The sequence below is a fragment of the Lepidochelys kempii genome, chromosome 1 (genome assembly GCF_965140265.1).
Source record: "Lepidochelys kempii isolate rLepKem1 chromosome 1, rLepKem1.hap2, whole genome shotgun sequence".
Taxonomy (NCBI): Eukaryota; Metazoa; Chordata; order Testudines; family Cheloniidae; genus Lepidochelys; species Lepidochelys kempii.
The window spans coordinates 198,991,877-199,063,965 of record NC_133256.1 but is presented as its reverse complement, the minus strand read 5'-3'; the positions used below and the strand labels follow the sequence as shown (position 1 = coordinate 199,063,965).

Genomic DNA, 72,089 nt, shown 5'->3' with positions numbered 1-72,089 from the left:
CTAGATGTTTGCAAACTGATTGCTTAATTATTTGCTCCATTATCTTTCCGGGTACAGAAGTTAGTTTGACTGGTCTGTAATTCCCTTTTTATAGACTGGCACTATATTTGCCCTTTTCCAGTCTTCTGGAATCTCTCCTGTCTTCCATGACTTTTCAAAGATAATCGCTAATGGCTCAGATATCTCCTCAGTCAGCTCCCTGCGTATTCAAGGATGTATTTCATCAGGCCCCAGTGACTTGAAGACATCTAATTTGTCCAAGTAATTTTTAACTTGTTCTTTCCCTGTTTCCTATCATAGACAGTTCTCTGAAAACATCTGGTCCACATGCAATGGCACTGAAAAAAGCTAACAATGTTAGGAACCATTAGGAAGGGGATAGATAATAAAACAGAATATATCATAATGCCACTGTATAAATCCATGGTATGCCCACACCTTGAATTCTGTTTGCAGTTTTAGTTCCCTCATCTCAAAAAAGATGTACTAGAATTGGAAAAGGTACAGAGAAGGGCAACAAAAATGATTAGGGGTATGGAACAGCTTCCATATGAGCAGAGATTAAAAAAGACTGGGACTGTTCATCTTAGAAAAGAGACAACTAAGGGGGGAATATGATAGAGATCTATAAAATCATGACTGGTGTGGAAAAAGTGAATAGGGAAGTGATATTTACCACTTCACATAACACAAGAACCAGGAGTCACCCAATGAGATTAATAGGCAGCAGGCTTAAAACAAACACAAGGAAGTACTACTTCACACAACTCAGTCAACCTGTGGAACTCATTGCCAGGAGATGTTGTGATAGCCAAAAGTATAATTGGTTTAAAAAAAGAAGCAGATAAGTTCATGTAGGATAGGTCCATTGCTAGCTATTAGCCAAGATGGTCAGAGTCACAAACCCATGCTCTGGATGTCCCTAGGCCTCTGACTGCCAGAAGTTGGGACTGGACAACAGGGAATGGATCACTCAATAATCAACCTGTTCTGTTCCTTTCCTCTGAAGCATCTGGCACTGAGCACTGTCACAAGACAGGATACTGCAGTAGATGGACCATTGCTCTGACCCACTATGGCCGTTCTTATGTGCGGTGTGGTTTCAGAATGATCTGAGTCCATCAGAGCAGACCTGTGGTATAAATGAACTGTAGAAGTAAAAATAGGGTTTCTCTTTTGCTCAGAGATAAGAATAAATATTTTAAAGTACAAACAGAAGGTGGCTGCTAATTCTTTATGATAACATAGCTGCCTTTTGCAAAGACATTGTGAACCCAGGCTCAGAAAACCAGGCTGGCCTCCTTTATATTTTTAATCACCTGGATTACTTAATTCACAATTTAAATGAAATTACTGCACATAAGAGGTGCTGGACTGACAGCAAAAGAGTGAAATCCTCTATTTGTTCAAAGAACAGGTACAGCACAAACAGCACAAAGTGAAACTTTGCCACACACACACATACACCTCACCCAACAGTGTGAGTGCCTAGGAGGGATCATTTCTAAGGTTAAAGGGGGAGTTCACACTTCAAGACTTATTCAAACAAAAGCAAGTTTAATAGGGAGCAGGTTTAAAACAAACAAAACACAACACAATGCACAGTCAACCTGTGGAACTCCTTGCCAGAGGATGTTGTGAAGGTCAAGACTATAACAGAGTTGAAAAAAGAACTAGGGGGGAGGGTTCATGGAGGATAGGTCCATCAATGGCTATTAGCCAGGATGGGCAGGGATGGTGTCCCTTGCCTCTGTTTGACAGAAGCTGGGAATGGGTGACAAGGAATGGATCACTTGATGATTACCTGTTCTGTTCATTCCCTCTGGGGCACCTGGCATTGGCCACTGTCGGAAGACAGGATACTGGGCTAGATGGACCTTTGGTCTGATCCAGGATGGCCGTTCTTATGATCTTACATATCCACGAGGAACTGATGGCCATCTCATATATTCACAGTTGTCTTTTGGTAGTAACTTCCCTTCTCTGCCAGCCACCTTTGGATTTGAACCAGCTACCTTATTTCTTGTCTCCTCATTCCGTTTGGTCTCCTAATTGTGACTTCCTTTTCTTCCTGACTGGTTGGGTATCTAGAGGAAGCGCAGGAGAGAGCACTAACTAGGGTCTTTGAAAGAAGCTCAAGATCCGTCAAGTTGAAAGGTGAAGATTTCTTACTCCACACAGTAATTGCACCCATGCAAGAATAAATCTGTCTCATGATTTTTCTTGTAGGCAGAGCTGGGAGTGCCATTGACAGTTAAGGCTGTCTGATTCTTCCCATTATACTTCCCAGTTGTTTAGAACTTTGCCAAACTTTAACTCTTTGGGCTGAACTTTTCCATGCCAGGTGTCTGCCTCAGGCTGAATTTCTTTTGGGAAATTTCAGCCAAAACAGCCATTTCCAAGGACAAGATTAAGGGACAATACCTTGTTTTTCCAATGTTAACAAAATCTCACAACCATTTTGTTGAGAATCTCTAGCACCTCCATGCTTTGAAGTAGGAACTTGAAATTTAGCAATGTTTAGAATGGCATTAAGAATGCACCATGTACTATCCCTTTGAAAATTTGCCCAAATTTGGCTGAATTAGAAGTCTCTGAAAAACCTCTGTTTGCACATACTCAGTAGAGGCTTGTGAGAGTTTGGCAGCTAAATTCTCTGACCAGTCTGTCTGCACTGGACATGCTCCACATCCCCTCACAGCTCCTGCCTGCCAACCAGGCGTGCATGCACCTCCTACAAAGTGACTGAACTGCTCCATCCAGGGACTGCCGGGCTCAGCAGGACTTTCCTGCACTTGCTCCTCCAGGCTGCCAGGTCACCAGGCACCAGAACTAAAAGCAGAGAGACTACGTCTCCTGTGTGTACTTCCAATGCACCCCCTCCACCCAAACCTGGTAGCGCCAGATAGTGAAGAAGAGAAGGAAGAAACATCTGACTAGAATTCAGGAGACAAGCAACGGGGGAGAAGACGTGCCTGACCTGGGGTCTGATTCACAGAAGTGCTGAGCACTCACCGCTGTGACTGAAGCCAATGGGGGCTAAGCTCTGAACATATAAAGTGCTACATAATGTGAAGTACTCTGAAAAATCAGGCCCTAGGGTCTCAATGTGGCCACCCAAAATTAGTGGACACTTCTTTTCCTTTATCTCTCCATGCCTCATTTCTAGCCTATAAAGTGTGGACCACATACACCACCTCACCTTACACAGGTGTTGTGAAAATGAATTTATTAGTGGTTGTAAAGCACTAAGATACTACAGTGGGTGCCTCACAGAAAGCCCAGGAGAGAATTCAGTGTATTCAATGCAGGGTTTAGATTGTGAACAGTAAATAATTTATGGGAGCACACATTGAATGAGGAGGGTAAAAAGGAATATTGAATAGCTACCCATTTCAGAAGCATCATTTTCCTGAGCACTTCATAAAGCAGGAGTCCTGTGGAAGAAACCAGTATGTGATCCTGTCAATAAAGATGGCATCATTTTACATATTAGTGCTGCCACGTGTCCAGGATTTCCCAGGATTGTCCCTTTTTTGAGGTAACTGTCCCAGGAAATCTGTAAGGGGGCTCAGTACATGCTGCCAGCGGGCCAGTTTTATGGGTTCAAAATCCTGGATGTCCTGGGGTTTTTTGTACCTCAGAGGTGGCAACCCTACTGCATACATGCAAGGGGGCCAAAGGCAGATTGCACACAGAATTGTAAATCTGGCCTTTCCTAACTTTTGAGTGCTTGACTTTGCAACCTTAATAACGTTCTTTTCATGATTTTTTTCAAGGTAATATGTTAACAATATTAGGACAATATGAATAAGTAATGAGAAAAGCTTCTTGTAAAAAAAATCCTGAGATTGCCCCTAGCTTTCCCCTTCCAAAAAGGAGTAGAGATCAGTAAGTTTCAAACCTTTCTCCACCGTGTGTGCTTTTATATGTGAGACTGCAGACCTTTGCCCACAGACTCTTATTCTTTGTCACTTGGTGAACCTGTCCAGCAGAATATTATAGCATAATCCACCCACATCCTGTTAAGATATAGGATTTCTTTAGGGTTACTGTCACCGGAAATCTATGTATCTAGATTTCTAGATAAGGTACTTATATAACCTCATTCCCCTAGTATCTAAGTGCTTCAACAATCTGTAAAGTATTTATCCTCACAGTACCCCTAGGATGGCCACTGAGGCATCCCCATAATACAGGGCATCCCCTCGGTGGGAGGTGACGCTGCAGAATGGATGCCATGTTGCAGAGTGTGCTGCTCCACCCGGGCTGGCATAACCTCGCATGCACGTGCAGGGTGTGTATGAAGTCTGCTGCATGGAGGATGCCATTTTGCAGAGCACGCAGCTCCGTCCCGGCTGGCATGATGGTGCATGTGAGATCACACTGGCAGAGCACTGCATTACGATGAAATATTGGTCAAAACCATGTCTGGTTTTATATTGGTTCCGGACAAGGGACAAATCTAACAAAAACAGGGCTTAAAACTGGGCAAATACCCCTGTGAGGTAGGGCAGTGCTATTATTCTCACAGAACAGTTGGAGAACTGACACACAGAGAGACTAAGTGACCTGCTCAAGGTCACACATAAGTCTGTGGCAGAGCAAAGAAATAAACCCAGATCTCTTAACTCCCAGGCTAGCACCCTAACCATTGGGCCTTCTTTCCTCTCTTGCCTGTGATGTTCATCACAGAAGAGGTCAGGGGAATTTTATGAAGCACAAGGCCTGATTCTACATAGGGTGTCTCCCGGTGGCAGAGGACGGGGTCAACATTTGAGACACATAAAATGGAACCCCACATTTATGATTTTAGGAGGAAAAAAGTTTTCACTCTGACCGAGCTGAAGTCTAACCTTTCAGCCAGATTTTGAGTGTCAAAAATTGCTGTTCGAAGTTGAGCTGTTCAGAGTAGGCAGGGCTGGTAGCATCACCTATTACTAAGGTGGCCTGATGTTTCCTGTCATAGGACCCTGTTTTCAGTTGCTTATAACATTACCAAACTTTAACAGTTTGAGCTGAAATTTTCCATGCTGGATGACTGCCTCAGGCTGAACATTTTTGGAAAGTTTCAGCCGAAACAATTCAGTTGTTTCTGAGAATACAGCTACATTGTTTGCATGTTTTAAAAAAAATTCTGTCAACCTTCTCTTTGAGAAGCCATAGTGCCCCATGCTTTAGAGCAGGGACTTGAAATTTGGCAAGGGTGTGGCCTTTATGTCAGGGAAATGCCTTTTGCCATCCCCATACAGGCAACCTTAATTCTGGCTTTTCCTAATGTCTGAGTGCTTGACTTTGCAACCTTAATAATGTTCTTTTAATATAATTATTTTGAGTGACATTAAAATATAATTAAAATAGAAAGGGCATGTTATAAGCTTCTGTCTGTTAAACAGGACCTGCCCCTCTCTGGGCCTGGCTGAATGTACGATTGGCGTTCCCCTGTATGGAGTTGGCCTTTTAGAAGGGTTGAGAGTGTGCCGGTGCATTGACCCAGAATCTCAGATGTCTTCAAACTTTCTATGGAACTGCTGACTAGGTAAATGTTTAGGTCCATGGACTTTCTGGGCCTGAAGTTATCAGAATGGGGAGGTTCTTCACTTCCCTAAAGGTAATCTAATTGGACCCCATTTGGTGATGCCAGCCACCTCAGAAGAGGAGTGCTCCAGTCTGATTCATCAAGAAGCTCCTGAGAAGAATTCCAAGGGGAGGAACAAGCCAGGTTTCCTGATCTATAAAATGGGGATTAATGATGTTTTCCCCTTTGGTAAAGTTCTTTGAGATCTATAGATCACCATACAAGAATTATTATTATTGGTTTTTACAGGAGTATTGATTAGCCCTTTGGGATCACATGCAAAAGCCACTCAGAAACCTGCTCTGCAGAGCTCTTTAGATCAGTGGCTCTCAACTTTTCCAGACTCCTGTGCCCCTTTCAGGAGTCTGATTTGTCTCGTATACGCCCAAGTTTCACCTCACTTAAAAACTACTTGCTTACAAAATCAGACATAAAAATACAAAAGTGTCATAGCACACTGTTACTGAAAAATTGCTTACTTCCTCATTTTTAACATATAATTATAAAATAAATCAACTGGACTAAAAATATTGTACATTTCAGTGTCTAGTATATAGACCAGTATAAACAAGTCATTGTCTGTATGAAATTTGAGTTTGTACTGACTTCGCTAAAGCTTTTTCTGTAGCCTGTTGTAAAACTAGGCAAATATCTAGACGAGTTGATATACCCCTTGGAAGATGTCTGTGTACCCCCAGCAGTTTGTGTACCCTTGGTTGAGAACCACTGCTTTAGTTGGTCATTCAGCATTGTTACTTGGGCCTGTTGGAGTTCAAACATTCAAATCCCGTGCAGGAGAACTCGTATAAAAAATGCCACAGCCCTCTGCTCACTCTTGTCACCTTGTTGCTGTTTGTATCCTCCACCTACTTATTTTCATGCCTTTTTTAACATTCCTCCTATGACTGGAATGACTTTCCTCTTCCTACACACCATGCATCCTTCTTTGCCTTCCCCCTCCAAATCCCTCCCCCTCACTTTGCTTTGCACCACTGACTTCCTTCTGCTCCAGGTCTGCCTGCTTCTCTCCTCTTACCATATCTCCATCTACATTTTTAACAGACTATGCATCTCACTTTACTTTCATAATATGCCCCCCAGGCCTCTGTCCTAATGAGCAACATAAAAGGATCTAGGGCCTGTTTTTCTGTCGCTCTGTAGCTTGTGCTGTCATTTATGCTAATACAAAGCAGGTGTGAAATGCTCCCACAAACAGAATAGTAACATTTTTACACCCACTTTGTACTGGTGCAAACACCAGCACAAGCGGCAGAGCCCCAGAGAGTCAGGAGCCTGATGTGTTATGTTTCTCCATGCACAAGGTGCAAGCAGATACTTATGGCCTGAATTACTTATTTTAGAAGAACAAGAGAGAAGAAAAGTAAAGTATCCATGATGAAAGAACTCAGTGCCTTCCTTCATAGTGACTTTGTGTTCTGAACTGAACACAAATGACCATCCTTCCCTTTATACAGCAGAGCCCTTCAAGGTTCAAAGGTGACTGTAGAGAAAACAAAAATGTAAGAGTCACACAGCCAAATAAAGCAAAGGGTTTTAGGGGAAAAAGAGTACAAGTTTCATGCTGAAATCCTCCTTTCCGCTTGGGTTAACCCCTGCTAGCCCTACACACCTGCACAGGAGCGGTGTTTCTCTCCTGATTAACCCCTTCTGCAAATAATCTCCTCCCACCCCCCACCCAACTCTCACCTGACCATTACAGGGTGAAATGCAATTGAAAAGTTGTTCCTCAAAAGGAGGGCTCAGCAGGAATGTCTGCAAACCCTCCCCCCCAACTTTTCCCTGCCAGTGCCTGTGGTATGTGTCAGTTATTCAGTGCGTAAGGGTGTTTGGGGGGTGGGGGGAGTGTTGCAAGGGGTCACAGAACAGCAAAAAATAAATAAATTAAAAATCAAGCTAGGTCCCTGAGGGGTGCCCGTTAAGCACTGTTTTACCAAAGCAACTGCTCCCAGATTATGATAGCAGCCCCACTTTTTTCAGACCATTTTATGCTCTGCTGACATTAGAGAGTGTGCCTCTCATCATTTGCTTTTCCACTCACTGTACGATACCAGTGAGAGGCGAAGTACCTCTACCTGGGGAAGGGGGGGGATCCATCCTATGCTTTTTATAGGTTCCCTAAATTAATAAGCCTTTTTCACTTCTCTTTGATCAGCAGATAAAAGATAAAGGGTCATTCTTTTAGCTTGTAGCTTCAGCAAAGGCCACGGAGTTACACCACTGAGTGATTTGGCCCACTAAGCAGATGCGGCATCACCTAAACTAGCTCTTTTCAGAAGCGCACAGTTACATCCTTCCTCTAGGCTTTGTGCAGCCTGGCTGGTTTTCTGCTCCTATTTGTTCAGTTGATAAGTTTATGCTGCATGCCAACAAACAAATAAAAATGCTAATGTCACATTAAAGGTGAGATTTTAATCAGACAGTTCAAGTCAGGAAATGCACAATTAAGGTTCCCACAGCAACAGTATCTCAGCCATACTGCGCAGTCTGCTCACAGTTATGCTACTGTAAACCCAGAGTAATTACACTAACTACAGGGGATTTACACTGATGTAATAGAGCAGAATTTGACCCAATGTACAAATTAAGGTTTAAGTCTAAACAACTTGTACAAATCAAAAATTAGGACCAGGAGGCTACACTGTTGTACTAGTCAGTCTTTACTGCATTTCTGTAGAACTCATCTGTCCCCCCCTTGCACAGACTTAAACTGATGGACTAAACAAGGTTCCTTTCATCCACCTGCCTCTGGGTGAATAGCCACCCTACCGCTAAAAACTAAGCAAGTTTAGGGAAATAAGTGAATACTACCTGGAGCTTCTCTTCTCCCTGCCTCATAACCCGGGAACAAGGCATTATAATGTAGCAACTTCAAAACAAATTAAAGGAAATATTTTTTCACTCAGTGCACAGTTGGGCTGTGGAAGCCACTGCCACTTTATGTCAGAGGCCAAAATCTTAGCAAGATTCAAAACAGGACTGGACATTTAAATGGATATCAAGAATATTCTGAATTATAGTAGTGTAAACATACATCTTGGAAGAGATATTAAACCTCATGTGTCAGGGCTTAAACTCACCTCTAACTATTAGGGATTAAGAGGTTTCATACACCTTCCTCTGAAGTATCTGGATCTAGACAGTCAGGGACAGGATACTAGACTAGATGGATCTCAGGTCTGATCCAGTCTGGTAATTCCTATGTGTGGAATTGAAACCGTAAGGGGATATAAAGAGATGGAGTGTAATTACCTGTGTAGAAATTTGATCAAGACACGAGGGGAAACACCCCTACCCTTGTAAAAAGTTCCATGAGATCTTTAGTAAACAAACTTGGTCAGGACCTTGGTCTTACATCCAACCTTCTGCTGTGGTATTGGCTCATCACTGAACCGGAGAGAAGAGTCCCATACCACTGCCCGCAGCACCTGTCTCTTCCATCCAAGCACTGGCCTAGTCCAATGCTTCTTAGCTTGGGAGGGTTTTTCGGATCACACACAGCAAAAGTAACAGGTTTCAGAGTAGCAGCCGTGTTACTCTGTATCCGCAAAAAGAAAAGGAGGACTTGTGGCACCTTAGAGACTAACCAATTTATTTGAGCATAAGCTTTCGTGAGCTACGGCTCACTTCATCGGATGCATTCACACAGCACAATGGCTCCAGCTTTACCAGGAGGCAGAGACACACAGTTGTTTTAGGAAAAATAACTGAATTCCCTGACTTGTATGCCATTAAATTCCCATCTACTTTTCTCCTCCTCCTCTCTGAGCTTTAATGCTGCTCATAAGGCCAAAGTCAGAGAAAAAAGGGAAGAAAAAATACACAATAGGAGGAGGAGTTCAATAGGAGGAGTTCAACTCCACAGAAACCACGAAATTTGGCAGATAAGTCTCAGACCTAGTCTAGCCTTAAGTAGTCACACGCAGGTGCGGCACATGTTATGGAAGATAACCCAAGGTCTTGAGAGCCCTGAAATGCTTACATACAATATCATTCCATTGACTTCAGTTGAATTACACCAGGGGTGGCCAACCAGTGGCTCCGGAGCCACATGCGACTCTTCAGAAGTTAATATGCGGCACCAACTCCAGGGCTAGAGCTACAGGCACCAACTTTCCAATGTGCCGGGGGGTGCTCTCTGCTCAACCCCTGGCTCTGCCACAGGCCCTGCCCCCACCCCACCCCTTCCCGCCTCCCCTGAGCCTGCAGTGCCCTCATTCCTCCCCCCCCAGAGCCTCCTGCATGCCATGAAACAACTGATTGGGAGGGAAGGGGAGGTGCTGTGGGTGGTGCTGGGAGCCGGCGGGGGGGTGGGAGGCACTGATGGGGGGCTGCTGACGTATTACTGTGGCTCTTTGGCAATGTACATTGGTAAATTCTGGCTCCTTCTCAGGCTAAGGTTGGCCACCCCTGAATTACACAGTGATGAATCTGGCCCAGAATTTCTATCATTTTCTTTGTTGGTTGTTTTAAATTAGAGAGCATAGACCAGATTTATATTCTATGCAATGCCACTGAAGTCAATAGGAATTGCTTGGCATGCAGGTCAGTGCAGAATTTGGTCCCATACTTGTATGCTTTCCTTGCAATTCATGGGAATTTAACCATCTGATTCCCAGTTAATGTTCCTGAGAGTTCCCTGTCTAAATGCTATGCTGTAGTGTTTTGTATTTCATAGCACAATAAACGTTGGTTTGTCCTCACAAAGGAGATGGTTATGTCATATCTCCATTGAAAGGGAATTAGCCTTAGGAGCTGTCAATTGAAGAAATCTAGATAATTCCATCCAGCAGTGCGTTTGTACTTCTTAAAACATCTCAGAGAGAGCTGAGAGATCATCTTCTTCCTTCTCTTCATGTGAAATCAGAGTTATACATTTGTTCTGGTGTGAACCTCCTGCACAATTCTCCCCAGGACCAATGGAACAGAGGTTGGCTCCAGGTGTGCTGGAGACTCAAAGACAGGAGGGGAATTTCCTGGAAATAGCACCCTGCTTTCTTTCTCCCACTAACCCCCCATCTCAGCAACTCATCCAGCCTTCTCCGGGTCTTTTCCTCTCCTCAAGGGGTTTCACTACTCAGTCATCAGGCACCCTCCTCTTCAGATGTGCTCTGATCCCTTTGCCCAGCCTGCAGTAGTGCTGGTTGAACATCTTTCTAAAAGATATGCTCTAGTTCACAGCTGAGCTATTGGACTAGAAGAAGGAATCACTGGGTGATGTTCTGTGGCCGGTGCTGTGCAGGAAGTCAGACTAGAGCAGAGGTCCCGAAACTGTGGGGTGCGCCCCCCAGAGGGGGGCGGAGGAACATTCGGGGGGTTGCCGCTGGGACCCAGGCCAGACCCCACGGGGAGCTGGGAGGGAGTGCCACCCAGCTCCACTCCTGGCTCTGGCTGCTGACCCCAGCTGCCAACCCCCACCTGGCTACTGGCCTTGGCCAATGCTCCACTCCCACCCCCAGCTGTGGCCCCAGCCTTGGCCCCCTTACCTCTGTCCATGTGCTCCCCTCCCGAAGCCGCGACCTCACTCCCAGCTCCCTGTGGGGCCTGGGATAAAAGGGGTGGGGTGGGGCATGAGGTAAAAAGTTTGGGGACCACTGGACTAGAGGATAATAATGGTCCCTTCTGGCCTTAAAATTAACTTAATGGAGCTATGAGAATTTACATCCACTGAAGATTTGCCCCTATAAATCTTCGAGAAAGCAGGTATTTCATTCTGGAGGCAGAAGGATTATAAGAGACACTGGCTCAGATTCTGCGGCCGGGGGCAGGACGGGGGAGGAGTTTCCAAATAGATTTACATATAAACCCACTCCTCTAAATCTGCCTTGAAATGCTGGCAGAAATTCTCAGTCTATCTATGAGTATATACTATACAGACAACAAGAAGGAATTTAAACCTGTAGATTCAAGCTCAGGACAATTCTGTTCCTTCAACTGGAAAGAAAAGAAGCTAAAGGCACCGAATCAGGGCTCAGTCATTTTAGTTTTGTTATGAAATAAAAGCACCTTTGATATGTGAGGGTGCTGCACTCTGCCTCTGCCGCTCCTACCCTCCGGGGGGAGTCACAAAAGAAACCATATTCTCATCAGGACTTTCAGGTGTGTGGGTGTTTCCAGGAATAAACAAAACCAAGTAACCACAGAGCACCTAAGAAGCTGCTTCAGAAACAGCCCCAACCCCTTTACTCTGTGACGTTCTCCTCCGGGTTTCACTTTATCACTCTGTTAGGGGAGCAGGTTGGTCAGAGTTTGTTGTTATTTTGTGGGACTGAAATGATAGGAAACGACCACAGCAGGACATCCTTTACAGGGCGCTGCACGTAACAGCTGAAGCTGGATTCCATTATTTTAGCTGCCTTCACAGTCACATTTCAGGTGGGTTTGCAGGTTAGATTCAAGCTGCTTTGGTGGAACTCTTTGAAGGACTAGGACTGGAATAGCAGGGGGGGCAGCAGGACTGGACTGAGGGGCAATGGCACAGCTGTGTGAGGTGCAGAGATGAAATAACGGGAGGGGGGCTGCAGGTCAAGATTCAGGAACATTTGCAGAGCCGTATGGGGAGCCCAGAAGTAGAATAGCTGTAGGGCTGCAGGTCAGGATTGTTGTAGAAGAAGTTTGTACAGCATCTGCCCACGCAAAAAATGTCTCTATCCAATGCGTTTCCTTGTTCACTTTTATGTCCACACACAACAAATCCATAAAATTCCTCTATTTTTTTTACTTGGGGGGAAAAGAGTTTAAAAATGAAAAAAAAAGTTATTTAGTAAAATCAACAAAGGTGGGGAAAACTATCAATAATTGTAAGTCTCTGGTGCAAATCATCAAGAAATAGGAAATTTCCTATTAAGCTTGATGCTCCAACTCTATTAGTGTCTGTAGGGGAGTTAAAGGTTCTTTAAATAGACGTATCATGGTGAGTAGCTCACAATGCACTAGACTGTAAATGCAGCCTTCTTGCCAAAGGCCAGAACAAGTCATTTCGTTGACAGGACGTCGTGTGGGTTCTATGCAGTCAGGTGAGAGTATCAATAGTGCAGAGACCAGCTCTCTTGATTGATGAGACTTTTCACATGTATCTATTTATGTCCAGATTACTTAGAGACATCATCACTCATTGGGGTCTCAAGGCCTAGGACTCTAGGATGCTGTGGTTGACACAATAGGCCAGATCCTCAGAAGTCAATGGAACTATGCCAGTTTACACTAACTGAGGATCTGACAAAATAACCACCTGTCAATATTAAGGCTCTATTAAGTAGTAATTTTACTCCCAAAAACTTATTTTCTATCTATACTTCAATAGTTACAGCGTATCTTCCCAAATCCTGCAGCTGCTCTGTATACTGAACAAGTTATTATAAGTTCTGTTGTCAGGAAAGGCTTAAGTCTGAGCAAAACCACTTCAAACGGAGCTGATCACAGACTGTGCATCTCTCAGGCAATGTCTGATGATACTATAATAAACAGACAGTGGATCTAAAGTAACCCACATTAAAAACCACAGTGGAGAACCCATACTTCAGCTACAAGAACAGACAAGAGCTGGCTTAAGACTGGCAACGTGACAAGTCTGCATTCCATTTCAAATAAATGGTCCTGGTGTTGACTCTGCTGTAGTGCTATGGTAAAACCACGCAACCCCACAGAACGTGTGCCCTCTGAGGCCTCTCAGGACTATTCGGTGCATGTGATTATACTGCTGTCAGGACTGTACTGTTGTCTGAAGGGATGCTGTCAGAGGAAATCATCACTACCCTCTCTCTGAGATTGTTTCCTCCCTTGGCTTCAGAAACGGTCATCTCTGGTGTTCTTTCTCCCTCTCCAACTGCTTCATTGCTATCTCCACTGGGGGCTCTTCCTCCTCCCTTTTGTTCTCTGTTGGTGACTCTCAGGGCTCAGTCACTGGACCTCTTCTTTTCTCCTCTCTGCTGCTACCCAGAGGTAACCTCATGCAGTCTCCTGGCTTCAGTTACTACTTTTAGTAGAGATGGCTCTCAGGTCTAGCTCAGCACCCTACCCTACCCCTCTTTGTCCAGACTCTTCTTGAATAATGCACACACCACCAGCTCAAGTTCAACACCATGAAATCCAATCTCCTCCCATTTCCTGCCAGACCTTTCCCTCTTCTTCCCCATTCCCTAGCCCAGCTGGCAACTTCTCCCATCTCTGCATTGTCTCAGCATCACAATCAACTCCCCACTCCCACCCTTCCTGTTTCCCCACATTCATGCTGTCAATAAATCCTCTCAATTTCCCCTCTGCACGATCTCCAAAGTCCATCCGTCCTCCTCCATTCAACTTATCCAGGCCCTGATCCTCTCTCACCTTGACTTCTACACCCTCCTCCTCACTGGCCTCCCAGACGTACAGCTCTCCTCACCTCCTCTGTAAAAGAGCCTAAGCTCCTCTGGTGTAACAGATAACAGTTTCTAGTTGAGAAAAGACAAAAGCATCTCCATTCTCTGGGGTGCAGAATCAAGAGAAAACATAAGTCCCACCTCAATAATTTTGTGTTTTGGTTCCCAGGCCCTTTGTTTATGGGGCAATCTTTTTACAAGAAAAGAAATAGTTCAAAACCCCAGCAGACTCACTGCCTCTGAGCTCTCTGGTCTAACACCCTTGCTGTGAACCTCTAGCTGGTCTCTGAGCTCCGAGGCCTCTCCAAGGCACTGTGGAGGTCTAAAAAGCAAACAAAATGTTCAAAAGTATAAGGGATGGAATGGAAAATATTATAAAACAATGGTATGTCCTCCTATGCAGTACTGTGCTCAGTTCTGGTCCCCTGAGGATACAGCAGATTTAGAAATGGGACAGAGGCAGATGGCAAAAATGATTAGAGACGTGTGAAGAAAGACTGGGGCTGTTTACTTCAAAGGAGATGAGCAAGATGGAATATAATAGAGGCATGTGTATACAAAATAACAAATGGTATAGTTAAAGTACATTGAGTGTTTTTATTCACCTTCTCTCATATTACTAGAACAAGGGGCATTCAATTAAATTACATTTAAAACTAAGAGGAAGAAATATTTGTTCATATAACACAGTTTACCCACGGAACTCATTGCCACGTGATATTATTGTGGCCAAGGACTCAGGACTAGACCTTTTTATGGGTACTGAGAACATCCACAATAACATTGGGCAGGATAAAAAAAATTATAAGTGGGATAAACTGTCACACTTTCAAGCCTAAACTACCCCTCAACTGGCAAAGATTAGGAAGAAACTGCCTCTAGGATAATCCATAATTGTCCATTATGGGATTTCTTGCACATTCCTCTAAAGCAGTTAGTAGCAGACACTGTCAGGATGGTGGACTAGATGGACCACTGGACTGATCTGTTACGGCAGTTCTCATGTTCCCTGCTCTTTTCTCTAAGCAAATCTGATACCTGGAACCCACTTCCTGGCCTGCCTCCACCTCTCCTCCCATCAATAGGTCCCCAACTTTATAGACCTTGATCCTGCTAGCCAAGAAGTGTTAATGTAACCACAAAAAATACATACCAAAGTCATGGTCCTAACAAAACACATGCCGGCCTCTCTGCTTAGTCTGCTTTTAGTGACAACTGTTACTCCCTTTTGGCTGTCATTCTGGATTTTAATTATTTTGGGTTATACATATGGCCAGCTAGAAGCCCCAGCACTTCTGTGGGACAAGAGAGTTCTGCATGTGAGATGCTGTCGGCTTGTGGGAGAAGTAACCAACCCTGAACTTGACCTGGAAGTGTCAGTGAGGAAGAAGAGAGATGGCGCCATTGTCCTAGCAAAAAGACAAAAATCTTTCAACCAGGGAGATGGGCTAGAAATTGGTGGGGGAGACAGCTGCCAAGCTTGGAAGGCTAAAGAACTTGTGTCCAAAGCTAAGTAAAAAATAGAAGTCTGTGGTGTTTTGATGTTGCTTGTAATTATTAGAATTGGGAGCACTGGCTGTTGGGAGTCTGAAAGGACAGGAAACTGGAAGGAGGGGGGAGGAGTTGAAGAGACTGAGGGAGAGCTACTGAGGGTGCAGCAGCAGCTTGGAAAAGAGGTTTCTACTTTAAAAAATAAAGTCCTGTTGAAGTTTGTTAGTACCTTGCCTGGTTACAACAACATTTTGGTGACGAGGATGGATCTTCCGCCTCTGAACCCACTTGCATCCCTTCTACAAAGCCCAGGTGAGCCTCCATTTGCTTTTACTGCCTGAATCCATATGTTTGAGACTTATCTGCTTACAATCAGTGCTACAGAGATTTCTGAAGTAAGAAAGTGTGCTCTGCTAATCCACTGCCTTAGAGCAGAAGGACAGCATATATTTTACATTTTTCCCCTTGCAGACAATAAATGAGAGACTCCACTCACTGCATTAAATAACTTTTTTGTGTCAAAAGTGAGTGTAGTAGCTAATCACTACAGATTTCGCCAGCGTGAGCAGAAACCAGGGAACACTATAATGCAGTATATTGCTTCCCTGAGGAGTCTGATTGTAACTTGTGACTTTGGGAATATGGCAGATGAGATGATTAGAGAACGTGTAAGAGAACGTTTACTTCTAGAACCACAACTTACACTAGAAAAAGCAACAACCATTGCTACCCAGATTGAGTCAGCTACAGCTGAAGCCAAAATAATGAGCATGGATACAGGAGGAACAGTCCAGGCTGTGACTCCTTTGCAGAAAAGTTCACTTTCGCTGCAGACAAACAATTACAAGAGGAAAACTAATGAAAAACCACCAAATCAGCAAATTCAAAATACAGTAAAAGCTTGCTTTCGCTGTGGATCCCCACAACACCTTGCAAGCTACACAGGATGTCTGGCAAAAGTAGCTCAGTGCTATCACTGCAAAAAGATTGGGCATTTTGCTAAAGTATGTCGCAGCAGCCAGTTCAATCAACAGGTGCATGCTGTTACAATACCAGATGTTACTGTGCTGAGTGTGGACAAAATCACTACTGTACATATTCCAGAACAAATAAAGGGCACGGTAAATGTTTCCGCCATACCCTCAGGCGAATCACACTCTATTCAGCTAACGTTGGACACTGGCTCTGCAGTATCTATACTACCTGATTCCATCTATTTGCATTACTTCAAAGACGTGCCTCTTACTGAACCAAACTTCACTTGGTGTGTTATTTGAAAAACCATATTTCAGTACATGGCTGCCTGCCAGCAACAGTTACTTTTGGTGATTGCTGTGTAACAATGTTCTACATTGTCCACAAAGGCACTCCTATCCTTGGCAGAGATTTATTGGCTGTTTTAAATCTCAGGGTAGTTAATGGATGAATTGATCTTCCTCAGCAAAGCACACTTGTGGTACACACACCAGTTTCAGCTGGGACCCAACACTAGGTTGAGGAGAAACTCGGCTGTGGTTATGGGTTTCTGCATGAAGTTAAAATGCGGAATAATGTGATGCCTGTATGACAGAAATTACAGCGCTTACCATTTTCAGTCAGGGAAGCTGTTTCAGAGGAACTTAGAAAACTTGTTCAAGAGGACATTACTGAAGAGATTAACTCCTCGGAATGGGTTTTACCTATAGTACTGACGCAGAAGAAGGGGGGAGGCATTTGCCTTTGAGTGGACTTACGGGAGCCAAATAAAGGTATTGTGATTGACAGCCATCCTCTTCCTCACATAGCAGAAGTATTTGCAGAATTCCTTGGAGCAAAGATGTTTTCTACTCTTGATTTGCAGAGCGCATACCACCAGGTTATGTTGCATGAAGATAGCAGAGACCTCACAGCATTTATTACACGAGGGACTATTCCGTTTTAAACATGTTCCATACGGTCTTGCATCAGCCCCAAGTGCCTTCCAAAAAATGATGTAATTGATTTTGAAGAATCAACATGGAGTTCAGTGCTATTTGGATGATATTAATTGTGTTTGGAAATACTTCAGAGGAGCATGACAACAATCTGCAGTCTGTACTAAACTGCATCAGCAAAGCAGGCCTCAAACTCAATAGATCCAAAAGCAAATTTAGACAAACTGAACTCTCCTTTCTGGGGCATACAATTTCACAGGCTGGACTAAAACCTGATCCGGTTAATATCCTGGCAATTTCAAATGCTCCTCCTCCAACAGATTTGCAAACCTTACGTTCCTTCTTGGGTCTTACCACCTGGTATGCAAAATTCATTCCCAATTATGCTTCTGTCATTGAATCATTACGAGAATTACTATGGGGAAGTTCAACCTTAATGTGGACAACGGATGCACAAGCTAGTTTCAAAATGGTGAAAGACTTGATTGTACATAGTCCAGTACTTGCACTATTCAGTCCTGCATTGCCCACAATTGTAACTACTGATGCTTCTGATTATGGATTTGGGGCTGTCCTCACACAACTTCATGAGGACAACACAGAAAGGACTGTTGCATTTGCTTCAAGGACACTAAGTAATGCTGAGAGAAAATATTCTGCAGTCGAAAAAGAAGCACTTGCTTGTGTCTGGGCTACTGAAAAATGGAGAACTTACCTGTGGGGCCGCATGTTCAAGTTGCGCACAGACCACAACCCTTTGACGACGTTGCTCACCACAAAAGGACTGGGAAGAGCAGGATATGGTATTGCTCGACGGTCTGCAAGACTACTCTCTTTTAATTATGAACTGGAATATAAGCCTGGAAACCAAAATGTGGTCACTGATTGCCTTTCTCGCCTGCCTTTGCCTTCACCTGATGGTCCACCACAGGATGAGGATGTAGTAGTTGCGCTTATTACAAGCACTCTTACTGCAGTTACAAGAGAACAATTTCAAGCTGCTTGTTCAGCGTGTCCAGTTCAACAAAAACTATGGGAATTTCTGACAAAGAGATGGCCCTGTAACCCTAAAACCCTTGACCCAGTTTTGCTGCCTTATTTTAGATTTCGGTATGAACTTTCATTGCTCGATGGCTGTGTGCTATGGGGTACACACCAGCTACTTGTGCCAGAAGAATTACAATCAAAACTCATACAGTTGGCACACGATACTCATCAAGGAATTGTCAGAACGAAACAATGATTACGGGATCTGTATTGGTGGCCAGGGTTGGACTCTCAAACTGAAGCACTCATAAAACTGTGTCACTTGCCAAATGCATGATAAGACAGCAGTGACATGTACCCCTCCATTACAGCCTGTTCCTCTTCCTGAATCTGCATGGGAAAAAGTGGCGATTGACACTGTAGGACCCTTTGATACTGCTCCAACTGACTGTCATTATGCCATCACCTTAATAGACTATTTCAGTAAATGGCCTGAGGTAGCGTTTACATCGCAAATCTCTTCTGCTAGAGTAATTAAGTTCCTCTCTTCAGTTTTTAGCAGGGAAGGTAACCCCAAAGAACTGGTTTCAGATAATGGTAGTCAATTTACTTCCCTGGAGTTTGAAACTTTTCTAGCAAAGAGGAACATTTTACACAGAAGGTCATCCCTATCCTACCCTGAAGCCAATGGGGAAATCAAACGGTTTAACAGAAGTTTGAAAGAGTTTGCAAATGGCTAAATTGGAAGGGCGATTGTGGATAACCTTCACTACTGATTTCTTGCAAGCATACCGGGCTACATGACATGCCACAAATGCAAAGATCACCCACGGAGTTACTGCATGGGAAACAGATGAATACTAAACTGAACATTGCTGGATTGTTAAAGGCACGACCTGAGGCCCCAACTGAGGATGATGTGAGAAAAACAGTTGAACAGAGCCAAGCAAAATATAAGCCTTTCACAGACAAGCGTCGGGGTGCTAAAGAACCAAAGTTTCAGTGTGGTTCCTTCGTTAGAGTATGAAAACCTGGAATTTTATGCAAAGGGGACGATAAATTCACAGCTCCTCTTAAAATCATAGAGAAGAAGGGACCTTACACCTATCGACTTTCTGATGGGCTGGTATGGAATGCTTCTTATCTTGCACCTGTCTGTGCACCAAGAGGAGATTATGCCAACAAGACATTGCACTGGAACCAGGGCTTGAGAGACGGCCTGTCAGACCCAGACGACCACCTGTCTGGACTAGAGACTATGTTATGTAGTATTTATAGTGTTTTTAGTGTAATATTTCTGTCAACAGTATAGTGCCTTGTTTCCTATTTGTTCCTGTGGTTAGAACAACAATGTTTATTGTAATTGGGAGAGTTTCTTAAGAGAGGAGGGAGTGTGGTGTTTTGATGTTGCTTGTAATTATTAGAATTGGGAGCACTGGCTGTTGGGAGTCTGAAAGGACAGGAAACAGGGGGGAGTGGGGAGGAGTTGAAGAGGATGAGGGTGCAGCAGCAGCTTGGAAAAGAGGTTTCCACTTTAAAAAATAAAGTCCTTTTGAAATTTGTTAGTACCTTGCCTGGCTACTACAACAAAGTCCCCTCCCCCACCCCACCCCACACACACATTCTCTCTTCTGAGGTTGGAGTGAGCCTCATTGTTTTAGAGTAGGATTAAGGCCCTGATCCCTACAAGGACAGAGCATCTCCTGTGGGGCAATTATTAAAAGAGGTCTTTGTATATAAGGTCTTTTAGAATGGAAGCCCTTCAGGGGTCGAACTTTTCTTGTCTGTGAAGCGCTGAGTACACTGTTATTACTGGATGATCCAACTCCCCATGATTAATATTCCCTCTCTGACAGTAAGCCCAGGCTTGAAGAATAAGCTTCATTTTTACTCCATTCTGAGCTCTGCTGTGGAGTTTATCTTCACACATCAGCACTGCAAGGAGAGCCAATGAACGGAAGGCATAGCTGCTAAATCTGTTTCCTCAATGTTTGCCTTGGCTCTCAGCACAGGAAGCCTAGTGTCATGAAAAGGCAGAAGAAGGAGCCTCTCTACCTCCAAGGAGCTAATCAGTCAGGAGCAGGCGGAGTTGGGGTGGAGGAGAGGTGGGGAAGTGGAAGAGGGAACAGAGACACTGGCTGGCAAGGGCACACTGTCACAGAGGGAAGCTCCCCGCGTCTGCAGCTGGTCTGACAACAGGATGGATGGAGTGAGCGAGCTGTGTGAGCGATGAAAGCAAAAGCTGACATGAATTGTTTAGGGAAGACTTTTTGTGCCTTCGTGCTGCTCACCGTCTCTGTGGCCATGGTACAAATAGGTAAGTTAGACTTCTCTTTGGGACCAAGCAGCTGCTATGGATCGAGGCAAGGGGAATGTGCTAGGATGTTTCCTTCACGTAAATGCTGTACTTACCAGTGCTGCTTTCATTAAAGGACAGAGTTGATTATGTATTGTTACTGGCATGTTAGACCTGCTCTTCATTCACTACATCTGCCTGTGATCACCAGGCCTATTGTCACTAGGCATGTGCCCTGTATCTGGTTTACTTAGCAACTGGGATTGATTCACAGTTAACAACATTATCAGCTGCCAAAAGACTCTTCCCTGTGTCTTTAAATTCCTGTCGTCCAAGAGGCTGATTTATTTAACAGACTGTAGGTCACACAGGAAATAGTGTGTGCAGCCCCGTCTGTGAACCCAAAGTCTTAGCCAGGGCGGGGGTCTCTTCTGGGTTTTGTTAGGAAGGCTGGTCATAGCTCCCATGGGGGAGGGTGGAGATCATAAATTTCATTCTGAGCACTGGTGGGAGATCCTATTAGAGAGTGGCAAGCAGCCCTGAGGATCCATTCTGAGAGCTGGTGGGAGTTTTACCATAAGGAACACCTGTCAGTGTTTGATCAAAAACAGCTTCTGTAGTGAAAACAGTATCATCTAAGGCCATGCTTCCTAAGCTTTTAGGTCAGCTGTCTCAGTTTTATTAGCCTTTTCGCTGCTCCAGCTACTGTCCACCAGCTCCCATTCACCTGTATTTGTAGAGCTCATGATCTTCCAAGCCCCAATCTCGTGAGTGCAAGGCGCATCCCCTGGGCTCACCACAGAAACTCATCACTAAAGCAGGGAGAGGCAGTCTCATGCACCAGTCACAAAAGCCTGAAGTGTTAATGCTAAAGTACACGTACTGGCAATGAGGAATTGGTCTAATGTGCTGAGCTGTTCAAACACAGGCTCCAAAGATAGGTTTCACATCTCTAGTGCCTTCCATCAGAGGAGTTCAAAACATTTACAACCATTGTTTAATTCAGCTTCAGCACCCCTGAGAGGTTAGGTTAGTACCTCGTCCACATTTTACAGATGGAAACACTGAGACACAGGAGTGTTAAGCAGCTCGTCCAAGGTATAACAGTGATCTCAGAGTCGGGGTAAAACCCCAGGGACTTAAATAGCGCTGGTCAGGAAATGAGGATTTTTTTCTAGGAAAATTTTGACATAAATAAAAGAATTCATTTTCATTGAAATTTTCTGAAGATTTCAACTTTCAGTTAAAAACCTGAAAACCTCTCAGCCACAACCCAAACCTTCTCAGTTAGAAGGTTTTTGATTTTTTTTTCTTTTTGACAAAAAGATGAAATTTTCCATGGAAGGCAGATAAGTTTGCACAAGAACAACTGTTTAATCAAAAACCCAATTTTCCACAGAAAAACAGGAAACAGAAATTTTCCCACAGGTACTTACCCTTGAGTGCCCTGTCCCAGACCAGGCTGTTTCTCTCTCTGCATAAGGTTGAATGCAGGAGGCTGCCTCAAAGCACGTAGTAAAACTCAGGCAGCTCCTCTGCATTTCCTCCATTCTGGCCTCCGCTCCCTCACAGGCCACAGGCTTAGTGGCGTAGGTGGGCCCAGTGCACGTACACCCATCATGGACACATCTGTCCCCACAGAGTACCAAAATTATTGGGAGCCCAGAGTCCCAGCCAGCTTCTGGGGGCCAGGAGTGGCTGTAAAATGAAACAATGACATTTGAAAAAGGGTGCACTTTACAGGCTCAGCCAGGCCTTAACTACATGAACCTTTTTCTTAAATCTCCTACTGCTGCACTAGTTTTGGTGACAAGGGAAGCACGAGCTTAGGCAAGGCGCAGGCGGTTTAACAGCTACGGTGTCTAGTCCTGGTCTGAGCTGTGTTAGATCAGTGGTTTTCAAACTGCGGGTCACGGAATGGAAGACGGTGGCTCTGGTCAGCACTGCCGACCGGGCCATTAAAAGTCCTGTCGGTGGTGTTGCCCAGCTAAGGCAGGCAAGTTCTGACACTGTGCTGTGCCCCGGAAGCAGCCAGCAGTGGTCCGGCTCCAAGGCGGGGCGGGGGGCACGGGGCTCTATGTGCTGCCCCCCGCCCCAAGCACTGGCTCTGCATTCACATTGTCCGGGAACCGGCCAATGGAGCTGAGTGCGGGCGAGAGCCAGACCTGCTGCTGGCTGCTACCAGGGCACAGCGTGGTCCGCGATGCCAGGACAGGCAGGAAACCTGCCTTAGCACCTCCGCTGCACCGCTGACAGGGAGCCACCTGAGGTAAGCCCGCACCCCAACCCTGAGCCCCAATCCCCTGCCCTGAGCCCCCGCCAACCCAGAGCCCCTTCCTGCACCCCAAACAACTCATCCCCAGCCCCACCCAAGAGCCTGAACCCTCAGCCCAGAACCCTGACCCCCTCACACACCCCAACCCCCACACCCTGAACCCCTCATTCCTGGCCCCACCCCGTAGCCCTCACCTGCACCACAACCCTCTGCCCCAGCCCTGAGCCCCTCCCACACCCCAAACCCCTCATCCCCAGCTCCGTTGAGTCACGGGCATCAACAATTTTCTTCAGCTGGGTCGCCAGAAAAAAAGTTAAAACCAGTGTTAGATGACACATCATTTAAAATGCTGGTGGCCAGGGGAGCTGCAACAAATTTGTATGGTGGGGGTGTTGAGAGCCATTGAAGCACCTTGTGAACCCTGTATATGATGGAAACCACTTCAAGCCACTGGGTGCAGCCACACCTCAGACACCCCTAGTTCCAGCGCCTATGTTGGTGGCTGGTCTATACTAGTGATTTCACCATGGCAGGCACCAGAGCTGCAGTACTGGGAAATTGTAAGGAAAGTGCCAGTGTAGAGACAGCCTCAGTGACTTTCCTTACTGGGTTAAGCAGAGGAACACCCCAAATATCTGGATATGAACGTCAAGGGAAGAGTGAGCAGTGTGGGGAGGTGTTCCATGGGGAGTTCTTTTAAGGTTGATGCAGCCCTGCCATCCTCCCAGCCACCTGCTCTCATTCATATTGGAACTCTACTCCTGATTTAAGACTTCATAGGATGGGGAAAATATTTAGATAAACTGCCTCTGTCTTCATCCCACTCTTGCTTTAGTGCCCCCTTTCTTTAGTGCACTGGCACCCTGCTGTTTATTTTAACATTGAAAACGTACACATTAAAGGGGGGGGGAACATTTGATTATTTTTCTTACCCAACCATTTAAATAGTGTTCTGTATTTTTTTTAAATCATCTGAGACTTTTTTAGGTGATTTCCCCCCCTCCACACATACACACACAAATTCTTTAAAGGCAGATCCCGACATTGTCCTGACCAAGGACTGTTGTGCTCGCATCAGTCTCATTTGAAAACCCCAGCAGTAAGGAGGTTTGAAAATAGCATCCTGACCACATACAATATTGTATTTTCTTTAACTCTGACATATGAGTGTGGATGTACACACTGTTTGAAAACTCACCGCTCTTATTTTTTGTTTTTGAAGACGTGATCATTCACGTGTACAAAAAAAGGCAGGAAAGTCAGAGCCCTTATTATTTTTTCATATGGCAGCTTCATTATTAGAAAAATCCAAATAAATTATGTTAAAAAACCAACTTCAAAACAATTATGAGTGAGATTTTTAACTGCACAAAAGTGAGGGCATTAAGGACAGCACAGTCACCTTAACTCTGCCAGCTTGTACCTATAAATTACAACAGGGTCTTTCTTTAAATGATCACAAAACATACTATAGGTAGTCAGACACACTAAATCCTACATATTTGCATCTATGATTCCAAGAGAAGGTGCAACTTCAACATAAACAAACAGAACAAAATGCATTTTAGTCCTTTCCTTGGAGGAGGAGAATTGAAATTTAGATTGAGCCTATGCAGCATCATAGAAAATGCTCCATGTTCATTTCTTCAGTGAAAAAAAAATCGAAGGCCCTTTGTAGCTGTTTGGTAGGCAGTATGTCACATTTCAGCCATGTGAGGATTCCCCTATGCTGGAAAAATACTCACTTGTCTGCTTTAGTGCCCATTGTACTGCTGGAACAGCACTTAGTGAGGCATGGTGATCTAGCTCCATAATTCTGACTTTCTTGAGTTTGTCTGATTAAAATGTCAGCCTCCATGGATTAAAAAAAATATTTTCCTGCAAAGTAAAAAGACAAAAATAATTTAAAGTAAAAAAATAAAATCTATTTCAATAAGTGAGAAAAACACACACACATACACAGTGCTGCTTTTATATGAATCTTTAAATGGAAGGAATAGATTTTTCTTCAAAGGTTGGAAATGGATTTCCTCTCTGGACTGAAAACAACCAGGACACATTTTGGCCTTAAAGGGAACTATTTCTGAACATTATAAGCCAATAAAAATGCCATCTCAATTAGAACAATAATGGGAATGGTGAGGGTGAAATTCATGAGCCACGCTGGAGTAAAAGCTACAGAGGAGTTTGCACACTAGGGCTGGCTCGGGTCCCCACTCGCATCAGTCCTTGCACACTTCATCTGCACAAAGCCTGATTAGAAGCAGTGTTAGTGTCATAATAAAAGCATAGATTCATATCACAAAGCCTGATGTGGGCAGAATACAGGGACGCATCCGCATGAGTAAACATCAGATTTCTTCTTGTGTTCCATCAGCTTGCTTGGTGATGTACAGAACATGGAGACGCAGACCTTGCCTTATATAGTTTACAGTTTAGGGGCCAGATCCTCAGCTGGTGTAAACTTTTAACTCCACTGATTTCAATTCAGGTATGATGATTTACATCCATTGAGGACCAGCCCTATGTGTTGTGGAGAAAGAACGATTCCAACCCCATGACACTACGCTGGCTGTCTGGATGACAGACCCATGCTAAAGTGGGGCCGCAATCCTTTTTTCTTTTAGCCTTTGTCTTGATTAAAACATAGCCAACCTTTCCTAGCTTAGACATGGCCTGAGGGTTGAGTTATGAGCTTCTTACATTGCTGAAGTATCACTGGAAGACTCCACCCAATAAGTAGTTTTTCAGGGAGGAGCCGAAGAAGAGGAGGAAGATTCTTTGGTGCCCAAGTAGAAAGAGGGAATTCCAGGCGTTTGGGGTGGCATGGAAGAAGGTATAAAGACAAGAGGAGCGTTTAGGGGTGAGGCTTGGGCAGGTTAAAGGGAAAGAGAAGGTAACAGGAAGAAATAAGAGCAGAGAGTTGGCAGGTGCAGAGTTGTGTTTAGCCTGGAAGATGAAAACAAGGAGTTTGGATTTACATGTATTATTTAGCGTTCTCAGTGAGCTCAGCCCAGTACAGTACATACAGCTGAAGTAATTCCTTGGCCTGGAGAGTTTACAGTCTAACAACAAACACATCACAGATAGGCCATGACAACGAAACCAGAGATGGGGATGACTTTGTGGGGAATGACTTAGTAATTTATCAGTAATGCCGAGAAGAAGGTGGGGGAGGGATTCACCCAGAAGAGTGACATGGTAACAATGGCAGAAGCGGAAGATGATTGCAAGGGAATGAAAGAAGAAGCTGGGAAATGAGAAAGCAGGAAGTTCATGTAATGGAAGCAAGAGACGTCTAAATAAACTAGGGTTAGCATGATAGAGATGGGGTGAGGACCATGGGTTTAGAGAAATTATCAGAGAATCAAGAGTCTGGATGTGGGGGTGGGAATGGGGAGCTGAAGGTGACAGCAAGGGATGAGTCCACACTGTCCTTATTTGTGTGTGATTCCCTTCAGCAAGCAACTGAACCCTTACCTCCTATATCTCACAGCTGCAGGGAGATCTACCCAACACACTAACTTGTTATTTCTACTAGTAGTACATACCTATTCTTACAACTGAAAAGAACAGGCTGGTGTTCAGAAGATAAGTGTGTTTCACAAACCCTTTGGGCCATGATCAGTCCTGGTGTAACTCCATTCACTGCCATAGAGTTATACCAGGGATCTGTTGTCTGTCTGTTATGTTCTCCCACCCCAGCCTTGGTTAGTGTCACAGATACTCAGTGACAGAGTATAGATACAGAAAAAAGACTATACGTATTCAGCATATTACACCTGGCCTCTTTCAAACTGCAAATATTGCCCCTTGAATTGCATCATAGTGTAACTCATGTAACATTCATTCCAGGATGCAATCAGCCATCTGCATGTGGTATATCGATTGTGAGTTGGTTATACCACTAATTTGAATATGTTATAATCTGTTGCGTGTGGGGCCATGCACTGAAAAGTTAAAGAGGGTGTTGCTTCAGGAAATCAATGTACAATAGAACTATCTCTTTAGAGGGTAAAAATCTCTTTAAAAGCTTCAGTTTCTTAAAGAGGCTATTAAGGAAATTAAGTAGTCTCAGGGGATGAGATTTCAGTCATGGATATAAAACTGAGTTTCACCAATTTGAAATCTACTCAGTATGAAAAGAGTTAAAAGTCTTTTCAGGTTCTACACCAGCCCCCAAGACCCCCTGTGGTTTTACAATCATATTTTCCTATTTTTAAAAGTGTTTCTCTCTCCTTTTGCTGTGTGAAAGATTCAAAGAAACAGGAGAAAATGACTAAGTCACTGATTATAGATGAGAACCAGTGAAACTGACTATAACCAAAGTGCTGTCAAATGCACAATGTACACAAACGAAAAAAAAGGAGAGAAAAATATTTTTCCCCAATCGCTTTCAGTTACCGTAATCTTAGGTTTTGCACGTGGTAGCTGACAAATTTTCAAGACATACATATGACTTCTAAATTGACTGTGTCTCTTTGAAAAAAAACCCCCCAAAGGAGGGGAAATGGCCCATTTTAAACAAGAAAACGTGTAAATAGTGGGGTGCCCTAAAAACCTACACTAGGATCACTGCTACGGAACCTTGTTTAACATTTAATGACATTGTTTGTTAGATTAATGACTGGCTTATTGTTGAACAGGGAAGTGGCAACATTTAGAGATGGTACAGAAATATTCAGGTGAGTCAAAGTTAGAGAATATTGAGGGACTTGAGAGGTTTGGAGATCAGGGCTCAGATTGGGGGAGAGCGGAGTGGCAGTATTCTTCCAAGCTCCATCATAACATAAGCTCCACCCACATGAGTCTCCATAATGAAACACTGCTCACACTAGATTTTGTGCACAAAATAGGATAGTGCAGCTCTCTGAGCTGCACTAGATTGGGCTCCTTGAGCTTGACTTCCCCTCAGTGGGGCCCATAGGCTCTGCTAAGCTCCTGGGGCTGAGCAAAAAAAAAAGTGGTGATATCTCCCAAATGTCATGGACATGTGGCACAAAAATGAGAAAACACTCACAGTAAGTTATGACCCAGTCTCCTTTCTTACTCAGGGAATGAAATAGTTGACATTTAAATTATCATCCCTGAGTGAATGCCTCAGTGAGATGAACAGGACACTTCACACCTGTCAGACCCATTGTACAAGGCTCTCTGCAGACATCTTTGTATTGATTATACACAGGAAGTTAAACCAGTATGAGGTAAAGTGTGAATTTACACCACAATAGTTGTACAGGTATGGCTCCCCATTTGGACACTCGTATTCTGGAATAAGAGCGTGTTTTTTCTGTATAACTTAAACCACTTCCAAAATGTCAGAAGGTAAACTGGGAAAAGTCACTTTTATTCTGTAATAAAAGTGTCTATACAGGGAGTAATACCAGTATACATATACCAGTATAGTTTTGCCACTCAATTTCCCTGTGTAGACAAGCCCTATATTCACATTTTTTAAGGTTTTCTTTGCAAGCATATCAGCTATAGACTTACTCTTTTTTTCAAATGAAAGCTGAGATTCTGGAAGACAAGATACTAGCTTCTGAGAGGTGACAGTATGGCAAAGGCCTATGGTATGCACTGGCTGTTTCTAAGCTTTTATCTAAGGATAAAAATGTTTACGGAATATAAACCCTCATGCTTCAGGACATAAATTAATCAATAATTGCCTTGAGGAATCCTTAGTAGCCTCTTTAGAGCTGCTTTAAGGTCCTGGCAGCACAAAGGGACCTAAGTATATCTGCCCCAGCGATAGGTCTGAACCAAAACCACTTCAAATCTGAACATCCCCAAATATGGGGAAAATTCATGGCTGCCAGACTGAGAGGAGAAGGCGGCTGAGAACAATTTCCATTTAGAGACAACCATTTATGCTAAAGGATCTCAAAGCATTTTATAAACTATACACACACAGGAATCACTTCACACAACACTGAAGTATAGCCACCTCTGGGGCAAAAATAGCAAATGGTTAGCAGTACCAAATACCACTTCACTACAGTTTGGGACAGAAAGTGAAGAAGAATCCCATATACAATTGAAACTGGGCAGAATTTAGGGATGCAGAATTGGAATCTGGCCAACATCACTCCCTGATAGGCTATAGCACATTGGGTCTTTTTTGTAGGTCTCTTGTCTAAATGTTGACCAGGCCCAATCCTACTTAGCTTGTGAGATATAAGAGTTAGTCCTTCCCATTTGAAACTAGCAGAATTTACATCCTTTGGACTCAGCGTTATGCAACATTTCGCTCCATTCTGTGATAAGGGGGAGAAGAAATCACCCTTGAGCATGTCTTCCTGGTGTTGGATACACACCATTTTCATACTGAGATGATCTGGAGGAGAATGAAGATGGCTGCAGGCTGGACAAAGGTATCCAAATCCTTTATCAAACCCCACCTTCTCCCTCAGGGTATGTCTACACTTAAAACTCTACAGCAGCGCTGCTGAATCGCTTCAGGAGTTCTCTTGTAACTGTAGTTAATGTACCTCACCAAGATGCAGTAGCTAGGTTGATCTAGTTCTCTCAACACTGGGGGTTAGGTCGGCATAGCTATGTCTCTCAGGGGTGTGGATTTTTCCCACCCCGAGACATAACTATGCTGATGTAAGTTCCCTGTGTACACCAATCCTCAGGATCTCTCCAGCTCAGAGATCGAACACAACCATCATGGGGAAAAGAAGTCACGTGTTAGCTGTTTCCTGGGAAATGGTTAATGGGACTTTGACATTAGATAATGGCCTGTGCTAATAATAATACTTTGCCCTTCTACAGCAACTTCAATCAGAGGCCTTCAAACCACATTAACATGAATTAATTAAACTTCACAATATGCCTCTGAGGTAGGCATTACCTCCATTTTATGGATGGGGAAACACAGGCACAAAGCTCATGCTTCTAGCATCATACATTATATCAGTGGCAGAACTAGGAATAAAGACCCTGATTCATATTTCCCCTAACGCCTCTTTACCCCACTCTGGCAGTTACAGAGAAAGCACATTATTATATTTACACCCAATTTAAGGTCCCCACTAGAGTGGTGGAAACTGGTCTAATGGACATGAGGCTCAGGTCCAGAATGTTTTAGACTCCTACTTAAACTATCCTGCTCAGCTAAAAGCCTTCTCATTAAAACAGGATAAAGGGCAATTCAAAGCCATTGTTTCAACTTTACCTAAAAAAGAAGATTTTACACAAACACAATTCAGCAGCTTTCAAGCTGTCTGATGTGGCTTGTGGACTGTGAGTGACTTGTACCTGACTCATTCCTGGCCATTTGTGATAGAGGCTGATGGAAAGGTGTAGCAAAAAGCAGCACCTCCTTCACTTCTTCTTCCTTTCTTGCCGCTGGCGATGGACAGCCATTATGTTGGGGAAACTGTACCATATCCCGGGAAGGTTACTTAAGAGAGGATGGTCCAGTAGGCCAGTACACTGGTGTCACATTTATTTGTCAAGAAGGGTGCACAAGACTGTTACTGTCATGCAGTAAAAACAGCCCAGCCATAGCAGTCCACTTGCACTCTTAGATTTGCTTAGTCACGTTTAGATGAGGTGAGTGGAATTGATGATGTGGCCTGACGTGCTGATGCGCCTGACAAAGATAAGTCAAGCAAGGAAGCTCTTTGTTCTCCATTTCATTTTAAGAGACTTTCACAGAACTAAAATCAAGAACCCATCATGAGACATTCAGCCTCTCTCATTTCCTCTTCTGATGACTTTGTCTGAATTAGAAACAACCACTCCAGAAGAGTCTTTTCCTGAAATTCACTTACTGAGAACAATTTGCATATATTTATATGAAACAAATGAAACAAAAAACAACAACAAAACCCACATCTTACTCCTAGTGCAGTGTTAGTGTAGTGAGAATGCTGTAGTCAATTTAATCAAATGGGCAAAGATTTGTACGAGTGATTTATTTTGTGTATACATTTAAAAAATCAATACAGAACAGGCACCAGAAAATTGTTATACTTAGGATTTTAATCTTCAAAATACTTTTAAACATGAACAATTAATCCTAACAGTTCACCTTAGATGGGAGGTAAGTATTATCCCCTTTTGTCAGTAAAGGCGGGACGTAGGAAGTCCCAAAGAAATACTTTACCCACTATATCCTCCACTGTCACCAATAAAACCCATGAGAGTTACCGATTTGTTTTTTTACTGTCTGAGCTGAAGTAACAAGGATATGTTGTAAGCAGGGCGCAGTTGCAGCTGCATCTGTCCCCAGGACCGGCAGGATGTGGTTTTCTCTTGGGAATTTTCTGTTCTGCACCTGCAGGTTATATATTTTGACTCTTCTCCAAAAACTGAGAAAAGGCATGAGAGGATTCAGCCCCAAGTATGGGGTTAACTTCTTCTTCCCAATCCCTCACAGGGTGATGGATGTCTCAGTGCTCTGAGTTATACCAGTACTGTGCGGCACCAGGCCACCTTCTCTTTCATTAACTCACACCTAAAGCCCCCAGCCCAGGGGTTAGTGTTGCTGCCAATACCCTCCCAATGCAGGCTTTCCGTGGCACAGTAGAACCACACAAGTTTCTCTGCCTCTCAGGGGTATGCCTCCATCAATGGAAAAATTTATCCCCGGCTGCTATATGGAAACCAAAAGCATTGCAGGGGCGGCAAGACATGCCACAGTCCACCGGGGGTTACACTGCATCACCTGCATCACCCGGTGCTATAGAGGTTGGGAATAACCCAAAACAATGGTGATTATCAGGCCCCTGGAGGATAAACAGGAGCGACCAGGGTTTAACCCTGGGGATTAGAGCCACTTTGTTACAAGTTCAGGCTGAAGGGATTTCCCTCTTTCATGTAGGTGGGGTAGGTCATCAACTCAGTGTCCTCAAATGAGCCCCCTGCCAGCAAAGAATCATAGACCCATAGGGTTAGAAGGAACCTCGAGGGTCATCTAGTCCAGGGATGGCCCACCTGAGCCTGAGAAGGAGCCAGAATTTACCAATGTGCATTGCCAAAGAGCCACAGTAACACGTCAGCAGCCCTGCATCAGCTCACCCATGCCCTCCTGCTCCCAGCGCCTCCCGCCCACCGGCAGCCCCGCCGATCAGTGCCTCCACCTCCCTCCCTGCATCAGCTGTGGCATGCAGGAGGCTCTTGGAGGGTCTGATTGAGGGCATGGCAGGCTCAGAGGAGGGAACAGGAAAGGATGGAGTGGGGGCAGGACCTCTAGCAGACCCAGAAGTTGAGCAGGGAGCACCCCCCTGCACATTGGAAAGTTGGCACCTGTAGCTCCAGCCCCGGAGTCGGTGCCTATACAAGGAGCCGCATATTAACTTCTGAAGAGCCGCGTGTGGCTCCGGAGCCACAGGTTGGCCACCCCAGACCTAGTCTAACCCCCTGCCAAGATGCAGCATTTGTTGTATCTAAACCATTCAAGACAGCTGGCCATCCAGGCTCCTTTGGAAAACCTCCACTGAAGGAGTTTCCACGACCTCCTTAGGTCTTGTGAATAGTTCCACTGAAGGCCAATGGAACCACTCCAGCTTAAAGCTAAGTATGGGCTTAAAGGCTTAGCTGAATCGGGGCCCTTGTGAAAGGACATTGTGAACCCCCACATTTATACGTCACTGTGTCACATTTGGTAGTAGCAAGGAGTGCAGTGCCAAAGAGCAAGTGCAATTCAGCTTTCCCAGGTGACCTCAAGCAAGCAATTATGCCTCACTGCAGGCATACACCGCATCCCCTTGGTCTCTGTGGAGGAGCTTGCCAATCAGAGGCTCTCCCCACCCCCCCAAAGTAGAAGAGACCATGTGGTTATGAGCCTGATCACAGAAGCACATGAGATGGTCACCAAGGCAGACAGGAAAGTGGAGCTCACTCCCCTACACCGTCTCTAAGGTCTTGCCTAAACTGGCCTTTTTCAGGAAATTTCCTCATGTTGCATTGCCACCACTGTAGTGCTATCAGTGACAGCAACAGCGAGAGTATTAGTGTAGACTAGCCACCAGAGTCTCGACTTCCAGAGAGTCTCGGCTTGAGCTGAGTGACTAAATGGGTTTTGCAGTTCAGTGAACTGAAAAATGAGAAGTAAAATTCTGTTTGTTTCAAACCCCAACTGATTTTTTTCCTCATCAAAATGAAAAAAGTGAGGGGGAAATGGTCTGGGTTGAATGAAAAACCAATAGTTTATTTCTAAATGAAATGTCAAAACAAAACATTTAGACTTTTTTGGAAAAAAAATATCATTTTTTATTTGGCCAAAACTACGTGACCCGAATTCACAAATAATGTTGGTTGCTTGGCAACCACATTTTTCAGTTAATGTAGTGTTTACCAAACAAAGTTTGCCCAGCTCTCGTCTGTTTCTGTTCTGACCAGGGTTAAATGACATGGTGGTAAAAGTATGCCGATGGCCTATCTGTACTGGTGCTCACACCATGTTACTCCTGGCAGTACAGCAACAGAAAGAAATTTCCTAAGAAAAGATGTAGATTAGATAAGACCTAAACATTGTGTAGCTCACTGAGGACCCAGAATAAAAGTTTCATCTTCTGTAATGCAATACACACACCCAGAAAAGTAACTTAGGGACCTAAACAGGTTGAAATTGTCCTTTTAATCAGTGTTGAAGTTTTTGTGATAGACTTATGTGGACATAATATTATAGTCTAATACATTTGATGTTACTTGGTGATGCTGATGATTCAGCCATGAAAATGAATTGTACTGGACTTCATATGGAATTTATATCCAGAATAGTAATTCTAAAAGCAGATGAGGAGAAGGGAAATTCCCTATTTGTTCTCAGCAAGGATTTTTCTAACTGCCGGCTCCACAGATTTCACTTGGGATCTGAAAATGCAGCTGGGTTCTTTGTTCCTCTTCCTCCACCACTGATGGTAAAGACTATTTCACTGGAACTTAACTGAGAGTTTTGTCAATGCTCAGTGAGGGAGAATAGACTCCGGCTTGCTCTCTTGTGTCTGTAGGGGCTTTGCAGGCCTAACAGGAGTAGAAACTCATTCTTGTCAGAGAAGTGACCAGATAACTATCAAATACAAACATTCAAATTTGGTTCTCAATAACATCAGTGTAAATCTGGCATAACACCACTAAAATCAAAGGACCTAATTCAGATTTACTCCAGTGTAGCTGGGCAGAATTTGGCCTCGGGAGGGTAGAGGAAGAAAGATATGTTGAATAGAAACTATTTTCAAAGTTGGGCTGCTTTTCCAGGATAATTGCATCTACACTAGGACTTACATTGGCATAGCTATATTGGTAAAAAATAATCACACCCCTATCTGACATAGCTACCCCAGTATAAGTTTTACATGTAGACCAATCCTTAGCATACAGCTCCTGCAAAGATTTTCTGATTCTGCTGAGTTCCAGCTAGTCCAAGATGGTAGCTTAACTCCCATTGTGGATGGAGCAGCAGGAAGTGGCTCAGAAATGTCTAACTTTTCCTGATTTGTGCTTACGTCAAGGGCAGTACAGAACAGGCACACTACTAATGTTACTCCCTCCCCACCATTCATTTGCCTCACAATTGCTGCCAAAGCAAGGGGAAAAAAAAGAAAGTTAGCCCAGGAGCTCCTCCAATATAGCTGTGCGCCTTGCATCTCAGTCAGGCTCCACTCCGCAATAATGTCTTTATACTGAAACTTGGCAGTGATTGCAGTAGGGAAGAGGTTCTACGGCGTGTGAGAGCAGAGAGGTTAATCTTATGGACTGGTGGCAAAACCAAACGTCAGGTTATCAGTCACTGTTTAAAGCTATGGACACAAGGAGATGAGTCTAGTATCTGCAGAGGTGGGATCTTACTATGGAATATTCTATAATACTAGAGATGTTATAACCTTGGAGCTCTGGGGGTAATGACACTCTGGGTGACCTTTTCAAGTGTCCTTCTCTTCCTACATCTTGTCTAGATAACATCGGAGTGTCTAAGATAGCTGGTTCCAGCATTAATCTGACCTGTGGTGACATTTCAAGGCGGGATCTGGTATCAGTAGTATGGAAGATAAGACCAAGGAATGGAAATCACTGCACACTGGCATACAGAACTGATCAGAACAAGACAGACAGAACAAACTGCAATGAGAGAATGGATTGGAAATCTAGCCCTGAAACTGATAGTGCCCTTCAGATACAGCAAGTGACACTCACAGATGAGGGATGTTATAGCTGTGAAACTGTAAACAGCGATGGAACTTTCAATCAAACCTACACTCTGACTGTATTAGGTAAGTAACAGGCTGTGACATTCTTAATTGTCTACACAATCAGATTTATGCCTGACACATAAACCTCCCCTCCTCTTAGAATGTTGAGAATATAGGTTCAGAGAACTCCAAAAACTAAGGAGTTTAGGACATCTGCTGGGTTAATCCCCTTATGTGAATTCATTGTGGTCTCTCCTCACATCCAACCTCTTTACATTCTGGTCCTCCTTTCCCTCCTCAAACCTTTCTCCTTGTTTTTATGGCGGGAAAGGTTGGCATGAGCTATTTTTCTACCCAATGTTAACATCAATCTTTGGCTATTTGGTAGAGGGGCTTCTGTACAAACACTCCCAGCCTAAGCCATCCCCCCATGAAACTGCTTTTAAAAAGTTAATTTAGGCCCAGATCCTGAAAAGTATGTAGACTCCCAACTTCCACTAATTTCAATGGGATGTTAAGAGCCTAAATGCCTTTGAGGATCTGACCCTTTTAGTGCTTGTGAGAAATTCCAGAATGACAGTTCTGGAGACTGAAATCCTCTCTCCACAGAACATGTATAGCAAACAAGTCAACGTACCTTAAACCCTACTTGGTGAGGCCACTTTTGAGAATAACGATAGTTCAGTCCCCCCATGTTCAATTGTTCTTTGGTCTCTCATCTGAGACTGGATGCCCACTGGCAAGTGTAAACCAAGTCTGTTAGCACCAGGACTGAGGTCAGCTCAGTTCACCTATAGCAGATAGTAATGACTTTCAATTACTGCAAACCTGATCTGGTTTAGAACTGATAAGCTACAAGTAAAAGGCTAATAGAGCCTATTACCAACCCCCTCGGACATCCAGGTCTTCCTATGCTACCCCTGTAACATTTCTGCCTCAAACATAAAGAGGCTATTTGCTAGGAACATCATTAGTGCATTATCTTGTGCACAACAAAGGAGGATTACTGTGGTGACCCACCTGACATGAGGGCAGTAACTAGATCAGAATACTGAAAGTTGCCCAGGTAATTTTGGAAAGACTATATTAAATGATATAACCATAAGAATTTACTACTGCAAAATTGACTAAAACCGAGGGGAAGAGAGAGAGACAAAGACACACCAAGGATAAGAAATATACGCACACCCCTGTGTTAACTACTACCGGAGATCAGCAGCAGATGACACAAAATGTAGATCAGGATCCAGGAACTTTTTGGATATGGGGTTTTGGATTCAGGCCCATTTCTACACACCATCCCTGAGAAAACTGACATGAGTGGGTGAGATTGTTAGGAGTCATGACAACGAGACAATGCATGGAACCTGGGTGACAGATGAGCTCCTGGTCCCGGCCATTCACTTTGTGGGGTGGAGCTGGGAACCTTGGCAGTCAAAACAGTTTAAGGAAAGGGCTTACAGGCATGCACCTTTGCTTACTGTGGTTCCCAGCCTTCCTCCTCTCTGCTGTTCTTCCTAGTTCCCACTTTAGCCCTCAACATTCTCTAGTTCTGAAGTGAATACAGGTTCTGTTCTTTTGTTTATGTTCCATCTTGACAGCAGAGGGTGTATGAGAGCTTATATGTCTCAAACTGAACCAGGATAAATTGCTGTGTGAGGAGAGGGTACTTCATTTCCCTAAAGCCGTGTCTCGGGATATTATCTATGGTAGTCCACATGGCACACCTAAGGTTTTCACTCACCCTCTCATCCAAGGGATACCCCCATTTCAAGAGCTGTAAGGACTCCGCATTATCTATTCTGCTGTTGCAGGTGTTTGCTATTTATTGCAATACTGTCTTCACTCCCATTCTCCTCTTTCTGCTAGGTTCTTCTTGTATAGGAATGAGGAAAGTTGCCATACCACATGCAGCAAACTAACTTCAACCCTTTCCCCTTTCTCCTGTCCTGCAGTCCCTCCTGAAGTGACCTTGACCTGTGACAGTAACGGGGCCGCTGTGTGCAAGGCAGCTGCAGGGAAACCAGCTGCACAGGTCTCTTGGGACCCAAACAGAAATCCCAAGACTGAGCTTGAATATCACCCAGATGGGACAGTGACTGTGCTCAGTATATACAGCCCCAAAGAGACTAATATAACCTGCTTTGTCTCTCATCTGGCTTGGAACACAAGCCAATCCAAGGAATGCCAATCAGGTAACAGGAGACATCTCTTTTCTCTATTTAGTCTTCATTCATAACTGATAAACTATGTGCTCCTCTGTTCACCAGCTCCAAAAAATATCAGTGAGACTGGTGAGAGTGTGGCAGGGACCTTGCAAATTCAGCTGATCATTCCAGTTTGCTTCTAGAGAGGGAAATCTATAAAGGCTGCAGAAATACTCCCCAAAATTTAAGACTGAAGTGGGACCTTTTTCTTATCTCCTTTCCATACAAATGTCTAACCTGGGGGGCTGGGTCAGTTAGGGGACTGTACAATGGCTATGGAGCCTTGCACGGTGATGTCACCAGGTCACATCTGGCCCAGCTTGGTAGTGACCAAGAGTCAGTGACTTATGGGATATCATGACTTGGGCCATGAAACTCATCTATCCTACTCCCTCCCTGGAGATGCTCCCTCTAGGTCAGGGTTGTGGTACTTTATTGGCAGTGGGAAGGCATTGATGGGACCTGAATCACAATTGTCACTTGCTTGTATGGACAAGACGTTCAACTGAAAGAGAAGCATAAATAAAATTTGTTGGGATGCAAGTACGAATCCTGCCACCGGGGCTGTGAAAGGAGGAGGGGAGGAGAGCACATTCTAGTGTCTGTCCACCTGAAAACAGGGAACAGTCTCATAATCTGAACGGTAAATGGCTGTTATCTGGACTGTTTTATTTATTTTCCTTGCTCTTTTGCTTTGAAGTCATATAAGAGATAGCTTGAATGGTGAGATATGCAGAGTCTACAGAGCAACATGATCTAGTAATATAGTGCGTGATTGGCCATTGGGAGATATAGGTTCCCCTTCCAGATTGAAATCTCCAGGCATGACCTTGGACAAGCTATTTAACTTTTTTGCCTCAGTTTCCCCTTCTCTCAAGTGGAGATACTATTTATTTTACGGGCAGGCTGTGAGATGTAATTAATGTTTAAAGCACCTTGTGATCCTCAGGTGGACACAATAAAGGAGTTGATCAGTGAGGAAATAACTGAAATGGTGATTCTCCCTATTTAGAAAATCATGATTCTCTCTTATTAGACGTGTTTCTTCAGTATTTCGCCATCTCTGCTGGTCTCCTGGGCATCCTCTTCATTTTGGCTTTAATTTTCCTCTGTAAGCTCCACCGTGGCAGGTATGTATGACATGGCACTAAGGAATCAGTTTGTCTAGAGCTGAGAGGAAACTTAAGGTGTTATTTGATATCAGATCAGATGACATCCAAGCATCTCTGATTCTGTCACATTCACACAGGATGTGGCATGATGAGGCACAGTGTATCTAAGTGAATGATACACTGGTGGAGGGGGTGGGCATGGGACACAAGATGCCACCTCCTGACGCCAGGGAAACTTCCTGTCAGTATGGAGAGTTGGCAAAGTAAAAGTTGTTCTCTAGGTACTACAGAATATCTCAATCTGCTTCTTCAAGCCAGCAGTTTGGGGGATCAGTTTCCCTACCAAACAGTTGTCACCCAGCTCTGGAGGACGGAGCAGGACTGTCCTGTCAGAAGATTAATAAAGCTGAATCAAGCAGCAGAATCTTTATTCCTTTGTTGCGTGCTGCACTTCAGTTCCATCAGACCTTGCTTAAATGAATCAGAGGGATGCAGTTCCAGGGTAAAAGAGTAGGGAGCATTGTACTTAAATATAGACAATTTGTAACTGGGATGTTCTTTTCCTGGTGTAGGTGGTATTCCAGGAGAACCCCTCACTCAGTTCCTCTCCCCCATAGTCCAAAGTCCAACTGCTTAGCCTCATGTCCTCCTCCCTCAGAAGGGGATTAGTTCATGTAGAGTAAAGCTTATTCAGGGCAAAGCTCTTATCCATCCAGAGGACCTTGTCTCCACTATTCTGCTCTCCCAATAGGCTCAGGGCTCCCACAGGCCGGAGTAGGGACTTCACATATGTAGAGTCAGGAGATCAAAACATCAGAGTCAAGTGCAGTGGTTCTGAAACTTTTGTACTGGTGACTCTTTTCACACAGCAAGCCTCTGAGTGTGCCCCCTTTATAAATTAAAAACACATTTTAAATATTTAACTCTATTATAAATGCTGGAGGTGAAGCGGGGTTTGGGGGTGGAGGCTGACAGCTCGCAACCCGCCCTGTAATAACTTCGCAACTCCAAGGGGTCCCAACCCCCAGTTTGAGAACCCCGGTCAAGAGCCATCCAGTGAAGGATCTGAGAGATGACATTTAGCCCCCTTCTTGATGACTTGAGGAAGAAGGGGTTCATTAGTTGTGGATTACAGACTCTCTCAGGGCCCTTCTGCTCCAAGATGTGTGGTCTCAGTGGCCCAACCTAACACTGAAGGTAGAATTTGTTATACTTTTTTTTCCTGTCTTTTTTCCTTCCACAGAATTTGTTATAAGTCCAAAATCCCTGAGACTGCTCCCACACACAACCTGCAGGTAAGGAAGTGGATGTAAGCCAAGATGTCACTAAATCTGAGATGTGCTCCCAAAGTAACTCAGAAAAGTTTTATACATTAAGGGAAGCTGTCAGATTTTGGCTCTCCCTACTTTCTGCAGGTGCAATTGTGTTCCGCAAACTGTCACTTGACACAAAGCAGGACAGAGTCCATGTGCACTCCAAATATCAAGATTTGGACTTGTAATATATGCCTGCAGAGCACTGCCACAGTCAAGACTCAAACTAGCATTCTTGTGATTCAAAAAGCAGCAGCTCTGACAGTTCTCCCTGATCATGCCAGGAAGAGCTGTGCTGAGTATAGCTGTGATACACCTCATGGTTTTACAGCAAAGTGGCTGGGGGAGGGGGTTGTTTTGAAAGTTCTTCTTATTGATCTAAATGAGAAGCAACCTTTTTTTTTAAATTTACAAAAGGAAAGATGTCATGTAACAAAATGGACTGTGAATCTCAAAAAGTCACTAAATTCTGAATGGCCAGATCTGTAATTTACATACTCTTTAAGACTCCTTTATGGCCAGAGCAGTGTAAAGAGTCCTTAGCGAAAATGAGAGTCAGTCACAATTTAACAATAGTTAACTCTGATGTGATCAAATCATGTTACAATACAGGTGAGCTGACTAATAAGGACAGGAGAGGGAAGATGGGTCAATGGTTAGAGTGCTAGCCGTGGGCTCTAGTGAGCTAAGGTCAATTCCTTTGTCTACCACAGACTTCCTGTGGTGATTTTGAGCAAGTCACTTAGGCCCAGATTTTTAAAGGTATTTAGGCATTTCTGCCCTCAACATTGCAACATCTAACTGATTGAGGCACCTAAGTCTCATTTTCAAAAGGCATTTGGGCATTTAGGAGCCTAAATAGGATTGATTGTTTTTGCTGCCACATTAGCATAGATTAGCATAACCTCAGCCATGCGGAACGCAATGCCATCCACAGCCTCAGAAACAACTCTGACATCATAATCAAAAAGGCTGACAAAGGAGGTGCTGTTGTCATCATGAATAGGTCGGAATATGAACAAGAGGCTGCTCGGCAGCTCTCCAACACGAGTTTCTACAAGCCATTACCCTATGATCCCACTGAGAGTTACCAAAAGCAACTACAGCATTTGCTCAAGAAACTTCCTGAAAAAGCACAAGATCAAATCCGCACAGACACACCCCTGGAACCCCGACCTGGGATATTCTATCTACTACCCAAGATCCATAAACCTGGAAATCCTGGGCGCCCCATCATCTCAGGCATTGGCACCCTGACAGCAGGATTGTCTGGCTATGTAGACTCCCTCCTCAGGCCCTACGCTACCAGCACTCCCAGCTACCTTCGAGACACCACTGACTTCCTGAGGAAACTTCAATCCATCGGTGATCTTCCTGATAACACCATCCTGGCTACTATGGATGTAGAAGCCCTCTACACCAACATTCCACACAAAGATGGACTACAAGCCGTCAAGAACACTATCCCCGATAATGTCACGGCTAACCTGGTGGCTGAACTTTGTGACTTTGTCCTTACCCATAACTATTTCACATTTGGGGACAATGTATACCTTCAGATCAGCGGCACTGCTATGGGTACCCGCATGGCCCCACAGTATGCCAACATTTTTATGGCTGATTTAGAACAACGCTTCCTCAGCTCTCGTCCCCTAAAGCCCCTACTCTACTTGCGCTATATTGATGACATCTTCATCATCTGGACCCATGGAAAAGAAGCCCTTGAGGAATTCCACCATGATTTCAACAATTTCCATCCCACCACCAACCTCAGCCTGGTCCAGTCCACACAAGAGATCCACTTCCTGGACACTACAGTGCTAATAAACAATGGCCACATAAACACCACCCTATACCGTAAACCTACTGACCGCTATTCCTACCTGCATGCCTCCAGCTTTCACCCTGACCACACCACACGATCCATCGTCTACAGCCAAGCTCTGCGATACAACCGCATTTGCTCCAACCCCTCAGACAGAGACAAACACCTACAAGATCTCTGTCAAGCTTTCTTACAACTACAATACCCACCTGCAGAAGTAAAGAAACAGATTGATAGAGCCAGAAGAGTTCCCAGAAGTTACCTACTACAGGACAGGCCTAACAAAGAAAATAACAGAACGCCACTAGCCGTCACCTTCAGCCCCCAACTAAAACCCCTCCAACGCATTATTAAGGATCTACAACCTATCCTAAAGGATGACCCAACACTCTCACAAGTCTTGGGAGACAGGCCAGTCCTTGCCTACAGACAGCCCCGCAACCTGAAGCAAATACTCACCAACAACCACATACCACACAACAGAACCACTAACCCAGGAACTTATCCTTGCAACAAAGCCCGTTGCCAATTGTGCCCACATATCTATTCAGGGGACACCATCACAGGGCCTAATAACATCAGCCACACTATCAGAGGCTCGTTCACCTGCACATCCACCAATGTGATCTATGCCATCATGTGCCAGCAATGCCCCTCTGCCATGTACATTGGTCAAACTGGACAGTCTCTACGTAAAAGAATAAATGGACACAAATCAGATGTCAAGAATTATAACATTCATAAACCAGTCGGAGAACACTTCAATCTCTCTGGTCACGCAATCACAGACATGAAGGTCGCTATCTTAAAACAAAAAAACTTCAAATCCAGACTCCAGCGAGAAACTGCTGAATTGGAATTCATTTGCAAATTGGATACTATTAATTTAGGCTTAAATAGAGACTGGGAGTGGCTAAGTCATTATGCAAGGTAGCCTGTTTCCTCTTGTTTTTTCCTACCCCCCCCCCCCCAGATGTTCTGGTTTAACTTGGATTTAAACCTGGAGAATGGTCAGTTTAGATGAGCTATTACCAGCAGGAGAGTGAGTTTGTGTGTGTATGGGGGTGGGGGGGATGTGAGAAAACCTTGATCTATGCAGGAAATAGCCCGACTTGATTATGTAAAGAGTTGTCACTTTGGATGGGCTAGCACCAGCAGGAGAGTAAATTTGTGGGGGGGGGTGGAGGGTGAGAAAACCTGGATTTGTGCTGGAAATGGCCCACCTGTTGATCACTTTAGATAAGCTATTACCAGCAGGACAGTGGGGTGGGAGGAGGTATTGTTTCATGATTTCTGTGTGTATATAAAGTCTGCTGCAGTTTCCACGGTAAACATCTGATGAAGTGAGCTGTAGCTCACGAAAGCTCATGCTCAAATAAATTGGTTAGTCTCTAAGGTGCCACAAGTACTCCTTTTCTATTAGCATAGATTGGAACTTAACGTTATTTTGTAGTTTTAGCCCAGTTTATTATTATTTATTACTGGTTTACAAGAGAACCTCTAGGCACCAACTGAGATCAGGGCTCCATTTTGTTCAATATTGTACAAAGACATAGTGAGAGGCAGTCCCCAAAGATCTTATAGTCCAAATAGGTAAGAGAAACAGAGCACTGATGAGAAAACAGAGGTGAAGTAAACATCTCCAGTTCGCTCAGCAGGTCAGTGACAGAACCAGGCACGATCCCAGTTTTGAGCCCCACTCCATTGTGCTAGGCACTAGACCATGCTGCTTCTTGATGGCTCTATCTGTAAGGCAGATATGCCATCAACTGTTTCCATAGCATCAGCCTGTGATCATTCATATATCCGTGGAGCCCTGCTCCCTGTGTTTCTTACATTTAGGGGAGGGGAGACATGTTGTTGCTCAGTTCACACCTTTTTAAGATTCCAGAAAGAACTTTTATTTCCAAACAAATCCAGTCCTGGTGCTCATGGTTATTGCCTTTGATTTACTAGGATAGTAATGAGCAGCAAGAGTTGGAGCCCTACGCCAGCTATGTGCAGAAGGAAAACACAATCTACAACACAGTGTATGAAGTAACAGTGAGTGAAGACCTCCCACCAGGGCTCCAGTCAGAAACCTGAGAATCCAGCTGGGCCCGACTCACCACCTGTGTGAAGAAGGGGAACAGGTTGCAGGGAAGATTAATGATACTGGATTCCTTCCAGAAGAAGATCTCCATCACCAAACATTTTCTTCACGGGATTCTGAGAGCCAAGGATCTGCATAACCACTGGGTGCCTCCAAACATATCTGCTTGCTGATCAATTCCTCTTGTTTCCTCTTCCCTTTTTGTCACCCTCTGTCCCCATCCTGGGAATTAGCACTGTGAAAGATGAAGTGACCTGCTGCCATTGGTTTCACCATGGACAGCTCTTGTGCTCACAGGTCCCCACTGGCTGCCCTGACTGCAGCAATCCAAACGTTGGACATTCCTTTTTAGGCATTAGTTCTGTGTCACTTTGGGAGTGGGAGGAGGAGTGAAACACCCACTGACGAAGTCTACTGTAATAGTAAGGGAACTGGTCATTAGATGATAGATCAGCTGGGATGGGAGATCAACTGAGTATCTCAGTATCCTCCCAATCCTGAGAAGAAGCACTATCTATTGAGGAGGTCCATTGGGTAGGAGGATGCTGAATAACTTGTCAGGTCTCCCATTGAACACAAAATGTTTTCTATAGTCTGTACTAAGTTACAAGTCATTCTCAGGAGTCTTCCCGTGGTGGAATCTCCTCCTTCAGGGAGCACAGGCATTAACATACTGCAATAGCATAATAGTCCTGCCACTCCATTAGTCTGTTTCTAACAGTGGCCAAGGCAAAATGTTTCAGGAAAAGAAGCAAAACACCAATAATGCATCTACTGGGATTGTGCAATAATGGACCAAGCCAGGGTAATTTCTTCCTGCCCTCAGCTGGTACTCAGTTTGTCTTGAAGCATAAGGCTTGCTGGCCCGTGTAATATTTATTTTAGCTAATGTTAATTGCAGAGGGTGGTTTCAATTATGTGCTGAAACCTTTCCTTGAATCTCATTAAGCTATTTTGTCTAAGTATAATTGCAGCACAAGATTAATTTACTTCATATAAAAATGAGTTTATCCATTTCAAACATGTTATCTTTTAATTTCATCAAAGTGCCTCTTGTCCATGTGTTATGGACAGAGGTAAATAGGACAAGGCAGTTGTCCTCTCTACCAGTGTTTTTCAACCTTATTGGTTGGGTGAGCCCTTATTTGAAGTCAAAACATTTCATGACCTTCTTACTTTACTATAACAGTAAGTAAAAAAAGTATTAATGCTAAGCCTGTATGATCTGTTTGTATGTACTTATTGAGAAGTTGACAGAGGCCACCTGACCTTGAAGGGTAAGGCTGTGTGGGCAGGAGGAGGAGGGGGAAAGAGAGATTTTCTTTGCTTTTGACTGTAATACAATTTTCAACATCTTGTGATCCCCTTTTGTGACCCTCCTGGTTGAAAGAAACACGGCTCTCTATTGGTCTCCTTTCCAAGCTTCTGTAAATAGCCTCAAACCTTTCCTCCTCGGGGAGAGCTACCCCACTCCACAGTCTTCTAAACACACCTGTTGCCCGTCTCCATTTCTGATGTGTCCTTTTTGTGTGGAGGTGGCCAGAGCTGGACACTGAATTCAAGGTGAGGAAGTACTTTGGCTTGGAATTTCCCAGGAACCTAAAGGAGTTTAGCACCCAACTCCCAATGGATTGCAATGGGACATGGCCACCAAACTCCCTTGGGCTTCTTTGAAAGTCCCAGTCATCTTAGAATTGACGTTGTCATAATGATCTGTTGCTGTCTTAATATAGCCAGAGATTCATTCCCTTTTTGCCTGCCACTGGGTGTTGAGCAATCACGCTCACTGCATTGTCAACAAGACCGATTTTTTCCCCTTGAGACTACAGCTGTTGTAGGTCAGAGCCCAGCAGTGTATAGAAGATTGCCTCTTTCAATGTACACTACCTTCCATGTGTCTATATTGGATTCCACCTGCCAGCCTGTTGCCCAGTTACTTAGTTTTGTTAGGCCTTTCTGGAGTTGGTCATACACTTTCATGTGCTTGATTAAGTCAATTTAATTTTTTCCAGGCCCAGTCTGTTTTTTCTCACTCTTTCTGGCTCTAGGTTACGTAGACTATCCCTTCTTTGCACAATAGCCATGTCTCCCACAGCACCAGAGAGCTTAGGTCAGGGAATCCCACAGGCTGCTTCTGCAGAAGGCAGCACTTTGCCTCCTGACCTTGGAGCTAACCACATCCCTCTGGGCCTCATGCTGCATTAGCCAGCACTGCAACTTGTCCCCCTTTGTAGTGCTAAATAGGAATGCTGCCCTGTAGCTGCATGATGGTTTAATCCAGGCCAGGACTTAACCAAACCTTGTATGGTAAATTGTACAGTGCAGGCTCTCAGCCTTACTCTGTGACCAGGATAGCCAAGACTCTTGACTATCCACATGTGAGTTAAGCATCTTTACTACACACAAGTTCTCTCTTTTCTCTGATGTGAAGAACATCACCAGTTTGGGGTGGAGTTTCTCCCTGCTCTTTTCCTCCGTCACTAGTGCACCCATCCACATTCCTTTCCTTGCAGTTCAGTGCCACTGTGCTGAAGCCACCCTCCAAGCAAGCAAGGGTGTTACATTTAATTCTGCTTCAATTCACTGTTACTTTGTGGCTCAGCCATGCGGGCTTCCTAACCAGCTCAGATGTGGCGGAGTCACAAAGGGAGACACTGCCTTTTACTGTTGTATTAGATCAGTGGTTTTCATTTTTTTCATTTGCAGACCCCTAAAAAATTTCCAGTGGAGGTGCAGACCCCTTTGGAAATTCAATCTGTGGTCCATGGACCCCTACCATAGAAGTCTTAGACTGAAAATTGACGGGGCAGAATTCAACTATAAATGTTGCATGTGCTCAGCACAGCATTCAATGCAGCATGAGAAAGGGCCCCGAAGCTGTGGGTCTCTATGGTAATGACAGCAATGCCAGGTTTTGACCTTTAGGTGGGGTATTCACATACTTTTGACCCATCAGAAAAACAGAATTCCTTTTTGTGGGATCTGAAGATTTATTTTCATAGTCACCTTTCACTGACTCTTTAGAACAGGGGCGGGCAAACTTTTTGGCCTGAGGGCCGCATCAGATTTCAGAAATTGTATGGAGGGCTGGGCCTCCCCAAACAGCCAGGCGTGGCCTGGTCCCCACCCCCATCCGACCCCCCTGCTTCTCGCCCCATCCAACCCCCCTGTTCCCTGATGGCCCCCCCGAGACCCCTGCCCCATCCACCCGCCCTGCTCTCTGTCCCCAGACCCCCCGCCCCTAACTGCCCCCCACCGCCCCATCCAACCCCACTTCCTTCCTGACTGCCCCCCCGGACCCCTGTCTCCATTCAACCCCCCTGTTCCCCGCCCTCTAACTGCCCCGGCCCCTATCCACACCCCCGGCCTCCCCTGCCCTCTATCCAACCCCGCTCCCTCGCTCCCTGCCCCCTTACCACGCTGCCTGGAGCACAGATGCGCCGCACAGCACAGAGCACCGGGTCAGGCCGGGCTCTGCAGCTGCGCTGCCCCAGGAGCTCACAGCCCCGCTGCCCAGAGCATGGCACCGGTGGTGCAGTGAGCTGAGGCTGCGTGGGAGGGGGAACAGCGTGGGAGAGGCCAGGGGTGAGCCTCCCTGGCCAGGAGCTCAGGGGCTGGGCAGAATGGTCCTGTGGGCCGGATATGGCCCCCAGGCCGTAGTTTGCCCACCTCTGCTTTAGACATAGTCTGCGGATCACAAAGTGTCCATGAACCACAGGCTGAAAACCACTGCATTAGATATTGCCAACTCCATGATTGCTCTTGACATTTTACATCCATTATTCTTGTTCTAATCCAGAGGCTGGTACTGCACTTCCAGGTTATTTAGGCTGGTGTCCCAATATTGTTTCTGTACATGTGCTACCTCTTGGTCCTCTCCACCCAGAAAATCTCTTTGATAGAGTCTATGAAGTCCTTTCATACCCAGTACCACAAAGAGTCATTGTAATGCACAAGGCTGGGAGACAAAACATGGGGTGAAATCTTGACCTCCATGGGAGTTTTGCCATTGAATTCAATGGAGCCAGGATTGCACCCATGAATTTTATTCCTAGCTCTATCGTTGACTCGCTGTATGACCTTGAACAAGTCTCAAGGTTGGTGTACCTCATCGTGGCTCTAACCCTGCTCTTATTGAAGTCAATGGCAAGACTCATGTCGGCTACAAGGGAAGCAGGATCAAGCCCTTTAACCCCCAGCACGCCACCATGCAAAGTGGGGATAATGTCTAACTTGGTAAAGTACTGAGCTCCTAAGCCACAAGATGCTATATTATTATTCACCCTCTTTAAGTACCATTATTCTTTATTTATATTGCTGTAGTGCCTACCAAGAGCCCTGGTAGCTTTCCTAGCAACCTAACCCATTTTCCCTACATTTAGTTCTGTTCAGGAATTACAGGAGTCCCACTGGTTTCATCCCACCAGCTTTCAGAAGTGACAAACGTCTGGATCAGGGGTTCTCAGCCTTTTCCCTTCCAGGGCCCCACTCCCCCAACAGGCTATAAAAACCCCATGGCTCACTTGTGTCACAAGAACTGGTTTTCTGCATAGAAAAGCCAGGGCCATTGTTAAGGGTAGCAAGCAGGGCAAAATTGCCTGGGGCCCCACACCACAGCTACATTGCTCTGGCTTTGGGTGCAGGCCCGGGGGTTTCCGCTCCACGCAGTGGGGCTTCGGCTTTCTGCTCTGGGCCCCAGCTAGTCTAATCCTGGCCCTGCTTGGTGGCCCCCTTGAAACTTGCTCGTGACCCACCAGGGGGCCTCAGACCTGTGGTTGAGAACCACTGGTCTAGATTGTCCCACACCGTCACCTATTCACTCTTATCTCCTGCTCCTCAAGTTCTCATTTGTAATTATACTGCTGTCCCTAGCAGATTGCATGGTCTGATTTAACTGCTCTGCAGCACAGACCAGCTTGCCTCCAGGTGCTAGTTTAAATAATTCCAACCCTCTCTGACCCCCACCCCCACCAAAATTTAGATTTATATTGCTAGCATGTAGACTAGAGTTAGGGGGATCTTCCATGATTATTCACTTCAATAAAGCTGCATTTACTTCAGAGGCACTGGTGCCCCCTGTATTCTCACTTTGCACAAATATTCTAGGAAATGAGTTTGTTGGCAGGAATGTTAAGAGAAATAGCAAAGACTAGAGAGAATTCATGAAAATCAGTTTTAATTTTTAAAGTCTGAATATGCACAGCAAGAACATGAATCTAAGAGTTATGTTTAACCAGTAAGGAAAGAGAAGTAACTCTATATGATGTGTTCAGTCATAACTAGAAAGATTGAATGCTAAGTACTCACATAAGCCCATGGTGCCAGCCTCTATCATTCACTTGTTAAATTTTTAGACAAGCACCTTCCTGCTTTCTCTCCTGCTGCCCCTCACAATTGGGAGAAACTCCCCATAAACGTCTGCAAAACTCACTCATCTTTCTTCAAAGCCACCCTGAAGAGTCTCCTTTGCCTTGATGCCTATTAAAAACTTGCCAACGGTTAGGCAGCTGGTATGCTGAGATAACTGCCTATCATGTTGACCAGTATTGTCTCATTATTTTCCTGTGGTGCCCCCTTTGTCCGTATCAATCTATTATCTTGTCTTATACTGAGATTGTAGGCTCTTTGGGGAAAAAGTCCTTTTGTTCTGTGTTTGTACAGCGCCTGGCACACTGGGGTCCTGATCCATTGCTAGGGCCCCTTGGCACCACAGTAATACAAATAAATAATAAGATGCTCACAAATAATTCACAAACAGAGCAAGAGGTTAACTTTGTCGAGTACGTTATTCACCACAAATTATTCCATTTGCTCCAGTAGAGAACCGCCTTTCTGAACCTGATTGCCCTTGCCTGAAAGGTTCCTTGCTGCGTTATGAAAATAAACACCGCTGCACTAGAAAAGTGAGACTCTGCAGTGGACTCTGTCTAGCATGCATTGTGCATGGAACCAGGATTATTTCACACACCTTAGAAAGCGATGTTTTCCATATACAAAAAGAAACGTTCAGCCAGAATGACCGAGCAGGACAACTCATTCCATAGTACCTTGCTGATGCCAACAATGTGTCTTGTCTACCTGTGAAGAGTTGATCCCTAGTGTTCTGTGTATCAGACACACTCTCTCCACTTTGTACTCTCACTGACTTCCTGGTCACCTTGGAGCTCCTAATATCTTAAATGCCCTGGCAGCTGTGAGGCATGAGCCTACAAGGGAAGCCCAGCAGGGAAGGGAAAAGAACCAGTTCAAGTGCCCACAAAAGTCTTCTGTGAGTAGTGAAGGTGCACCACTGAGCACCTGAGCTGGTGGGAGAAAAGTGGCTGAACCTCAAGATCCAGAAGTCTGGGACTGTGTCCAAAGTCAGCCCAGAAAAGGAAGGAGACAATGTGTGTGCCTAGTCCTCTCAGTGTGTGTATATATAATCCCCAGTGACTGATTGCAGGTTAGCCCTGACTGAACAAGAGGGGACACATTAGCAAGAGACTTGAAGCAAAATCCTACATGCACCCTATACGCTGAATGCTGCTTTCAGTTACACCTTACACTTACTGAAGTTAATGGCTTTGCACAGGTGCAACAGCACTGTCTGACTATATGAGAATAAATTGGAACAAGTTTTACCTCCTGGGAGTTGAGTGCAGATGGTTTCTTTAAACTGTTTTTTTTTTTAAAGGAAATTTGTATCAGAGGCTGCTTTTAAAGTATTTGTATCACATTATTTAAATTTATCAAGATTCTTGTTCTTTCGATGTCACATTTTAGCCTTATTTCTCCTAGTTTTCAGTCTGCTGAAATTCAGTAGCCTTCAAGTTAACACCTCACTGAGATAATAAGCAAGGTGGACGAAAAGAGTTCACAGCTTTGCTGCTGCTATTTAGCTGCAAAGAGTTGCCTGCAAGGACAGGAGTAAAGCAGCCTATGGGGAATGGGGGAGAAGAGAATGGATATGCTTCATTTTGATGTCTAAAGGCAGCATCAACATTTCTCCTCCCCACCTCCCTAAAAGGTGGGCTTTTAGGCTTGTTTTTTACATTTTATTCTCTTGCTTATAGCTGATGTGTGCTGGGAATAGAGAGCTTTCCAACCCTCCCAGGTGAAAATAGTTGATCACCACCATAGGCTAAGATCTAGCAAGAGGCACTAGGTGGTGCTTCAACCTCACACCACTGCCAAAGCAGACAGAGTCAAAGTCATGCTGTGGAAGGAGACTTTGCATTATAGCTCCCCAAACACCCTCCATCAGAGTGCTGGCATCCAGTGGCTCTCAGATATTCTCACATTATGCTCCACTTCTTCAGGGATCATCTTGTGGCCTGCCCTCCCAAGCTCCCTGTCCGAAACCCATGTCTCCCCGGAGACAACTGGGGTGTTTAGTTACTTCATAAAAGGGTGCTAGGCCAATGTTAAGGAGAAAAGACGAAAATCAAGTCACTCCAATGAAATACACCCAACAACCAGACTCCCCTGCTCCCCTTGCATGTCTCACTGGCTAATAACCCTCCCATAACCACCACATTAGGTTCTACACGACACAAAATTGGAGTCTACTTGGGGGTTGTGGTAGTTATTCCCTCTCCTTTCCAGTCATCTTAAGGGGTTGTCCACGAGTCCATTCTTCCTTTTTTCTGGAGATGCCAGTGGGGTCACTGCCCACCAGTTCTATAGGGGCAGTCACCAAAATCTTGAGGGGAACACCTACCACATCCTTTCCCCAGTCAAAGAGGCCTGGGGAGGTTGGCTGACCAACAGGACTTAAAGCTGGCCCTGCTTTTTATAGGTTGGGCCAGGGAAATCTCACCCTGTAATGGGTGGGTTTTCCCTGTTTTGAGAAATCTCCACAAAATGCTGGGAAAGATTCCTCAGCACAAAGAAATCCTACTTACCAGGGGATGAGGTTTCCCTGACCCACTCCTCCAATTCACTGCCTCCTCATGACCATGACAACCATGGCCCCCTAACAATCCCATGCCTCCACTACAACTATACACCCTATGCCCCCCTCGCATTACTCCCTAGTGGCCCTCCACCTCTCCTCTTTCTACCCACTCAAGAATATTACTCTTTTGCCTTTCAATAACACTTCCTATTGAACAATCTCAAAGCATTTTACCAACAGCAACACCTTTAGCCTCACTAACCTCTTGTGAAGCAGGAATGCATTTGCCCTATTTTACAGATGGCGAAAAACGAAGCAGAAAGAGGTTGAGTGATTTGCACAAACTCACATAGAGAATCTGCGGTACAGACAGGACTAGAACCCAGAATGGCCTCCAGGGAAACTAGGGAAGGTCACATTTGAAACTGTACTGTTCAAATGTACAAAAAATTTCAGAAAAAATGTAACCCCTCCTCTTCCACTCACTCCTCTCAAAAAACCTTTAGCCCTCTTTATAAACCAGAAAGAAGCAGAAAAAAGGACATGAGCACAATTTAAAGCAGAAAATCCTTTGCAGATCTCTTTTAAGAGTACGCTTTCTTTTGTAAATTGGCTTTAATTTTAAAATGAAAATACTACAGTCTTACACTTATACAGCATGTTTCATCCTGAGGGATTCCAAAGGAGTCTACAAACTGTTGCAGATAGAAGTATCTCAACCCTTACTACAATGCAGCCATCTCTGAGGCTGAATACAGAAGCTGTACAAAACTGCTCAGCAATTCAACACCTTTATGACAGAAAGTGAAGAACAGGAATATCAAATCAAAATTGTGGGATGCAATTTGACTAGGCAAGATGCCATTAACCCTGTGTTTGAATTGAGGCAGGAAACTGGAGAGAACAACCTTACAAAGAATGACACAATGTCTGTAAGGGGTATAAGTTTTATGGCCATTAATATTTAATGAAAGACATCACTTCCAGCAACAGAAATAATCCCCAGCATTGTGCTGATGTGAGGGCAATGTACTATCTATTAAACAACAGCACTTTCTGAAGCACACTGGGTTTTCTTTCAAGGTCTCCCATCCAAATGCTGATCAGGCCCAGCTCAGCTTTAGCACGGAAGATGAGATCACATGCTGATGCTAATGAGGTAAATGAGGCTGAGCTGCTAACACTCCCAAGGCTGAAAATCTACAAGCACTGCCACGTGTATGCAATGAGCATGCAAAGCTCTTCAAAACAGAAATAAAAGCAACATACTGACTAGGGAACTCTGTTGTATGGAGTCAGTGTTTGCTACAACAAGGTCTTCCATTATATGGCTCTGGTTACAGCAAAATATTATTTTGCCTTATAAAAAGCTTCACCATGTACCTTGGAATGGGAAAACCACAAAATCACTTACAGATCTTCTATTTGAGAAGGAGGAGATAGGCCAAGATATTAGCTCCAAGAAGCTGCAATAAAAAAGATAAATGGGAATAGGAAGAGTTCTTAACGAGCAATCCAGAAAGACATCTCTTTCCCCTTTTGCCCCCTAACCCCCCTTATCCCTCCACCCCCACCCCTCCTAAAAATCAAGAAATGGACAACAGCCATATCGGGGGTGAAGGGAAGAGAGAACATTTGCAACATTTTCCATTGTCGCCTTTCAATTTACAACCAGATTCCATTAGCCTCAGTCATCCCATTAAGGGAGCAAATCTCAAGTCACATACAGTACTGAGCTTAATTGCTTTTAATGGTAGAAGATCGTATTCCCCTGTATCATGGCAAGGGATTAAAAGAAACCAAGCCAGGTAGGAGGTGAATCTAAAACCTGATGTTGGTGCCAAGCTAACTTTTTTTTTTTTCTGATTTCCATCCAAAACATGCTTACTTTGGCAGCCCAGCCAGAAGACTAATGAAATCATAGTAAACATGCTGTCCAATTCTTACCTCTGCAGGACAGTAGACCAAATGTAAGTCTTGCGAATAGCAGCTGTTTTTATGGAAATTGTTTTGCCTTTTGGATTGTCGTCTGCCCCTCGATGGGCTGCGCACATAGATTCCGCCTGGGAGCTTTTGCTATTATTTTCCTGATATCTGCTTTTTAATTAAGTGAAGTTTTGTTGTGTGGGGGCAAGGTGATCTGGGGTTTTTAAGAGCTTCCTTTCAGCAGACTGAAGGTATGGCTCAAAGGGACTGGTAACAGGAGACAGGGCTCTTCACCCTACCTTGTGGCTTAAAGTCACCCATCGGTTGGAACTGATTGAAGGTAGTTGGTTACTTTATTATTATTTTTAATCATGTTTCTTATGGTAATGCCTTGGAACCAGCCCAGAATGGGGCCCTATTGTGCTAACACAGAGAAGCAGGTAGTCCCTGCCCCAACGTGCTTACAATCTAAATAGACACGACGGACTCAAGGGAGGAGGGAGAGGTAGAACATAATTACCATTTGGTAGCTGCTTAGTGGCCTATGCAAAGCGAGTTGGTGTTCTCAGCCCTCTATCCCCAACGCGTCATTCTAGGAATCATGTTGGCTAAAGGCAGGGTTTTCAAAAGCACCTAAGGGAGTTAGAGGCACAAGTCCCATTGAAAGTCAATGGGATTTGTGCTTCTAATGCCCTCAGATGCTTTTGAAAATTCCACCAAGTTCTTAATTCTAATGGTTGAAGAGCAAGGTCTTGGATATAGGTACCATTTTAAATGCAACATCCCCTAGAGTCCAAGGATGAAACCCTGGCTCCATTGAAAATTCCCGTTGACTCCAGAGAGGCCAGAATTTCACCCCAGATATCTGGGACCTGATTTTGAGTTTAGGTACACCAGTACCAACCTGAAGTAACTCCACTGAAGTAAAAGACAGTGATAATAGTAGCTTCTGTGTAGCACTTTTCATCTGTAGATCTTAAAGCAAAGGTGTCATTATTCTCATTTTACAGGTGGAGAAACTGAGGCACAGAGTTGTGACAGGAATTAAGGCAACCCAGTTACTCTGGACTTAAACTGGTGTAACTGAGATCAGAGTCCAGCCCATGAATTTTAGCAGGATTGGGCAATGGTATATTTCTGCTAGAATATAGCCTATCTAGCAAGAATCACAGAATCACAGAACTGGAAGAGACCTCGAGAGGTTATCTAGTCCAGTCCCCTGCACTCGTGGCAGGACTAAGTATTATCTAGACCATCCCTGATAGGTGTTTGTCTAACCTGCTCTTAAAAATCCTCAAAATGATGGAGACTCCACAACCTCCCTAGGCAATTTATTCCAGCGCTTAACCGCCCTGACAGGAAGTTTTTTCTAATGTCCAACCTAAATCTCCCTTTCTGTAATTTAAGCCCATTGCTTCTTGTCCTATCCTCAGAGGTTAAGAAAAAAAATTTTTTTTCCTCCTCCTTGTAACAATCTTTTATATACTTGAAAACTGTTGTCATGTCCCGTCTCAGTCTTCTCTTTTCCAGACAAAACAAATCCAGTTTTTTCAATCTTCCGTCATATGTCATATTTTCTAGGCCTTTAATCATTTTTGTTACTCTTCTCAAGACTCTCTCCAATTTGTCCACATCTTTCCTGAAATGTGGCACCCAGACCTGGACACACTACTCCAGGTGAGGCCTAATGAGCATGGAGTAGAGTGGAAGAATTCTCGTGTCTTGCTTATAACACTCCTGCTAATACATCCCAGAACCATGTTTGCTTTTTTTGCAACAGCGTTACACTGTTGACTCATATTTAGCTTGTGATCCACTATGACCCCACTTCCTGGACACTATGGTGCTATTAAGTGATGGTCACATAAACACCACCCTATACCGGAAACCTACTGACTGCTATTCCTACCTACATGCTTCCAGCTTTCATCCAGACCACACCACACGATCCATTGTCTACAGCCAAGATCTACGATACAACCGCATTTGCTCCAACCCCTCAGACAGAGACAAACACCTACAAGATCTCTATCAAGCATTCTTACAACTACAGTACCCACCTGCTGAAGTGAAGAAACAGATTAACAGAGCCAGAAGAGTACCCAGAAGTCATCTACTACAGGACAGGCCCAACAAAGAAAACAACAGAACGCCACTAGCCATCACCTTCAGCCCCCAACTAAAACCTCTCCAATGCATCATCAAGGATCTACAACCTATCCTGAAGGACGACCCATCACTCTCATAGATCTTGGGAGACAGGCCAGTCCTTGCTTACAGACAGCCCCCCAACCTGAAGCAAATACTCACCAGCAACCACACACCACACAACAGAACCACTAATCCAGGAACCTATCCTCGCAACAAAGCCCGTTGCCAACTGTGTCCACATATCTATTCAGGGGACACCATCATAGGGCCTAATCACATCAGCCACACTATCAGAGGCTCGTTCACCTGCACATCTACCAATGTGATATATGCCATCATGTGCCAGCAATGCCCCTCTGCCATGTACATTGGTCAAACTGGACAGTCTCTACGTAAAAGAATAAATGGACACAAATCAGATGTCAAGAATTATAACATTCAAAAACCAGTTGGAGAACACTTCAATCTCTTTGGTCACTCGATTACAGACCTAAAAGTTGCAATTCTACAACAAAAAGACTTCAAAAACAGACTCTAACAAGAGACTGCTGAATTGGAATTAATTTGCAAACTGGATACAATTAACTTAGGCTTGAATAGAGACTGGGAGTGGATGTGTCATTACACAAAGTAAAACTATTTCCCCATGTTTATTCCCCCAACCCCACCCCCCACTGTTCCTCAGACGTTCTTGTCAACTGCTGGAAATGGCCCACCTTGATTATCACTACAAAAGGTTTCCTTCCCCCTCTCCCTCCCCTAACCCTTCCCCCCCTCCCGGCTCTCCTGCTGGTAATAGCTCACCTTAAGTGATCACTCTGGTTACAGTGTGTATGGTAACACCCACTGTTTCATGTTCTCTATGTATATAAATCTCCCCAATGTATTTTCCACTGAATGCATCCGATGATGTGAGCTTTAGCTTACGAAAGCTTATGCTCAAATAAATTTGCTAGTCTCTAAGGTGCCACAAGTACTCCTTTTCTATGACCCCTTTCTGCAGTACTCCTTCCTAGGCAGTCATTTCCCATTTTGTATGTGAGCAACTGATTGTTCCTTCCTAAATGGAGTACTTTGCATTTGTCCTTATTTGAATTTATTGTCCTTATTGAATTTCATCCTATTTACTTCAGACCATTTCTCCAGTTTGTCCAGATCATTTTGATTTATAATCCTATGCTCCAGAGCACTTGCAACCCCTCCCAGCTTGGTATCATCTGCAAACTTTATAAGTGTATTCTCTAATCCATTATCTAAATCATTGATGAAGATATTGAACAGAACCAGACCCAGAACTGATACCTGGGGGACCCCACTCGTTATGCCCTTCCAGCATGACTGTGAACCATTGATAACTACTCTCTGGGAACGGTTTTCCAACCAGTTGTGCACCCACTTTACACTAGCTCCATCTAGGTTGTATTTCCCTAGTTTGTTTCTGAGAAGGTCATGCGAGACAATATCAAAAGCTTTACTAAAGTCTAGATATACCACGCCTACTGCTTCCCCCACATCCACAAGGCTGGTTACCCTGTCAAAGAAAGCTATCAGGTTGGTTTGACACAATTTGTTTTTGACAAATCCATGCTGACTGTTACTTATCACCTTTTTATCTTACAGATGTTTGCAAATTGATTGCTTAATTATTTGCTTCCTTATCTTTCCGGGTACAGAAGTTAAGCTGACTGGTCTGTAATTCCCTGGGTTGTCCTTATTTCCATTTTTATAGATTGGCACTATATTTGCCCTTTTCCAGGCTTCTGGAATCTCTCCCATCTTCCATGACTTCTCAAAGATAAATACTAATGGCTCAGATATCTCCACAGTCAGCTCCTTGAGTATTCTAGGATGCATTTAATCAGGCCCTGGTGACTTGAAGATAATCTCATTTGTCCAAGTAATTTTTAATTTGTTCTTTCCCTATTTTAGCCTCTTCTGATCCTACCTCATTTTCACTGGCATTCACTACGTGAGACGTCCAATCACCACCAACCTTCTTCATGAAAACCGAAACAAAGAAGTCATTAAGCACCTCTGCCATTTCCACATTTTCTATTATTTCTCCCCCTCGTTGACTAATGGGCCTACCCTGTCCTTGGTCTTCCTCTTGCTTCTCATATATTTGTAGAATGTTTTCTAGTTACCCTTTATGTCTCTAGTTAGTTTGATCTCGTTTTGTGCCTTGGCCTTTCTAATTTTGTCCCTATATACTTGTGTTATTTGTTTATATTCATCCTTTGTCATTTGACCTAGTTTCCACTTTTTGTAGGACTCTTTTTTGATTTTTAGATCATTTTGAAGATCTTCTGGTTAAGCCAGGGTGGTCTCTTGCCATACTTCCTATCTTTCCTACAAGGTGGGATAGTTTGCTCTTGTGCCCTTAATAATGTCTCTTTGAAAAACTGCCAACTGTCTTCTATTGTTTTTCCCCTTAGACTTGCTTCCCATGGGATCTCTCCTACCAATTCACTGAGTTTGCTAAAGTCTGCCTTCTTGAAATCTATTTACTTTATTTTGCTGTTCTCCCTCCTACCATTCCTTGGAATGCTGAACTCCATCATTTCGTGATCACTTTCACCCAAGCTGCCTTCCACTTTCAAATATTCAACCCGTTCCTCCCTGTGTGTCAAAATCAAATCTAGAACAGCCTCTTCCCCTAGTAGCTGTCTCCAGCTTCTGAAATAAAAAATAGTCTCCAATACATTCCAATGCATAATGACAGGTTTCAAGTAGCAGCCGTGTTAGTCTGTATCCGTAAAAAGAAAAGGAGGACTTGTGGCACCTTAGAGACTAACACATTTATTAGAGCATAAGCTTTCGTGAGCTACAGCTCACTTCATCATTGCATCCGATGAAGTGAGCTCATGAAAGCTTATGCTCTAATAAATGTGTTAGTTGCTAAGGTGCCACAAATACTCCTTTTCTTTTTACGGATACATTCCAAGAATTTATTGGATAATCTGTGCCCTGTTGTGTTATTTTCCCAACAGGTGTCTGGGTAGCTGAAGTCCCCCAATAACACCAAGGCCTGTGCTTTGGATGATTCTGTTAGCAGTTTAAAAAAAAGCCTCATCCACCTCTTCTTCCAGGTTAGGTGGTCTGTAGTCAGGGCTGGCTCCAGGCACCAACCGAGGAGCATGTGCCTGGGGCGGCCAATAGAAAGGGGCGGCACGTCCGGGTCTTCAGCAGCAATTTGGCGGCAAGTCCTTCATTTCCTCTATTCCTCCTTGGCAGCAATTCAGCAGCAGCTCAATCGGGTTTTTCCTTTTTTTTTTTTTCTTCGCTGCTTGGGGCGGCAAAAAAGCTGCCCTACCGTGACATCACCCTTGTTTTTTACCCCTTTTATCCTTACCCAGAGACTTTCAACAAGAACGGAAGGTTATATACGAATTACAATAGAGTGGTCCTTGCTCTGGTAGGCCACAGATCTTTGGAGAGAAAAGGCCCATTTACCTAAAGTTGAGCTGAGGCATAAAGGCAGGATGACATGGGGGAAGCTTGCCCAGCTCTTGTGACAGTTATGTGGATCACCAAATGACCCCAGTTCTCACAGTTATCGCTGCAGCATCCTTCATCAGCATTACATTCACTTTTTAAAGTCCCCTATGCGGTCAAACTCCAGTCGCTGTAGTCGGCTGCATGCTAACAGATGATGCATGTATATATTGCATTCCTCCTTCTGATCTATAGTACAAGGGAACAAGTACGCCTGACCAATGTGAGAATTTAATCCCACAGGATAAATCAAAGGCAGATTAGCTAAAATTTAAAACAAAATAAACACACAAAGTTCCCTTAGGAATCTTATCTGGCAGCTTATTGAGGAAATTCAGCAATGTAAATATTTACAATTGAAAGCACAAGGATTTCTCATAAATTTGTAGCTGGTTCCAATTTGGAATACTTGCCATTCCACTTAAGGGCCTTCCATTTCCTTTTGAAATCTAACCATCTCTTACTAATGTCCCATATACACCAACATTCCTACTTTTTCATCCTTCTCCTTCCCACCTGCACCCCCATTCAGTTGCTTTCTCCAGAGTTTTTTTTACATTGTAAACCCTATGTGATTTTAACCATTACCAAAGTCAGAAACATCTTATGGACAAAGAAGCAGAATCCAAATTTGTTGTTTACAAAGCATTAATGTGCAGTATATATATTATTTCTTTATTATTATTTAGTTGTATTATAGGAGCACTCAGAGAGCCTGGCTGAGATCAGGGCCTCATTGTGGTAGGTGCTGTACATACGTATACACAGGTTTCAGACTAGCAGCCGTGTCAGTCTGTTTTCGCAAAAAGAAAAGGAGGACTTGTGGCACCTTAGAGACTAACCAATTTATTTGAGCATAAGCTTTTGTGAGCTCACGAAAGCTTATGCTCAAATAAATTGCTTAGTCTCTAAAGTGTCACAAGTCCTCCTTTTCTTTTTACATACATATAGTGACAGTCCCTGCCCTGTAGCTCTTGCATTTTAAGTAACCAAGACTGACATAGGGTGGGAGAAGGGCAGTATAACTATGACAGATGTGTGTTTTCACTAATCCCAACTCCTTTTTGCCCTAATCCCACCCCTGGTCCCATCAGGGAATTAGTAATTGAGTAATACACCTGGGTGCTACACCCACTGGTAGTTACAGATTCAAAAAATGCTAGCACAGGTATGGTACAAAGACATCATCTGCAATGGTGTATCACTGGCACAGTGCATCGGTTCTGGGGCTTTGCAGGGGTGTGATTGCAACAGATTAGCAAAAATCCATCATGTAGACAAATCTTAAATTCCTTAGTCTTAACTAGTGCCAGACAAACCTCAAACAACTCAGAGGGCCAAGTAAGCCTTTAAATCAGTGATACTCACACCTGAGTGGGTTAGGAGACAAATTAGGGAGCAACATTACCCAAAAAAGCCACAGTAATGTGAATTCATTGTTTCATATACTCTATATAGTGTTATATATTCATATTTAGTTTTATATATATATATATATTATTATTCTCACAGCAAAATGACTGACCAAGTATTATTATTTTATCAACTACAATTGGTTAATAACACAGTAAAAGCACCCTGATTGGTTCATAACTTAAACTGGTTCATAATTAAATCACATGGTGGTTTAATATCATGTGCTGCAAAGAGCTGTAGGAGACACATTCAAGAGCCACTTGTGGCTCCTGAGCCTCAGTCTGAGGATCATTGCTTTAAACGTTCAGATTTTACCTAGGCCTCATCTCAGTGATCCAAATCTCTTGGGTCTGCAAACTCTGCAGGAACAGGCTCCCGTGGTGCTTTGCCATTCCCATTTCTGAAGCCAAGATCGGTTCAAAATATGTTTTAAAATGTGAAACAACTTCCTCCCTCCTCCAAGATGGTTCCCCGTAAATTTGCAGTAAAGATTCATTCGGATGGAGGAGGAGAGGAGTTTTTTATTGTGTCTGAAGCATTTTGTCCCTCCCTAGAAGGCAGCATATGATGTTAAGGGCTCACACAGGGGGGACTTATTCTTTCTTGGGAGGATACGAGTAACTCTCATTGACGTCAATAGGACTTATTAGTGCCCCTTGGTGGGAGAACAGGGCCCCAAAGTTGATTGTCACAATAACTAGGTCCACACACACAAAAATGGGAACTTTTGTGGGACTCAGTAGCTCACTGGACCTGTAACAGGACCCCCAGACTTTCCTGAGCCTGGAACAGCAGAACCCAAAAGCTGTCACCATCTGATGGCAGACGTCCAGCTCACAGATCCACTGTCACTACTGGCGCTAATTGGGCCCCTTGCTGGTAATCATGTCTCAGGGGCCAGGGATTAAACAAGCCTCCAGTTGAGAGAACACTCCCCCCTCACCCCACCTGGTGGTCCCTTTATGTCAGAGTTGAGGCTCCTTGGCAGGACACAGCGTGAAGGAAAACTTTCACAGCTACTGCGTGTGAACAAAGCGATGACTTCAGCTTCACCAGGGCTGTCAAAGCAACACATTTCACCAGCACTGGGGAAGAAACAATGGTACCACCAGGCCTAGACAACTATATTCCAGAGTGAAAGCTGAGCTAGCTCTGCCCTGCCAGCTGAGCACCAGCTCAGTGTAATGGTCAAGGCGATCTAGACAACAACTTGCCTTGTGAGAACAGTGTCTTTGAAATACTGCCCTCTGCAATTCATGTTAGATCTAAATCTAAAGACCACAGCCTATTATCAAGGCAGCCCTGTGTGATTCAGACACTGGGATGCAGGGTTTTTTGAAAGGCAACAGAATAATACTCCTTTTCTTTTTGTGAATACAGACTAACACGGCTGCTACTCCGAAACTTGGTAGGATTAATATCCCCGGATGGCTCATTTCATTGAGGGGCTGAGGAAGTCTCCTTTGTTCACAAAGTGTCAAGGGGCCAGTAACATTTAAAAAAAAAAAAAAAAAAGTCCCCGGATTGTGTTTTTTTTTTATTAGGGAATCATTTAGTTTTGAGCTGCTTTGAGCAGTCTGCCCCCTATGTCTCCAGTCAGACAGCTGCTGTTCCTGTGTGAGCCTCTCTGAATGTACTTGTTGAGTAGGTCAGAGGCAAGCAGCAAAATCTCAAGGATCTACTTCACCAGGACACTATTAGGATCAGTAGCTGAGTTTCTGGCAGGCATAGAACTAATCATTTAGAGCAAAAGCTAGAGCTGCCCATGAACTGATTCACTGGGATGGGGGACAGAAGAGTGTGCCCAAAGCCTCTACGACTCCCAGTGCAAGAGCAGAGCAGTATCTAGCACAATGGGATCCGGCTTCATGACTGGGGTTTCTAGGCACTAGGATAGTACAAATACTGCTAATATTAATATAAGTGTAGCAGTCACTGCAGTACTAGATTGGTTGTTCAATTAATATGTCCAGTGGAGCACAGGCAGCCAGCTTGGAAGCATGATTAGTTTGAAGGCATTCACACCAGGCCTCTCCCTTTTGGAGCAGCAGTGGGAATGCTGAGAGTGCGGTGCTCGCCAGCCAGTCTGAGCCATTCTAAAAGCTCCTCTCGACCTTTCACTTAGCTGCTAATTCTCTGCACGTGCCTCAGGCTAGTACTGTACAGCTAGAGTTCTACACTTAATGGCCACATGCATCACCTCTCCTCTCAAAAGTAAACTCCATTGTCCGCTAATGCTGCTGGAATGAAGTTTAGAGTCTGCAGAATCTTATAATATGCGGATGTTGGTACAGCCCATGCACCATAAAATAGATTCTGGGACAGAAGATAAAACCCTAGAACAGAAACCCCTTTGGGGAGCTGGCAATGTTTTCAGAATCTGAATGTGGATCCAAATTTTGTAGCTGGCACCAACCTCTATAATAGACCTAATCAAAACCTAGTTCAGATCCTTATGTTTTGGGCTTGAGCCCGTCTTCTCCCAGGTGTAGAGCATGGTTTGGTTATCTCTATACAGTGATGACGCTCAGTTGCTGGAGGCATAGGGTACTTTGGCAGCCAATGGAAAAGACAGCGGTTTTCAGATGACTCTGTCTTAAGGCAGGGAATGGGCTAGCACCAGGCCCGCACTAGCTCTGGGGAGCCACAAAGGTGGCTTGAAGCCACATTTGCCCTCATGCCCCTCTGCACTTGTGCCACGTGCAGGTCAGTCAGTCTGGAAAACCTGGGCCAAATAGTGCAGCACAAACACACTGTAGTTTAAGATGTTCAGCGCACAAATTCTGTGAGGCACAAGGGAACTGACTGCCCCACAGACACAGCCATATCTTTCTATAGCAGCAAGTTCTATACCCAGTGCTTACTGCCTTTTCTCAGGAAATAGCCTGAAGGCAAAATCAGCATTGATCTGTTTGTTTTTATCTTCTCCTGGGAGTGTTTATGTGATATTAGCAAAATAAATCAACTTTAAATAACTTAGTGTGGGAGCTTACAACAGACCAATTCTTTCCAGCATCCCTCAGGGACATTGCCCAGTCCTCCACCATTATGAATGAATGAATGGGCTTTAGTTGTGCTGCGATAGAGTAATTTGTTTTAATAATGTCTGAATGCACACTGAGGTAATACTTGTCCGACCCCAGTAGCATTCTCAGGGCAGCAATTCAGTCTGAGAGAATAGTGTTTCTTTGCAGTTACAGATAGAAAAGAAACTTGTACAAATGACATTGGGAGGGTCCAAATTTATTCTCTGTCTGTGATCCACACTAGAGTTAGGTCCACAACACCAAAGTTGATTTTTCTAACACATAGTTCTGGAAACTCCAGCTGGGATTTGAAAAGTCTCTCTGGGCTCTTTCTGCTCCTTACACCATCAGCCAGAGTATAAGATCATGAAGCTGAATTTAGATGAAGGCCCCTGAAGACAGCATCAGAAGAATGAAGATGTCTGCAATCTGGACAGCATCATCCAAACCCTTTCCCAACAAATCCTACTTTCTCCCAGAGGCTCTCCTACTCTCAGAGATGGAATACAAGCCATACAAACATTAAAGGTGCCATAGAAGTGCAACATATTAGCAGCTTGGATGATCATCTCATGTCCATCCCCCAAGAAATTCCTTCTCCCATGAAACATACTAAAGTATACAGGAGAGGGAGGCCATCCTGTGCACTTTAAATGATCTGCTAGTGTTATTCTGGGGAAGACTGTCTGGGGTGTGTGTGTGTGTGTGTCTCAAAATAAGATCAAGAGTGGGACATCCATGTTTTGCCATTTGTGTCTCTCCACAACTTTAATCAGAAGCAACGTCTCCTCTCACTCCAGGGCTAAGTTGTTCTGAAGGTACTTCATAGAATCTCAGGGTTGGAAGGGACCTCAGGAGGTCATCTTGTCCAACCCCCTGCTCAAAGCAGGACCAACCCCAATTTTTATTTATTTTTTTGCCCCAGATCACTAAATGGCCCCCTCAAGGATTGAGCTCACAACCCTGGGTTTAAGCAGGCCAATGCTCAAACCACTGAGCTATCCCTCCCCCCATTCTGACAGGACTCCGCAGAAACTGCAGCTATATAAAAGTCCTTTTAAATGATGAAAACTCCATGGAATTCCAAGCTTAGCCTCCAAAAATGACACTTTTAAAAAAAAAGTTGAAATCTTGTTAACTACAGAAATACAGAAAACTACATCGCACTTGGCCAAGAGTTGAAAGCCAAAGAAACCTGTTGATAATCAACATATTCATAGTCATTTGATAGATGCTAACCAGCATTCACCACTGGCAGAACATCTTGTTCTGTCACACTGTTTTTCAGACCTAATAAAAGAAGTATAAACCTAGCAAATAACAATGTACATATTCTTTGGATTGAACAGGCTCTGGGTTTGAGAACTCTTGCTTACCACGACCTTCCTCAACGCCATCTGCTTAGTAGGTGTTCTTACTAGATTATGTTTTTCTCGACATAGGGTTCAACATGTTTTTGTTTAAATAGTTCGTTGAGTTACAGAGGTTTGCCCCTTGCTGCTCCTATATTGCTTCTTTAACAGGAGTGGAGGTCATGACAGCACTGCAAAAGCATGATGCTGCAGATAAAGTTGAGATGGAATTTCCATTCGCGGCAATAGTCTATAACTTTCTCTCTTCCCATCAAAAATGAAATCCCTTCTGAGCAGCAGCTTCTGATGCTTGGCCTCCTCTCAGACGTAAATCTTTTCTTTGGAAAGTTTGAATGTAATCATTTGGCTGTCTCGGAGTTAACAGATGAGAAACATTTTTGTTCACATCAGTTAAAAACATTGTGGAGCCCAAAGGATCAGAGGCATCATTCCAATACTCTGCACACCATATCTTTCTCCCTAAGCTATTGTACTTTATGAGGACCAAGAATCCCCTGAGAAACTGTTTGACAAACTGATTAAAACCAAAATGCTTGATTTTGCTGTGGGATAGAATCTCAGTGCAGATTACTTCAATACACATGCTTCCATTCTGAATCTGACAGATTCTATTAAAGCTGCTGACTTTGGGAGGAGTTTTACCTCAGTAAGGAACGTAAAACTGGGTCCTTAGAGCATAATTCATTTGCTGCAAGGCTTTAACCTTGAGGCAGAAGCTGACTATGGAAATACAGTGTGCCATGTAAGTTACTTAACTTCTTGTCTGTTTATAATAAAAGCTCCCTGACAAAAAAATGTACTACAGTAAAATTTCACTAATTCACACTGACTGGGAGACTCAGTGTAAATGACCAAATCTTTCAAAGTATTCAATATATGAACGAACACAGAAGAATAAAAGTAAGGTTCACTCATCACAAAATGAACTTTGGTCCTTTGACCGTTGCAGTTACTTTATTAGCAGAAATATGGTCCAGTGCAGGGGTCGGCAACCTTTCAGAAGTGGTGGGCCGAGTCTTCATTTATTCACTCTAATTTAAGGTTTCACGTGCCAGTAATACATTTTAACGTTTTTAGAAGGTCTCTTTCTAAAGGTCGATAATATATAACTAAACTATTGTTGTATGTAAAGTAAATAAGGTTTTTAAAATGTTTAAGAAGCTTCATTTAAAATTAAATTAAAATGCAGAGCCCCCCAACCAGTGGCCAGGACCCGGGCAGTGTGAGTGCCACTGAAAATCAGCTCATGTGCCATAGGTTGCCTACCCCTGGTCCAGTGGTTGAGGCACAAGCCTAGGACCTGGGATCAATTCCCGGCTCTGCCACAGACTTCCTCTGTGACCTTGACCAAGTAGCTTACTTTCTTTGTGCCTCAGTTCCCCATCTATGAAATGGGGGTAATAACATTTACCTCCCTCTTAGGGCAGTTTTGAGGGTAAATGCATTAAAGACTGTGAGGTGCTCAGACACTTCAGTGATGGGGGCCATATAAATCCTTTAGATATAATACTTCTGAAAAGGTTAGTAAATGTTCTGGAGCTCATAAAAGTGAAACATGAGGCCTCACTACAGAACTCTGGCCCTGATTCACCAAAGAACTTACACACATCCTTAAGTACATCCCTATTCAGGAAAGCACTGAAAGCTTGTGCTTAACTTGGAGCACATACTTATGCATGTGCTTAAGTGCTTTCCTGTCTAGGGATCACGGCATCTGCCATTAAATCTTTGCTGAGATGTTAGCAGAGGCCACCATTACACTGGGCAGTCTATAAGAGTACAGCTTAGCAACATACCACTGTGTTCAGATTTTTTTAAAAAATTCACTCAAACCCACAAATTATACAAGCTCTAAAAAAAACCCAAACAAACTTGTGCTTTCATGAAAGAAAATGGCAAGTGAACTGCTTTTTTTTTAAAAAGTGTTTAGCTAAATTTTGCCAGGAAGTCAGCTTTTCAGCCATCATTGTATTAGACATATAATTACCTATAATGTCTTGTTCTCTGATTATGCCTTAGTGGTCATCAAAAACTTCTGGTTTCAGTGTTGTCCTTGCTGAAGGGCCTCTGAGGAATGATGTGGTGACTATTTCTGAATAATAAAAATGTCAGGAGTGGTTGCCTTAAAAAACCAATTAGCCAGCCCATTTATAGGGTGTATATTCCCCTCCTATGGAGAAATGCATGAAAGCAGACAAGCTAGCCATAGATGGCTTGTCCTAACTGATGAGTGGTTTAATACTCCTCAAAGTCAAAATGGTGACTTTCACAAGTTCCTAGGGGAATCATAATTCTGACTTTGCTGACATTTGTGTAATAAAAATCCTGTCCCCTTAACACAGCCACATTGATGCAATGTTATTGTTATTAATAGCTTGTTTGATTTTAAGCATGCATGGTGTCCTTTCCTGCTTTTGAAAGGAAAGCAAATTAAGGCATACAAATGAGATAGAACCTTCAGCTGCGTTTCACCAGACTCAAGTAATGTTTGTTGGTGTACTGTCAATATATCAGCTCTCAGGGTCTGAGCCAAAGTCCACTGGAATTAATGGGAGACTTTCTATTGACTGCAAAGGACTTCAGATTGGACCTCCAGTAAAGGATATTTTGCTGTTGCTACAGGAAGAGGATATAAAGAGCTGACTATAGCCTGAATAAACACTTAATGGATGCATTTACAGAAAGTTCTGTGAAATCTGGCAGAGGCTGGGATAGGGAAGCTGTGCTTCTTCAAAGCCAGAAGAAAAATTCCTTAACATTAAATTTTAAAAATCCACCTTATTTAGCACGTTATTTTTTTTAAAGAAAAAATATATTTTACCCTCTGCTATGATGAATTGTCAGCAGCAGCTGCATCACCCTGTGCACTGACCCTACCGGATTTGGGAGAGCAGTGGTGGTTATTGCACTGGTGTGGGGATGTTTCACACATCCATAGGACTAGAGATCAGATTGTAGTGCAAAGGCCAGATATATACATCCCCACAATTTTTTTTTTTTTTGGCGGGGGAGGGAGGGCTATGATATGAGTCAGGCTTTTTGGTCAGCCCCACCATTAGTAAAGCCATTTTAAAATGTACACTTTTTCTTTTAGAATGAGCCTAACATATTTTGCATTTTCCAGCCTATATCCCAGGCACCACCATTGAAAAATATTTTCCTTTAGGCTAAAACTGGCCTTGTGGTTTATTTATCATTGGTTTTCTGGGTCTGATCAGGTCAGCAGCAACTGGGAGGTTCCTTGTCCTTATTTTTGCAGGCTGCCCCATCTTCCAGGATAGCAGATTTAGTTCCAGTGTAATCTATTGAGTGTCAGTGGGCCAACTGCTTCCTCCCCTTCAAGAAATCCATTTCCTTATTTTTAAGCAAGACTCAGTTGGCAGGGGCAGGGAAAATGCCTCACAGCTAGTGTTTGAACGATCACGTATTAAGGATAGCAATATTCAGTACTAAAAATAACACTTGTTTATATTACAGCTAAATTCTAGGGATTGGCCTGAGCTGTAAGTTTTCCCCAACATTCAGGGCTATTTGGAATTGGGAGTTTGGTTTGAGCTCATCATTCTGAATTCATGCTAGACAAACTGCAGTGTATGTAGCGACAACACTATGTGTTTTGTTTATTGCACCTTTAAATCTTTGAGGACTCTGCTGTTCAAGACATAGGCAGCCATTTTGTATTTGACAACACAGAATGGCAGAGGAGACATGCAATATGTTCTGTGCATGGAGACAAAACAAGAACAAAGGTGATGAGGATGGTACTGTAAAAAAGTAAAAAACAACAGCAAAGAAGCAGTGAAGGGATTTTCTAGTTAAAAAGAAAACTTATAGAAATATGGAAGAGTTCCAGTTTACTAGTAAAGCAGAACAATTTGAAATATATTTGCACATGTGTAATGGTTACAATTAATGCACCAACTGGTCTCTTCTAATTTCATATGAAAATTCCATTTCTTCCACACCAATGTTAATATAATGGCTTTCCCAAATAGATCTGTATAGAATTATAGAAATATAGGACTGGAAGTGACCTCAGTAGGTCATCCAATCTAACTGCACTGAGACAAGACTCAATATTGTCTAGACCATCCCTGACAGGTATTTGTCTAACCTGATAACAATCTTCAAATACGCTAAGGGCTGTTATAAAGAAGACAGGGATCAATTGTTTTCCATGTCCACTGAAGGTAGGACAAGAAGTAATGGGCCTCATCTGCAGTAAGGGAGAGGTAGAAAGTTTTTCCTAAAATCTGCTCTAACTATAAGGGTAATTTTGCACCTGAACCCGTTTGAGGAAGACTTGGGAAGCTTGATAACAGCAAAGGTAAGGTTTATTCCCCTCACTCTTTCACAGAGTTTACATTCTTCCTTCACTTCTCCTCCCTCCAGTGCATCCTGGGAATTGTATCAGAGGGGTAGCCGTGTTAGTCTGTATCCACAAAAACAACGAGAAGTCTGGTGGTTCACTACAAAAGCAATTTTCCCTCTCTTTGTATTGACACCTCCTCATTAATTATTAAGAGTGGACCACATCCACCCTGACTGAATTGGTCTTGTCAACATTGGTTCTCCACTTGTAAGGTAACTCCCTTCTCTTCATGTGTCAGTATATTTATGCCTGCATCTGTAATTTTCACTCCATGCATCTGAAGAAGTGGGTTTTTTACCCACGAAAGCTTTTGCCTAAATAAATCTGTTAGTCTTTAAGGTGCAACTGGACTCCTGGGAATTGTAGTTCGTGGGCTCAAAGCTACAGGAAACACCTAGGAATCAATTTACAAACACAAATTACTTGCATCTAGCTAGATATAAGAGGTAGTTAAACTCTGGAATAAGCTTCCAAGGGAGGCTGTGGAATCCCCGTCACTGGAGGTTTTTAAAGAACAGATTGGACAAACACCTGTCAGGAATGGTCTAGGTTTTACTTGGTCCTGCCCTCAGTTCATGGGGTTGGTCTTGACTTTTCAAGGTCCCTTCCAGCCCTACATTTCTATGATTCTATGAGATGATGATAAACAAAAATTGAGGAAGATCCTTTTGTATTATGTGATAACAAAGCTATGAAAACAGGCAAGAAGAATGCTTGATTACAAGCAGAAAACTATGGGAATGGAACATTCAGGTTGCAATGTGGGAGGTAAACATACAAGGGAGAGAACCTAAGGTTGCCACGGGAAACATTACTCTGATTTTACTGACTTTTGTACAATGAAATACAAGTGATGGTGTAAAATGGTACTTTATATTCCTGCTCCCCCTGTGCACCAATGAAGTCCCACTCAAGCTCTCAAAACATAGGCCTTATGCTGACCCTATGCACAGATATCTTCACCCTTTATAGTTCAAGGCCTGACTGCTCCTTTACTGACCAACTAGTTTGAACCCTGCATTATGGGGAAGCAAGCAAGAGTCTATTTTGCAATGAGCATTGTCAAAACAATTGCCATTTCATTTCCAGCAGGAGATTTCTTATTGGTGATGTATGGGAAGAGGTAGAAAGAGTCCAGCCGGATTATCAGATCCCAGAGGGAGTTTGCAATGCTGGTGATTGGGGGAAAATAAACAAAGAAACAATGTTTGACTCAAACTGAACCTGCTGGATCTAGAAGACCGTGTGAGAGAATAAATATGGAATCAGTCAAACCTTGATTACCTAATCTCCATGCAGCAAAGCTGAAGGGTTGATATATTCCCTCAGGTTTCACTAGAGCTTTGGTCCCATTGAGTTTTGAAGAGCCAGAAGAATTAACTGCACAAGGGGCATCAGTGGAGTTTGGGTGCTCTGCAGGACCAGAATTCTAGCTTTGCAGAATTTAGGAACTGAGACTCTCACAGCTCAGTCAGGTGGAACTCTTACATGAAGTAGGATTTGTAGCTATGAAGCCTATAGGCCTTGCTGAAGCCTGTAAACTCTGCATAACTGAAGGAGCAGACCCAGCAGGCTTGGAAGTCTGCTGTCAAGGTTACCCAAGGACCTTTGATTATTTGGGTTGTACATTATTAACAGAAGGCCAAATCCTCCAAGCCCCTCTTAGGCAAGACTCACATTGACTTCAGTTTCATTGATTCATTGACTCAAGTGTACAATACAAAATTAAGTCAACCTAAGTTACATCAACATACAGCCACCACAGTAATTAAATCACTTTTGCACACATCCACACTGCTCTCCTTGTGTCGGCGATGTGCGTCCTGACCAGGAGCGCTTGCACTGATTTAACTGCCAGCGTAGGGCATTGCAGGATGCCTTCTGAAAGGCAGCAACAGTCAATGTAAGCAACACAGTGTCTACACTTTTACTGTGTCGACCTAACTACATCGACCCAAACGCTACGCCTCTTGTGGAGGTGGATTTATGAAGTTGGTGTAGTGCATGAGTTACATCGGTGGGAGCTACGTTTTAGTGTAGACACTTACAGAGTTAGGTCAATGTTGACTTAACTGTGTAGTGTGGATCAGGGCTCAGTTTAATTTGTTTCCATGGGAACCTTGCCAGAGTAAAGGCAGTTTCATCCTAGGGATTGTCAGACAGGGTTTCACTGTTGACTGTACCTTCCCTGCCAGAGCACAGGGGTAGAGGTTGTCTCAGACAGCCTATCAAAGGCATTAAAGATTAAGACCAGCATCTGATCTTTGTTCAGATCAACTGAAAACTCAAGACTTTTGCTTGTTTTTAATAGATTTATCTAAATAGCCTTAGCAGCGGGTAGAATCTTACTCATTGTTCAGGACAGAAACATATTTCAGCTTTTTTCTTGCATTAGCTGACCAGTTAACAACAAATTAGACGCACACTTCTTACTAAACACACATTTACACAGGATTAAGCAAGCTTTCTGGGGCTCTTGAGAGTATAGAGAGTCATTGCCTTGCAAGGGAAAAATACTCATGACCTTTAATGGTGTTTTGCTGATGCTTTATGCCTACTTAGGTAGCATCACTGAACAAATTGGCAGCAAACTGATGCCAGCCTTCATCCAGCAACAAGTTGAGGAAATGGCAATGTCAGAATGAGACATCGCTCTCCTTTCTGTGGCCTAATAAAGCAGAGGACTTATTCAGCCCTAAGGTAAACAAAAGTGGCAGGAAAGCAAATGGGAGGCGTTCTAGAACTTGCCAGGAAAGAACTAGTGATAATAATCTTCTTGTGCTTAAAAGGAAAACCAGGGGGCCCGTTTTATGACCTGCTCACTACTTGAATTTCAGAAGGGAAAGC

At 43.8% G+C, this 72,089-nt stretch overlaps 1 protein-coding gene across 2 annotated transcripts; it reads left to right on the top strand.

Annotated features, from left to right (window-relative positions):
* Positions 1-20,173: 20,173 nt before the first annotated feature.
* Positions 20,174-44,628, top strand: CD200R1 (CD200 receptor 1). 2 transcript variants are annotated; one of them, XM_073308327.1, is made up of 6 exons: positions 20,174-20,661; positions 34,825-35,139; positions 37,014-37,253; positions 38,278-38,395; positions 39,621-39,672; positions 43,472-44,628. In XM_073308327.1, exons 1-6 carry the CDS (start codon positions 20,574-20,576, stop codon positions 43,598-43,600), a joined length of 942 nt encoding a protein of 313 aa, XP_073164428.1. In that variant the 5' UTR covers positions 20,174-20,573; the 3' UTR covers positions 43,601-44,628. The 2 variants fall into 2 exon arrangements, with proteins under 2 accessions (XP_073164428.1, XP_073164436.1); XM_073308335.1 differs by having other exon boundaries at positions 20,180-20,661; positions 38,302-38,395.
* Positions 44,629-72,089: the final 27,461 nt, after the last annotated feature.

Coding starts and splice junctions, on each gene's coding strand:
- CD200R1 (XM_073308327.1), top strand. CDS start 20,574: ATGAAAGCAAAAGCTGACATGAATTGTTTAGGGAAGACTTTTTGTGCC. Junction 20,662..34,824: donor TGTGGCCATGGTACAAATAG/GTAAGTTAGACT, acceptor CATCTTGTCTAG/ATAACATCGGAGTGTCTAAG. Junction 39,673..43,471: donor CTCCCACACACAACCTGCAG/GTAAGGAAGTGG, acceptor TTGATTTACTAG/GATAGTAATGAGCAGCAAGA.